The 71,602-nt window shown below is 45.4% G+C and overlaps 1 protein-coding gene across 2 annotated transcripts; it reads left to right on the top strand.

The window, feature by feature from the left end:
* Nucleotides 1–15,058: 15,058 nt before the first annotated feature.
* On the top strand, nt 15,059–69,392 carry C21H14orf39 (chromosome 21 C14orf39 homolog). 2 transcript variants are annotated; one of them, XM_060262220.1, is made up of 17 exons: nt 15,059–15,111; nt 18,092–18,148; nt 19,382–19,505; nt 20,410–20,499; nt 22,588–22,763; nt 27,027–27,069; nt 28,949–29,069; nt 33,700–33,794; nt 35,602–35,741; nt 40,591–40,670; nt 44,010–44,095; nt 44,189–44,253; nt 49,052–49,122; nt 61,435–61,574; nt 63,179–63,311; nt 64,828–64,885; nt 68,785–69,392. In XM_060262220.1, the coding sequence occupies exons 1-17, from the start codon at nt 15,063–15,065 to the stop codon at nt 68,970–68,972; spliced, it is 1,716 nt and encodes a 571-aa protein (XP_060118203.1). In that variant the 5' UTR covers nt 15,059–15,062; the 3' UTR covers nt 68,973–69,392. The 2 variants fall into 2 exon arrangements, with proteins under 2 accessions (XP_060118203.1, XP_060118202.1); XM_060262219.1 differs by having other exon boundaries at nt 49,049–49,122.
* Nucleotides 69,393–71,602: the final 2,210 nt, after the last annotated feature.

The following is a 71,602-nucleotide window of genomic DNA, read 5'->3' as shown; positions in this document are numbered from 1 at the left end:
GTTTGACACCCTGATCTAAACTTTGCATTCAAACCATTCGGTTTCTCTGGGACCGAGCGGATTAAAGTAACCGGGGAGGCCTCTAGTCCGAAAGGAGAGGCTCCTTGCCCATTTTAAAAACCACTTCCCAAAGGAGTGTCGCTCTCTATTCCAGCGCGTCTTCCAGCTTGGCGCTAAACATACTTTGAGCTGTAATTTGAACCGTTCAGGCAAGAGGCTTAAAAGTGTTTCGTTTTTGTTTTCGGCACGTCTGCAAACAAATCGAAGCCCCAGACTGACACGCACCAGTCTCCCCGATGCTGACGCTTCCCCACCTGCCGCCTGTGGCTGTTGTCAGCGCCAGACAGAAAGCAGAAGAGAACCAAGCCTCGAACACATTCTAGCCCATGGGTCAGATTTCCTCTTCGCTCTCAGCCGCCGCATCTGAAGGCTTGGAAGGGGATCCTCCTGCAAGGTGGAGAAAAGCGCCCTGCGATCTTCCAGCCCACTGCGGCCTCCAGAGTTCGGAAATCAGCTTTCTCCAGTTACAGAAATACTTCTGTCCGTCCGTCTGTCTATCATCGTCTGTCTGTCAGTCATCTATCCATCTGTCTGGCTGTCATCTATCAATAATCTATCATCCATCTGTCTATCATCTAATCTAACCTATCGATCCATCCACCCATCATCTCTTTGATCTCTCTCTTTCATCTATCACCTCTCTAGTTCTTGATCTGTCTGTCTGTCTGTCAATCATCTGTCTGTCTATCATCTATCTATCTATCTATCTATCTATCTATCTATCTATCTATCTATCTATCTATCTATCTATCTATCACGTATCTGTCTGTGTATCATTTATCAACAATCTATCATCCATCTGTCTATCATATATCAATCATCTATCTATCATCACCATCCATCATAATCATCATCTATCTGTCTGTCATCTATTAATCTATCACCTATTTGTCTGTCTGTCATCTATCAATAATCTATCATCCGTCCGTCTGTCTGTCTGCCTGTCTGCCTGCCTTCTGCCTGTCTGCCTGCCTTCCGCCTGCCTGCCTGCCTTCTGCCTGTCTGTCTGCCTGCCTGCCTTCTGCCTGTCTGCCTTCTGCCTGTCTGCCTGTCTGCCTGCCTTCCGCCTGCCTGCCTGCCTTCTGCCTGTCTGTCTGCCTGTCTGCCTTCTGCCTGTCTGCCTTCTGCCTGTCTGCCTGTCTGCCTGCCTGTCTGCCTGTCTGTCTGCCTGCCTGCCCGTCCGTCCGTCCATCCATCCATCTCCTAGTCAGTGTACTCTACTGAGTACTGTACTGTCATCTGACTGTCCTCTTCGTCCTTTGGGAGTTTCAACAGAGGACTTCCTAGTTACACTTCCGCTTGCTTAAAATGGTTGCTTCGATTATCTGAAAAACGGAAGGCTAAAGACGCCGGTTAGGGCATATGCCTCTGATTCAGATGACTTAGCATCCCTGTTGGGTCAAATCCCCAAATCCATTTAGCCCAACAGCTCCCTTCTCATTGGCCCGGGCCAGATCTGGGAAGCCCACGAAGACAGACTTGGAAGAAACCTTGAAAGACAAGGAAGCGACCGTGTCCTTCATTCAGCCCCTCCCCCGAAAAGTGTTGAGCCCCCAACCCACTGCTACCCCACGTCTGTCTCTGATCTTCCTGGGGGCTTAGTGAAGCTAACCGGGGGACTCCCGGTGTTCCCTCTAAGCTGAGTGAGGGTGAGCTAGCTCAGATTTTTAGCCTCTGGCTCGCACGTTTTTGTCCTAGCTCAGGAAGGAGGGCCCCAAAGGAAACTTATTCATGCCAGTAGCTCACAAAGTAGAATCGTTGCTCAGAAAACTCCACAGCTTCAAGGGAGTATTGGTGACGACCTCTTCGACGAATGTCCACCCTGGAAGCCAACTCGTCAAGCCCTGGTTCTCCCATGGCCCTGAATCCCCTACATTCATTATTCCTAGAATGTATAAAAAGGTCACATTACCTTCCCTTGGCTAAGTCTGCATCGACCCCGGGGAGTCGAGTCTTCACTGGGCGGGATGAGAAGGACGGGTGGAGTCCCTGAACTGGGTCTGATGCGGCTCCAGATCCAGCCAGGTTTAAGCAGCGTTGCTTAAAAACCACCTCTCTCAATCCGCTGCGTAAATCTCTCCTGAAAAGAAGGGGAACCTGTCTCCAATTAAGCGTTTTAACGTCCCCTTTTATTTCATGAGAGAAACTACAAGGGGCGCTTAATATGCTTCCATGATAATCCAGAGAATTTTTACCCGCTCGTGCTGCGTTGGGCTGTAGTTTTTAAGTGCGTGGGAAAGGCCGTCTTTCTCCCGTGTGTCGTTTGCGTTTCACAGGCCATACCGAAAAGAGAGCTCACGCATCTGATGAAAAGCGTGCTCCACCATTAAGTTGCTATTCCTTAAAATGGTACAAACGTTTTCTTTCTTTCTTTCTTTCTTTCTTTCTTTCTTTCTTTCTTTCTTTCTTTCTTTCTTTCTTTCTTTCTTTCTTTCTTTCTTTCTTTCTTTCTTTCTTTCTTTCTTTCTTTCTTTCTCTCTTTCTCTCCCTCTTTCTCTCTCTCTTTCTCTCTTTCTCTCTCTCCTACCTCCCTCCCTCCTTTTTTCTTTCTCTCTCCTCCTTCCTTCCTTCCTTCCTTCCTTCCTTCCTTCCTTCCTTCCTTCCTTCCTTCCTCTCTCTCCCCCCTCCCTCCCTCCCTCCCTCCCTTCCTTCCTTCCTTCCTTCCTTCCTTCCTTCCTTCCTTCCTTCCTTCCTTCCTTCCTTCCTTCCTTTCTTTCTCTCTCCCTTCCTTCCTTCCTCCCTCCCATCCTTTCTTTTTTCTTTCTTTCTTTCTCTCTCCCTCCCTCCCTCCCTCCCTCCCTTCCTTCCTGCCTGCCTGCCTTCCTTCCTTCCTTCCTTCCTTCCTTCCTTCCTTCCTTCCTTCCTTCCTTCCTTCCTTCCTTCCTTCCTTCCTTCTCCTTTCTCACTTGGCCTGAAGGCAGACTCCACGGACTTTGCCAATGCAGTCGCCGGATGGGACAGTCAATAAACAATGAAACAGGATTCCGGTTGTCGAAAACCAGCCAGAAGCCTCCAAACACAACGGAAGTCTTCACGCGACCCATTTGCATGATCCAAAGTCCCCTCGCAGGATCCTCGTTCCAGCAAGCTGTGCCCAGTGGTAATAGACCGCAATCCCTACCAGTTTCCCCCCAGTGACTTTGTGAATCATCTCGTGCAGTGCAGCGCTATCGCCTGCACGGAGCAGCCCTCTGGAATGGTCATGCTTAGAACACTGTGGAGGTTCCCTGAATTTCTGCCACGGGGGTCCGCTCCCCCCGCCCCCTTCCAAAGCCAGGCAGTTTGATTTGCAAAAGCACAAATGGTGCTGCGCGCCGGGAGAGAGAGTGTTAGCCGCCTCTCTGATTCCTGCAAATGCATCTCTCTCCGTTCGGCTCTCCATCCTTCTGCAGTTTCCCCAGCACAATTGTTGCCCTGTGACTCACACAGACCCCGCTTGCTGGAAACGGAGCGCGGCCTCTAATTATGCTGAGTCAAGTAGCAAGCCAGTGTCATGCGGATGAAAGTGTCCTTTGTCGTTGGCAAAACATGTCATACTTTAGGCCCTACTGTTTGCCTTGCAAATGGCGCAGCGGCCTCATTAGCCCAAATCCAGCAGGGAGGGCTGGAGGAAAGAAATCTCTGAAAGCCAGCCGGGGGACGGTGGTACAAACGGCATTGATTTATTTAGATAAATGAAGCCATTTATGACAGGAGATGTAAATCTTAAAAGAGGAAGCCATCTTCTTTGAAAGCTATTGTCGTCGACGAGTTTTACATCTTTGCTCACATGCTGGGTTTCCCCCCCCCCCTTCCTCCCCTGTAAAATTTTCCACTATTCATACTGTAGTACAGGCGTGGCCAACGGTAGCTCTCCAGATGTTTTTGCCTACAACTCCCATCAGCCCCAGCCATTGGCCATGCTAGCTGGGGCTGATGGGAGTTGTAGGCAAAAACATCTGGAGAGCTACCGTTGGCCACCCCTGCTGTAGTACACAGGAGAGCCATCACCGGGAATTGCCCAAGCTACATGGCCCTAGAGCTGGAAAGAGGGCACCCAGTTTTTCCAGTTTCAGGGGAAAGTCCCAGAGACTGATTAGAAAGACCAAAAAGGCCTCTAAATTACTTCAATACCAGGTTTCATTTTTCATGAGAGTCAGTTTGGTGTAGTAGTTAAGTGTGCGGACTCTTATCTGGGAGAACCGGGTTTGATTCCCCACTCCTCCACTTGCACCTGCTGGAATGGCCTTGGGTCAGCCATAGCTCTCGTAGAGGTTGTCCTTGAAAGGGCAGCTGCTGTGAGAGCCCCCTCAGCCCCACCCACCTCACAGGGTGTCTGTTGTGGAGGGGCGGGAAGAAGATATAGGAGATTGCAAGCCACTCTGAGTCTCTGATTCAGAGAGAAGGGCGGGGTATAAATCTGCAATTCTTCTTCTTCAGTGTTTAAAGCCTAAATGGCTGTTGATGATTCAGGAGTCACTTTGTAGAAAAAGAGGTGCCGGAGCTCATTAGCACAACTCATTTGCACCATTCATTTGCATATGCCAGCCACACACCCCTGACATCACCCGAAGGTGGACTAAATTATATCAGCTCAGCATCTACCTTAAAATGCTTCTGGATTCTAATTAAAATGCTTCTGGGATTCTAATTAAAATGCGGAGGAGGAGACTTTCCAAAATTCCCAAATGAAATTAATCATTCAAAATTTTTATCGGAACTTGTATAAGAAACAGAAGATTGATCAGCAAAAACAAGAGACTTATGTAAAGGAAGTGGAACTGAAGCAATTAACAAACGAACAACAAGTAAGTTTAGAGAGCCCAATTTCAATGCAGGAAGTAGTTGAAGCTATTAAAATGACTTTCTCCTATGTGGCCACAGTGGAATGAAGATTTCCATCTGTCTGCTTTATATGTTTTGCTTATTTTCCCTTCTTTTGTGGCGGTGGTGGGGAAATATTAGAAAGTTTGTCAAATCTTAGACTTTAGCAAAATTCTCACAGGGGGTTTGAACAATGGAGCCAGGAACCAGGTGGGGGGAGGGGAGTAAGAAATACCACAATAAAATTTAGAAGACTACTGTAGTTTTATACTCCCCCCTTCTCTCTATATCAGAGACTCAGAGAAGCTTACAGTCTCCTATATCTTCTCCCCCCACAACAGACACCCTGTGAGGTGGAGGGGGCTGAGAGGGCTCTCACAGCAGCTGCCCTTTCAAGGACAACTCCTGCGATAGCTATGGCTGACCCAAGACCATTCTTCTTCTTCTTCTCCTCTTCCTCCCCCTCCTTGGACATTAAAGAAGGGTGGATTCAAGAAAGACGCATCTTTTAAAAGGTCTATAAAAAGTACAGAACACAACATCCACACAATTTGGTGTAGTGGTTAAGTGTACAGACTCTTATCTGGGCGAACTGGGTTTGATTCCCCACTCCTCCACTTGCAGCTGCTGATGTGACCTTGGATAGCTCTCACAGAGTTGTCCTTGAAAGGGCAGCTTCTGGTAGAGCTCTCTTAGCCCCACCTACCACACAGGGTGTCTGTTGTGGGGCAGGAAGGTAAAGGAGATTGTGAGCCACTCTGATTCGAAGTGGAGAGTGGGATATAAATCCAATACCATCTCCTCCTCCTCTTCCTTAGCTAATCTCTCTGTAAAACTCCATGGTTTTTCTTTTTATTTTATTTTTTTTATAAAAAAATACCTTTTTTAAAAAAAAACAAAAAAACCATTAATTCAACATTTGGCCAATGGGGCCTTTTTGTTTCCCTGGTGATCATTAGTTTGTCTCAATAAATAAATGTGAATTATTTCCCAACATAGGTCCTGGTATCTATCGATAACGAAAGCATTTATGTTGGAGATTACATTGCTTGGGCAAGCACATGAAGGATAATTTTTTTGCTGTTCGGTTGTGGGTCTTGATAATCAGTATTTGACAACTCGGAGCAATCTGTGAGGGTGCAATCAATTGATTCTATGCGCTGAGAACATTTATCCTACCGTCATCATCACAAGCACGTCTAGTAATGAATTGGCTGTATATTACTTGAAATTCATATGTAACCTTGGATGGCAATTACCGGTCTCTCAGGTTGGGGATTTTTCTTTTCTTAGTCATACTATTGACATTCCACAGTCAATCAACCATCAACCCGTCTTGTTCGATAACTACTGTGTCCGTTTTTGTCTTATAGAAGATGAGCCAAGACCGTAATTGAAGACTCTGCTAGGGCATTTACTACGTTGGCTGCAGAAAAAAAATAATAATTATTAAGTTAAAAACTAACGCATTAATAAGATAGCATAGCTGTTTGATTCAGGTCTCATTTTGTCTTGTAATCTGCTTGCTGCCTGGTTGAGGATTTTTTTTTTTTTATCATACTTCTAATCCCCCTTGAATCCCAGTGAAAAAGAGGGATGATCAACAACAACAACAACAACAACAATATAGATTTACTGATGGTTTGTTTCGAAGTTCAATCAAAAGTGACAGTTTTTACTCTTCCAAGCGGGCAGACGTGTCGGTTTGAAGTAGTAGAACAAAATAGGAGCCAAGTTGCACCTTTAAGACCAACTTAGTTTTATTCAGAACATAAGCTTTCGTGTGAGATTTCGTGTGTCAGGTTTTTACTCTTAATTTTTTTAATCAGGTCCAGATGAGGGCTTTTTTTGAGCAGGAATGCACAGCAAAGCAGTTCCAGTTAGCTTGGTGTAAGGGGATGTGGCCTAATGTGCAAAGAGTTCCTACTGGGCCTTTTTTTTAAAAAAAGCCCTGTGTGAAACAATGGTGCCATCGGGGATGTGGCCTAATATGCAAATGGCTCCCTGCTGGGCATTTCCTACAAAAAAGCCGTGCGCAAAACAATGGTGGCATGGGGGGGGCGGCGGCGAGGCCTAGTATGCAAATGAGTTCCTGCTGGGCTTTTTATTTAAAGTACACTGTGTGAAACAATGGTGGCATCAGGGGGTGTGGCTAATATAGGTTCCTGCTGGACTTTTTCTACAAAAAAAGCCCTGGGGAGGACCTGTGCTTCAAGCCATAGTCTGGACCCCAGCATGGCATGCATGGCGGAGGGGGGAGCTTCACTGGAGTGTGTATATGTGGAAGATAAGGGACAGAGGAATGGAGCTACAAAATGTAGGAAGGAAAAGGAAGGGGCAGCTTCCCATCGCATGGGCAGGGCCAGCGAAGTCATTCTCCTAGGGTGCTAAAAATCCTTGGGCCAGCCTTGCTTCTAATAGCCTGGGACCCACTGATTTGCTGGACTTCCTCTCCCTGCATGCTCCTCAAAAGCTCTGCACCCATCATGAAAACCTCTGCTTACAGTTGCTACATGGAGTGATGTTGCCATTTTGCCCCATAATTATATACATTTATGGGGGGAGGGGCGGGAAATGAAGAGAACAAAGGCTGCAGTTTGTGAAACTTCTATGTCTTATCGGCTAAAAGACTGGATTGAAATGAATGTGCCCGACAGCTTGGCAGCTGAGGTGTTATGAAATGTTTATGAACATTCCAACTGTTCAGATTTTTTTTAAAAAGGGGGTGTGTGCTTTTTTGTAGCAGGAAATCCTTTGAGTATCAGACCATGCCCCCCTGATGTAGCCAATCCTCCAAGGGCTCTTCGTACACGAACTACTGTAAGCTCCAGGAGGATTTGCTACATCAGGGGTGTGTGGCCTAATATGCAAAGGAGGTCCTGCTACACAAAAACCCCTGAAAAAAACTAGCATCCTAGAAGGTCAAGGGAGGATTTAAATGGTTCTCTGCTCATGTCTATAAACCCAGTATATTAGATTATTGTAGTCTGCTTTATTTATTGCCCTCTCCCATTTTCAGCCTTTCCCCCATGCTTCTGCCTTTCTCGATGCATGAGGCAATATATTCTGTCTGACAATAGGTTATATTTTGAGCAGAATTAATTCAGCGCATTTGCCTGTATTCCCTTTCCAGTGGGATTTTTTTTCTTGTTCACTTGTTGTCTTTTCTCTTTTTCTGACTATTTACGATTATCCAGTTCCCACTGTATTAAAACAGATACTTCAATAGGCACAGTTCATTATCTGCACCAGACAACAGAATGGAGGAGGCAATACATTTTACTACAAATTCCAAATGGATTATTTTAAAAAAAACTACCACACTCTTTTGGCATATACTGAAACAAGGCAGTATAAATACAAATAGACTAATGTAGCGTAATGTAATGGAGAGAAAAGTAATCCTTAAAGCATGTGGGCAATTTTGTATGGTCTTGTTTGTTGCTTGAGGACATGCTACACAAATTCTCCAGTAGATGGAGCATCTTCATTGCTTTTCTTAAATCAGATGATAGATATATATAAAATGGATAGAGAAATACATACATGGATAAACAGGGAGATAAATATAGGATTAACTCAGAAAAGAGGTTATTTTTGGTAACTTCAGACAATCACCAGCTGGTCAATATCTCAGCGCCTGCTCACACAACCATTTCTGATGTGACATGTTTAACTGTTCAACGTATAGTTGGATTCCAGTCCAGTAGCACTTTAGAGACATAAGAACGTAAGAGAAGCCATGTTGGATCAGGTCAGCGGCCCATCCAGTTAATGTCCTGGGTCACACAGTGGCAAAAAAACCCCAAGTACCACCAGGAGGTCCACCAGTGGGGCTAGAAGCCCTCTCACTGTGCTCCCCCCCAAGCACCAAGAATACAGAGCATCACTTCCCCAGACAGAGAGTTCCAACAATACACTGTGGCTAATAGCCACTGATGGACCTCTACTCCATATGCTTCTCCAATCCCCTCTTGAAGCTGACTATGCTTGTAGCTGCCGCCACCTTCTGGGGCAGTGAATTCCACGTCTGCTTACCATCTTCCACTGAGAAAATTGCCCATTTATACTCACTCTCTGTTTCCTACTAATTACCCAGTTTTTGACCCACAAGAGGACTTGTCCTTTTACTCCAAAACGACTTTCAGGGTATGAACTTTTGAGAGTCTAAGCTCCATTATGAACATTCTCTGCGTTGTTTAGCACCCGGCAGAGAATTTGGCACAAATCAAAAATCCATTTGATGAAGTAGGGAGCTAACTGTGAGATTTTCTAACAGTACCCACCACTTAACCGTACTATTCCAGACCAGAACAGCTTCCCTCTGAAATTATGTTGAAAGCATGTGCCACATGAAGGGGTGGTTATTTGAACATGAATACAACAAGCATGAAGAACTCTTGGACTGGCTTTTTGACTTTTATCAGCAGTGGATGCTGTTAGAAAAATCCCTACTTCATCTCAAAATGGATTATTGAATTCTGCTAAATTCTCTGTGTGGTGCTGAAGAACACAGTTACCCCAGTGGGTAGAAACAGAGGCTTAAAGTCAATGCAAATGAAGTTAGTGTTCTTATGGCTGTACGGGTAGGTTCTTATATGTGTTCTTGGAAGAGTTCCTGTTTTAGGTTCTGATTTTGTTCTTCTTAATCAACTTTGTATGCAGCTTGCTGACTGAGTAATAAATGTGCACGTTTCTTCAATGTGTACTTCTGCTGTAGGCATATTATGTTTTGTGAACAACCAGACCACACAGTTTTGTACCTTGGCAAATGCAGTTTATGGCTAGTGGCTACGTAGAGCTGCAGCCAAACAGGTATGGGAACCATTCACAAGTCCAGGAAAGCATCTTGCTATGGGTTTGGCTGCAAAGTGTCCCTTGGTACTAGGCAAAAGAAATTCCGTGAATCCACAGAGGTGGTGAGAGTTTTCTATGGAATGTGGAGGATAAGGACGGCTTTCCTATCTACGGGATCGCCTTTCTCCATATGTTCCCCAGAGAGTACTATATCCAAGGAAACAAAACCTACTATCTATCCCCGGACCAAGGAAAGCCAGACCGTTCCACATGGGTTAGGCCCGGGTCTTCTCAGTGGCAGCACCAGAAATGTGGAATGCCCTCCTGGAGGCCATAAGCAGCCTGCGGAACCTCTCTCAATTCTGCAGGACCTGTAAAACTGAACTATTTCGACAGTTCTTCAACACCTGTAGGCATAACATGTTTTGTGAACAACCAGAGCACACAGAGATGAAATGGCTGAGTGGTGATATGATCACCATCTTCAAGTACCTGAAGGGCTATCATATAGAGGATGGTGTGGAATTGTTTTCTGTGGCCTCAGAAGGTAGGACCAGAACCAGTGGGTTGAAATTAAATCAAAAGAGTTTCCGATTCAACATTAGGAAGAACTTCCTGACCGTTAGAGCGGTTCCTCAGTGGAACAGGCTTCCTCGGGAGGTGGTGGGCTCTCCTTCCCTGGAGGTTTTTAAACAAAGGCTTGATGGCCATCTGACAGCAATGAAGATCCTGTGAATTTAGGGGGAGGTATTTGTGAGTTTCCTGAATTGTGCAGGGGGTTGAACTAGATGAGCCTAGAGGTCCATTCCAACTCTATGATTCTACCTAAACCGGGAGAGAACTGCCACCCTACACTGCTGAGGAACTACGATCATTATAGGACCACTGTCAGAAGAAAGAAAGATCCCGCCTATACTGAAGCTGAACAGTGCCATGACATGTATTTTAATTGTAATTTTATTGTTTTAAAATGCAATCGTAAATGTTTCAAACTGACTGTTAGCTGCCCTGAGTCCACTTGCGGAGAGGGAGGGAAAGAAGACTAAAGTAATAAATAGATAGATAGATAGATAGATAGATAGATAGATAGATAGATAGATAGATAGATAGATAAATAAATAAATAATAAGTTTTATAGATACCATGGAGATCGATGTATTTCAAAGGTATTCTGTGGTTTCCACTTTGCAAATCTGTCCATCACATTAAAATTAATGAGAACTTGCCATGATTAATTCAAAGACAGTGGAAGAAGCCTTCCTTCTTTCTATCTTCATCTCCCCTTCCTTCAAGGAAAGGGGGACATAAACTGTTCCGTCCCTTGCTTTCCCCTCATAGCTACCCTTTAATGTAGGTTACTACATTACTCCTTTTAAATGTAGCAACTGGCCAAAGATGACTCTGTAAAGCTTCATGGATAGGTGGAAATTTGAACCCAGATCCTAGTCTGACACTATAACCACAATGGCTGAAGTTATGCCTTCATTTCTGGAAATTTGATCCAAATCTGGATTATGATTACTAGACATTTTGAGGAAGTTTTTGCTTCATCTGCTCAGATGTTCTTCCATGGGAGGGGGGATGGCTGATACTGAAACAGAATCTGAGGTATTTGGTAGACAAACAGATGGTGAAAAGAACAGTTTGCAAAAATAGACAGAAAGGAAAGAAGAAGAACAAGAAGAAGAAGATATTGAATTTATATCCCCTTCCACTCTGAATCTCAGAGCGGCTCACAATCTCCTTTATCTTCCTCATCCACAACAGACCTGTGAGGTAGGTGGGACTGAGAGAGCTCTGACAGAAGCTGTCCTTTCAAGGACAGCTCTGCAAGAGCTATGGCTGACCCAAGGCCATTCCAGCAGCTGCAAGTGGAGGAGTGGGGAATCAAACCCGGTTCTCCAGGATAAGAGTCTAAACACTTAACCACTACACGAAACTGCATAGATAGCCAGAAAGGACAGATAGATAGATGAAAAGGATGGAAAATAGGATGAGTAATGAATGAACAGATGGAAAGAATAGATGGATGAAAAGGATAAACAGAAAGGCTACATATAGAGCAAATTTATCAGGTATGACTTCTCCTAGTATTTAAATGCTTATCTTGTGATGTGTTCATAGGAAACAGTTTTATTTGTTGCCACTTGGCTTCCCCTCTGGTTGGGTTCCTGCGCTTTTTACAGCTGCTTCATTTACAGGCAGAACTTTTAAAGTCTTCCCAAGCGTGTAAATGCATCGCCGGAGTTTCCCCTGTTGAGTTTCTGCCTGTGTCAGGCACTGACCAAAAGTACAGCTCTACTTTAGTAAGAGAGAGGGAGAGAGAGAAAGCAAACACTAAGGGCACTGATGCCTTGTTGCCAAAATCGACGGCACAGAACTTTCTAGGGTTGCCAATCCCCAGGTGGGGGCAGGGGATCCCCCAGTTTGGAGGCCCTCCCCCCGCTTCAGGGTCATCAGAAAGCGGGGGGAGGTGAGGGAAATGTCTGCTGGGCATTCCATTCTTCCCTATGGAGACCAATTCCCATAGGGTATAACAAAAAATTCATCCACAGGTATCTGGGACTGGGGGGGGGGGCTGTTTTTTTGAGGTAGAGGTACCAAATTTTCAGCATAGCATCCAGTGCCTCTCCTCAAAACACCTTCCAAGTTTCAAAAGGATTGGACCATGGGGCCTAACTCTATGAGCCCCAAAAGAAGGTGCCCCATCCTCCATTCTTTCCAATGGAAGAAAGGCATTGAAAAGGTGTGCGGTCCCTTTAAATGTGATGGCCGGAACTCCCTTTGGAGTTCAGTCATGCTTGTCACAACTGTTATCCTGGCTCCACCCCCAAAGTCTCCTGGCTCCACCCCCACCGTCCCCAGATATTTCTTGAATTGGGCTTTCCCTCAAGCCCTTTGTTTCCTCCATCCATTCTGAGAACCGTTTGTGCCATTCCAAAGCTCGCTTGTTGTAATCCTCGGAGACCCCTCATAAAGTTTATTCGTCTTTTGGCCCTACTGATTTTAATCTTGAGGTTAATAAATGCCCCCTTCAGCTAACGCCCTTCTCCCCGCCTCCACTCCTCGTCTGGCGCTTCTCTGAGGCGTTTCTCTGCCATTTCCCGTCCACAAAAGCCGTTGGAAAAAAGGCGGGAATTCACTTGGGCGGGGGGGTGATCATTAGAGAAAGGTGGAGGGATACTTCGAACGGGGGGAAAAAAACCGTTTCAGGCGCCGACCTTGAGGCAAAAGCGCGCCAAAATCTGTCCTATTTTTTTCAACACTTTTGCTTTTCTTTGCAGCTCTCCGCCCCACAGGGTGAGATGGGGCGGGGAGACCGCCTACGATTCCCGTTGTAGCTGTCCAGGGTCCCCATATTTTGAAAAGCAAAATAAGAGGGCATATTTCCTTGACTGACTCCTGCTTCCAAACAAGTGATCACTAGGAAAGGTCTCATTTTAAAGGCCCCCTACTGTGGTATATTTATTGTATATATGCTACCTAAATTCCACACTGCTCAAGTTTTTGAGCATGAGAGGTCTCAGCCTCTCCTCTTTCTATAGTTTTGGAGAATTCTGCATTAAAAAAGAATGGGGGAGGGAGATCCAGACCGCAATTTCCTGGCATAAGCCCCACTGATTAAGAACATAAGAGAAGCCATGTTAGATCAGGCCAATGGCCCATCCAGTCCAACACTCTGTCACACAGTGACAAAAAAAAATTTATATATATATACACACACACACACACACACACTGTGGCTAATAGCCACTGATGGACCTTTGCTCCATATTTTTATCTAACCCCCTCTTGAAGGTGGCTCTGCTTGTGGCTGCCACCACCTCCTGTGGTAGTGAATTCCACATGTTAATCACCCTTTGGGTGAAGAAGTACTTCCTTCTATCCGTTTTAACCTGTCTGCTCAGCAATTTCATCGAATGCCCACGAGTTCTTGTATTGTGAGAAAGGGAGAAAAGTACTTCTTTCTCTACTTTCTCCATCCCATGCATTATCTTGTAAACCTCTATCATGTCACCCCTCAGTCGACGTTTCTCCAAGCTAAAGAGCCCCAAGCGTTTCAACCTTTCTTCATAGGGAAAGTGTTCCAGCCCTTTAATCATTCTAGTTGCCCTTTTCTGGACTTTCTCCAATGCTTGACACCAGGCTTACTTCTGGGTAGATCTGTTTTCACTTGTTCTCTCTAACCTATCAGTCCTTGACAAAAGCATGGATAAGGGCTGGTTAAAATGAAACCTACCATCACTACAACTATCCCCTTTTGTCATTATCTTCCCCCTGTAGGTGAGGACCACTTTGTTTTGTTTGGCATTCCCTTACTGACCCTCTGTCTGTCTGTCTACACACACACACTATTCACCACTTTGCAGGCCCCAATTGGGTAGAAAGGCAAATAAAAATGTTTTAAATAAATAAAATAAATAAAGCCTGCTTAATCGCTTTAGTTAGAGATAATAGGGATTGGAATCGGGAACTTTCTGCATGCAAAGTAGATGTTCAGCCGTTAGGGTTGCCACCCTTCTGAAGGTGGCAGGGAGAAACTGCACAGGTTCTGTGATATCCAGCCTCCAAGATACAAACAAACACAATGTAGGAAAAAAGTACAAATATTCTTAAACACTCTCATACAAAATACTGAAGTCAAACATACCCTGACAATAGAATACAAATAACAAGGACCGAAATTTCGAATAATTCAATTACAACTTAAGGCATAGGCCCCAGGGTCATCTAGTCCTACCCCCTGCACTGAGGAACTGCTCTAACTGTCCAGAAGTTCTTCCTAATGTTGAGCTGGAAACTCTTCTGATTTAATTTCAACTCGTTGGTTCTGGTCCGACCTTCTGGGGCAACAGAAAGCAATTCCACGCTATCCTCTATATAACAACCCTTGAAGTACTTGAAGATGGTGATCATATGTCATGAATGGCAATCACCCAAAGTGTGATTAACATGTGGAATTCACTGCCACAGGAGGTGGTGGCGGCCACAAGCATAGCCACCTTCAATAGGGGGTTAGATAAAAATATGAAGCAGAGGTCCATCAGTGGCTATTAGCCACAGTGTGTGTGTGTATATATATATAATTTTTTTTGAGCCACTGTGTGACACAGAGTGTTGGACTGGATGGGCCATTGGCCTGATCTAACATGGCTTTTCTTATGTTCTTATGTTCTAATTTAAAAGTTGGTTGGTTTTAGATGAAAGCAGAACAATAAATAATCTACTGATAGAGCCTCAGAGTGTCTCAGATTTTTTTTTTCTGTTGCATGAGCAAACATTTCACTGGCATGCTTATGGAGACACTGGTACCTGAACTAATATAGCCTGTATTGCTGGCTTAAGAAGGAGAGGCAGCACAGTGGTTTTAATTCTCCATTTTCTTTTTTGTAGGTTACAGAATGAATGATGACATCTTAAGTTCCTTGGACAATCTACTACTACAGTTTGGTATGTCACAATGTATTATACTGCCTTGAAGACTGACACAGGCTGTAAAGCCTGAGCTCCATTTGGCTTCCTTCCTTCCCCCATCTCTGTTGTGCAGAGAAAAGCTAGCCTTGAAGACTGACACAGGCTGCAAAGCCTGAACTCTGTTTGGCTTCCTTCCTTCCCCCGTCTCTGTGTTGTGCAGAGAGGAGCTGGGCTGCCTCTCCTTCCTTCTCCCCCTCTCCCAGCGTTTGAGAGAAAAGCTGGCATCCACTGGCACTTTAGACCCATGAAGTGTTCTTCAAGGTATGAGCTTTTATGTGCCTTGCAGTATAGAATCATAGAGTTGGAAGGGACCTCTAGGGTCATCTAATCCAACCCACTGCACAATGCAGGAAATTCACAAACACTTCCCCCCAAATTCACAGGATCTTCATTTTGGGGAGATTTCCCCAGGAGGCCTGGGCGGCAAAGAAGGGGTGTGTGTTTTTTTCAGCCAGGAGGGGTGAGGAGTGGGCATTCCAGTAGCTATTTTTTTTACCAAACGACCCCTGGGCAGAATTGTTGCTGGCTGGGGTAATCTGATGGTGAGTAAGGCTTTTTTCCCATTTGTCCCCCCTTCTTTCTTTTTCCCTCTGCAAGGGATGCTCTGCCTGTATTCTTGGTGCTGGGGTGGGGGGAAGCAACAGTGGGAGGGCTTCTAGTGCCCTGGCCCCACTGGTGGACATTCTGGTGCTTTTGGGGCATTGTATGAGAGAATTTTGGACTGGATGGTCCACTGGTCTGATCCAACATGGCTTCTCTTATGTTCTTTCTTTCCGTGTCTTTCCTTTCCTTCCATTTCATTCTTTCCTTCCATTTTTACTGCATGAAACTTTTCTGTTCATCATACTGTTGTTGCAGACATAGGAGCTCTGACAATGAAAAACTGGCACCCCCCAGTTGTAGCCAGCTGGTCTTTCTATGAGATTTCCATGTGAGTGAGTGAGTGAGAGTTAGAGGTGTGGGGCAGAAAGAGATTATTGGAGATTACTGCTGTATATTTCAGAAGCACTGGAAGTGATGGTACTATGAACTTGGCACCATTTTACTGGTCCGGCTTTTAACAGCTGCCTGACACCAAAATTAAACTCCTCCTGTAGATATTAAAGAGGATGAAAGAAGTTCACTGGCTAAATATCTGCACAACAGGTTGCTTTTAAAGGCATGGGAAACATAGCCAGTAAAAAGCTGCAAGCCCCTTATAAATACCCTTTTTGGGATAACTGCAGAAAAGCTCATATGAACTTTATATAACTTGAAATTAATTCATTAATTGCAGTACAATTCTCTGCTACCTTTCACAGAAATTTCCCAGTGTTTCAGTCAAGGAAAAGTATGAAAAATAGCTTCAAAAGATTTTCTTGAAACCAAGCAAGCTTGGTTGTAGCTTGAGGAAGGGTTCCAGTAGTAGCAGCTGAAGGAAGGGCCTACTTAATGTGTCAGCATATTTTGAGGTACAGCAGCTGCCACGGTCCAGTGTGGGTGGTACGCAGCACTGGCATTCTTGATGGCAATGGCAACAGCACTTCCAACTGCATACACTGGCCAGTGCTGTTGAAGGGGTGTGTAGGTGGTGCAGGCAATTGAACATGGGCATTAGGAGTGCTTGCAACCTGGAGAAGAACACGCAAACAGATAGGTGCATGCAGGTGTGGTGAGGATGGAAAGCAAAGACCCTGGGAATGTATGAAAAAGTTGCAACCACCCACTTTCCACTCCCATTTTGGCTCAGCATGAGTTTCAAAGAGATTTTTCTGAAATTGAAGTTACTTCAGAAGAAGAGACAGGTTTGGGGGAGTGCCCTGGAAATGACATCACAGGAAAAGGTGGAGTTTTGGTTTTGGTGGAGTTTTGGTTCAGTGTGCCCTGGAAGTGACATCACTTCACCCTTGACCTGGAAGTGACACCACAGGAAATGACATAATTCCTGTCTCCCGACTCCACCCCTGAATTTTTAGCAGGCCACGAAGGAGAAGTATAAAAAGAAAAGTGAAAGAAAAGTTTGGGAAACCCTGGCTTAAGCAATTTCTTTCATAATGATGCAATTATATTAGCATCACAAACCAAAATTCATTAAATGTCCATTGAAAAATCAAAAAGTTATTTCACACCACTCTTGTAAGGTAGTACTTTTCAAAATCAGAATGTTATTTCACATCACTCTTGTAAGGTAGTACTTTCAAAATCAGAATGTTATTTCACATCACTCTTGTAAGGTAGTACTTTACAGTCCACTGTCTCAGTTCCTTTGCTTGAAAGACGTAGACAGCACCACACTTGTATATGATTCCTCCTATGGGTAGCAGACCGAAGTCTGGCAGGTGCGGCGGCTACGCCTTTCAAGCAAAGGAGAACTGAGACAGTGGACTGTAAGAGTGATGTGAAATAACATTTTGATTTTGAAAAGTACTACCTTACAAGAGTGGTGTGAAATAACTTTTTGATTTTTCTATGGACATTTAATGAATTTTGGTTTGTGATGATAACATAATTGCATCATTATGAAAGAAATTGCTTAAGCATTTATTTGCAACATAAAAAAGCAGTGGTTTCTTTCTAGTGTTTGCCCACCTGGGGACTGGCAACCCTACTAGGCTGTTATAACCGTTAAGAGCCAATATGGTGTAGTGGGCTGAGTACTGGAGTAGGATCCTGAGCGACCCAGGTTCGAATTCAAAAGCACCATGGAAGCTCACTGGGTTACTTTGGGCCAGTCATATGTATTCAGTCTAAGCTACCTCACAGGCTTGTTGAGAAGACAAAATGGAGGGGAGAATGTTGTAAACCACTTTAGGTCCAAATGGGGAGAAAAGTGGGTTACAAATGAAGTAAAAGAAATAAGTTAAAAAGGGATTAAAATCAACACTCAAGTGGCTGTTTTAAAATACATTTTTAAAATATTTAATATCTAAATTGATAATATCTAAATTGACAATATCATTAACTATTTCTGTTTCAGTTTTTCTGGTTGAGCAAGCATCTTACTCCAAAGAACATGTGAGACAACAGATACAGAGTAAGTACCAGTATACGGTACACATCTACATGAAAAGCCCAGCAGGAACTCATTTGCGTATTAGACCACACCCCCTGCCATCACCATTGTTCCGCACAGGGCTTTTTTGTAGAAATAGCCCAGCAGGAATTAATTTGCATATTAGGCCACACCCCCTAACACCAGGCCAGCCGGAACTGCGTTCCTGTTTTTTTTTTAAAAAGCCCTGCATCTGCCTATCTAGAAGCATGCTACATTTTAATCCATGAGTATTACAACATCAAGCCAATAAAATGGCCAAAATAGGATCTGCCCACTACCTTTGCCCCCTACCTTTGAGTTGTTCAGTTATGGCAAAGGTCCCCAATGTTTTTGAGTCTGTAGGCACATTTGGAATTCTGAAAGGGCAGTGGGCATAATAACAAAATGGCTGCTGCAGAAGGTGGAGCCAACCACACAACAGCTGCCTGCCACAAGAGGGGTCAGCACAAATGTCAGGGTGTGAGATTATGCATAATTGTCATAGTGTCTCTTTAACATTTCAGGCAGCCATTTAATGCCTTTTAATCTGCACAGCCAGTCAGTTCTCCAATGGCCAATCAAAAGCTGTGCTTGGCAAAAGCCCCTCCTGGCCCCACACAATTTCTAAAAACACTTGCTTGTCCCAGGAAAGATTTGTCGGGTACCATGTTGGGGACTACTAAGTAATGGTGATTTTAAATTCAGTATTCATTTGTCATCCCCCTGCTTCCCCTTCTGCAAGGCAGTGACACAACCTGAAGTTTCTAATCACCATTTAATTAAGTTGTCCATTGTAATTTTATTGTAATTTTAATGTTTTAATCTTATAGTAGGGCCAGTTTAGTGTAGTGGTTAAGTGTGTGGACTCTTATCTGGGGGAACCGGGTTTGATTCCCCACTCCTCCACTTGCAGCTCATGGAATGGCCTTGAGTCAGCCATAGGTCTCGCAGAGCTGTCCTTAAAAGGGCAGCTTCTATCAGAGCTCTCTCAGCCCCACCCACCTCACAGGGTGTCTGTTGTGGGGAAGGAAGGTAAATGAGATTGTGAGCCACTCTGAGACTCTGAAATTCGGAGTGGAGGGCAGGATATAAATCCAATATCTTCTTCTTCTTCTCTGGTTGCTTAATCTTTCATTGTGCACTGCCCTGAGCCCTATTTACAGAGAAGGGTAATATAAAAACTGAAACTAATAAAATGAATATGATATAGAATAAATTATTCCTTTCTTTCAGTACATAATGCTAACATCATTGTGAAAAAAGGCAAAATATGTTGGCTAAAAGAAGAGATTAACAAGAACGAGGAGGTGATTGTTGGCCTTCAACGCAACAATAGCAGCAAGGAGAATTGTAATGTGTACGTATTTAATAAGGACTGTATCTGTCAAATTACTTAAGACTATGAGGCAATTTTTTCAATCAAGCAGTAGTTTGATATTTACGGACTTTTGCTACCGGAAAGATAAGTTGCTTTATTATAGACAGATGTCTATACACATTCTGAAAGTTCAGAGAGCTTTACATGTACTATCAGTGATTTTACAACTCTGTAAGGTGATGTGTGCGTGTGTAAAGGGCTGCCAAGCGGGGCTTTTTTTGTAGCAGGGACTCCTTTCCATATTAGGCCACACCCCCTGATGTACCGAATCCCCCAAGAACTTACAGGGCTCTTAGTACAGGGCCTACTGTAAGCTCTAGGATGATTGGCTACACCAGGAGCATGTGGCCTAATATGCAAAGGAGTTCCTGCTACAAGAAAAGCTCTGCTGCCAAGTCACAGCCAACGTCTGGTGACCCCAACAAGGGGTCGTCACCTCCTTGTCTGCTTAGCCTTTGACCTGATACCATCCAGTCTCTGGAGCCCTGCTTGCCTGCCAGCTAGTACAAGTAAACTGTTTGCTTCTGTCATTGTAAGAGAAACCTGTTATTCTTTTACATGATAAGTTCTGAATTTGGCCATGGTGACAATTTCTATCCCATTCAAATGAGTGGTAAAAATCTATTAGTTTTCACTAAATATTCTCACGGCTATTGAAGGCTCACATTAGCAGAAGATCCCCTACCCCTCAATGTACATCCTGATGTCTTTGTGTTAACAACATACTGCTAGGAAGAAAGGGTTGAAGTAAAAAAAGGGAATAAATCCCACTTTCACAGAATAGGAACTACCTATTATTTTGAAGATTTTCTTACTTATAATGTTTTTACTTTTAATGTTTAACAAATAGTTATTTAAAAGACGTTTAAACTTGTCACCCTAGTTGGAAACCAACGTACATGATTCTAAATAAACATGAAGAATATTTGCAGAAGGAACTCCAGGACTGCATGAAAACGACACGAAACGACAAGTATGAGTGCATGCTGATATATCTTTGTATTTTGAAAACTTCCAAATATTTCTAATGATCATAACTGATCAATAATCATCTCGGTTCCTGTTAAAGATGTGCATTATGTTTCACCAAGTTAGGACTGCAATACTTTCATAGGGAATTATGATGCTTCCATTCTCTGTGATCCTTCCATTGCTGCTGCATAGGCAGAGACGTTCTCAGAGGCAGCAGAATGTCCACGTAGCAATCCCCCCCAAAACCCACACTTTTCCTGCTTCAGTCCCCCACAGCCACCATTCTCTCCACGCCACTGAAGGGATTAAGGCAAGGGAGGAAATGATGGTCATAGCTGAGCAGACCCGGAGCTAGGGGTGCCTGCGCCCCTAGGCCGAACCCCGATCCTCCGCCCCCCATTGATATTTCCCCGCGCACAAAGCGTGTGCACGCCCTGATGACATCATAATGACATCACTGCCATGCCTCCCAGACTTTGCCAAGGCCTCCTGAGCCTCGGCAGAGTCTGGAAGGCAGCAGATGCGCTCAGAGCTGGCTCTGAGCATGCTCGCTGCCACGCACCCCCCACCTTGCAACTGCAGCGGGTGCGGGGAGACAGACGGCAGCAAGCGCAGGGAGACGGACAGCAGCGGGCACGGGGAAGCAGACAGCAGTGAGCGCGGGGAGAGGAGGCGCTTTAAGGCCAAGTGGCGCTTTAAGTGGCCTACTCCCATGCACCAGCCCTATAGCTGAGAAGGAAAATGGTTGTGATGTGGAAGTTAAGATGCTTTTCTTTCTGTACAGCTTGCAAAGGCATTTTGCAATCTTTCCCAAATTCAGGTTTGGGAAAGGGTGTGGCGAAGGGGACATCATCAAGCGGCTTCTCCTAAGCATAGTTTTGCGGTGAGGAAGCCCAAATCATCCTTGTGGAGACATCTTTACAGTAAAGGTGGAACAGTGTTCTAATGGCACCTGCTAAACACAACAAGTATTATCCCATCACAGAAGAGTAATAGAAAAACGAAATAGAATTAGAATCATAGAGTTGGAAGGGGCCATACAGGCCATTTAGTTCAATGTCCTGCTTAGTGTGGAACCAGCCTAAAGCAGGAGTGGCCAAACTTGCTTAATGTAAGAGCCACATAGCTGCAGTACAGAAAAGAAGGAAAGCAAGTAACTCGATGGGGGAGGGAGAGGTGGAAAGAAAGCAACTTTAAATGCATTCTCCAAGCCACTGGCTACCTTGACTTGGAGAAGTGATTAAAGAGAGAAATGCCTTTTCCAACCTGGCCAACAGAGTGGTGTGGGCTTTGAGAGCCACACCCTGGCTGAGAACAGACAGGCATTCTGGGGTGGCTGGGAGACAGCTGAAAGCAGGTCAGCTCAAAAAGAGCCGTCCCTGAGCCTCCAGACAGTCTGCAGTGAAGCGGCCCCATCCCACCTGTGAAGTGGCTGGGCGCCTCCACACGGAAAGGCGTCCTAGAAGCTGGATTCCCTTTTTTTCCCCTGGGGGGGCTAGCGCTGGTGCACATCAGCGCTCTGATCGGTTTCATGGAGGGGAAAAACCAGAACAGCTTGGGGTGGTTTGGCAGCTCCAGACCACCAAGTCGCCTCAGGTGCGCCCTCCCCCATCCAGACAGCAGGGAGGTGACTGAAGGCCGGCTTAAATATTTGCTACCACTTCGGAAGTGGTAGTTTTTTGAACCGGTCAAAGGAGCCTGGAGGACAGGGTGAGGACGGGAGGAGGGCGCCCAGCAGACATTGCTGTCTGCAGAGATTTTTGGGGTCGACTTCAGAGGCGTCTCTGAGTCGACCCCAAGTGCCGGTCTGTTATCAGCCAATATCTGTGAAAGAGCCACATCTGGCTCCTGAGCTGCAGTTTGGCCACCACTGGTCTGAAGCATCCCTGACAGGCCACTGTTTAAGGACTGCCAGTGAAGGGTCTCAATTATTTTCAGCTATATAGCAGTGGGATTAACGAAACAATGCTCTCCCCCATTGTCACTTGGTTCAGGCGGTATTAGAAAATGGACTTTGAACAGGCGAGTTAACATTAATAAAAGTAAAACACTATAAAAGGGTGATTGCATTTTTTTTGTTTTTGTAAAGAAACATGTACCAGGATTACATGAATCAGTATGAAGAGACTTTCAAACAGCACCAAGCAAAATATTTAGAAAGCACATTTGTCCAGAAACAAATAGAATTTGAGGAAATACAAAACCGCGTTCTGAAACAGTCTGAACTGGTTAAACAGAAAGAACTTGAAATAATGGATTTTCAAGGTAAAAACGTGGTTCCTGTAATAAAACACTGGAATCATCAATTGTTTCTTTCTGTGTTTGCCCATACATAATAGTTAACATCCTCTGTGGGTGAATTCCCTTTGAATCTTTTTGATACATTTGTTTTTATATATTTGCCTCCAAATCTTCTTTCTTTATGGCTTGTATTGTTTTGTTCCCTCTCCTCCTGTCAGTCACTGTCTGTTCCCACTTCCTATTTGTTTGGATAGCCCAGCATCCCCAGAGGCCATCTGCTTCTATAAAAGGCTTTGCCAGTAGAAGGGCCGAAGCTTCAACCCCATAGCCCCACCAATCTTCTCCCTTTTCTGTCTTGCCATTTCAACTCACATGAGTTGCAGCTTGACAACAAAGCATCAGCAAGACACAATATCTTTACAACTTTTTTACCCAGAGGTCTGGAACCCCGTGGTCTGATAGAAAGTACCATGGGTAAATAACAAATTCCATGTGGGCAGTGTTCCTTCTAAGCTGAGTTAGTGTGAGCTAGGTCACGGATTTTTAGCCTCCAGCTCACATGGTTTTGTCTTAGCTCAGGAAGGATGACCCCAGAGCACAATAATTTATGCAGTAGCTCACAACTTTAGAAGAAGAAGAAGAAGAAGATATTGGATTTATATCCTGCCCTCCACTCCGTAGAGTCTCAGAGCAGCTCACAATCTCCTTTACCTTCCCCCCCCACAACAGACACCCTGTGAGGTGGGTGGGGCTGGAGAGGGCTCTCACAGCAGCTGCCCTTTCAAGGACAACCTCTGCCAGAGCTATGGCTGACCCAAGGCCATGCTAGCAGGTGCAAGTGGAAGAGTGGGGAATCAAACCCGGTTCTTCCAGATAAGAGTCCGCACACTTAACCACTACACCAAACTGGCTCTCTTTAATGCCAGTAGCTCACCAAGTAGAATTTTTGCTCACAAGACTCTGAAGCTTAGAAGGAACGTTGCATGCGGGTCTGATTTCCTCCCAAATATTCTTTCCCAAGGAGGAAGGGAGATGTATGGATTGTTCTGTCAGGCTAACAAAAAATTGCACCGTGGAAAAGTATGCAAATGGCCATCATGAGAATTTTTTAAAAAATATATCTAAACTTTTATTTATGAAAAAATCAGTTAACACCTTCTTATCTTAACTGTGACATCAACATAAAGCAGCTATTGGTTTCATTTTAATTGTGGTCTAGAGATCCCAACCTCCAGGTGGGACCTGGGGAATATCCTGGAATTACAGCTCATCTCCAGACTGCAGAGATCAGTCTCCCAGGAGAAAATGGATGCATTGGAGGGTGGACTCTATGGCATTGTATCCCACTGAGGCCCCTGTCCTTCCCAGACTCGACTCCCAAATCTCCAGGAGTTCCCCAGCCTGGAGCTGGCAACCCTACCCCTTCCCCTGCCAGTAAGGTTGCCAAGTCCAATTCAGAAATATCTGGGGACTTTGGGGGTGGGGCCAGGAGACTTTGGGGGTGGAGCCAGGAGCAAGGGTGTGACAAGCATAATTGAACTCCAAGGGAGTTCTGGCCATCACATTTAAAGGGACAGCACACCTTTTTAAATGCCTTCCTTCCATAGGAAATAATGAAGGATAGGGACACCTTCTTTTGGGGCTCATAGAATTTGACCCCCTGGTCCAATCATTTTGAAACTTGGGGGGTATTTTGGGGAGTGACACTAGATACTATACTGAAATTTTGATGCCTCTACCTCAAAAAACAGCTCCCCCAGAGCCCCCGAAACCTCCAGATCAATTCCCCATTATACCCTATGAGAATCAATCTCCACATAGGGAATAATGAAGTGCCCAGCAGACATTTCCCTCCCCCCCATTTCTGGCGACTCTGAAGTGACGGATTGGCATCTCTACTCACGAGTTTCTGCCAACTTCTTTAAAGTAATACGGACACACCATCCCAAGAGGAAGCCTTTCCAATCGGAGACTGAAGCCTCCAGGGGTGGAAAGCCACATGGTGGCTGTGGGGATGGGTTTTCCCCCCCACCCCCCACCAGCCAGCTGACTGGGGGTGGGAAGGAGCCTGGGAAAGAGGGAGAACCCCCTTTGGGACCTGGGGATTGGCAAGCCTACCTGCAAGTGGCCAGTGGGGACCTGGCACCCCTAGATCTAACTAATTCAATTGCCACTTTAGTAAAATCCTCATATTAAAATAAAAATACAATGACAGGGGACACAATTAAAATAGAACAATTTCTCTCTTTGTTGCTGACGATACATTGTAACACAAACAAGAGTGGAAAACTTTACATTTTCCCCTATCCCGTTATAAACAATCCCTTTATAATTAGGGTTTGTAGAATCTTTCGGGATCAAGTGCCGTGTTCTACTGGAGAAAGTTTTCCTTCCAGACGTTTCGTTCTCAGCTGCGGAGAACATCCTCAGTGGCATTGCAGCCGGAGCAGGCGCTCAGACCTTCTTGGCTGCTGTGCATTGAGTGGGGCCAGGGCTGCTGGAGAGCTGCTATTTGTAGGCTGGAGGGGGTGTGATGAAAGGGCAATTGGTTTGTGGATGTGCCAATTGTTTGGTGGGGCTTCCTGGAAGGTTAGTGATAAGGAAACTGGCTGTTGAATGTGACCATTGTTCCGTGTTAATTGCTGGGAGGGTTGGAAGGGGTTTGAAGATAAGGAAGATGGTTGTTGACTGTGCTGATTGTTCTGTGGAATTTGCTGGTTGAATTCATCTGAATTCAGTCCATCCTCGTATCCAGTTCACCGTGGAGAAAGAAAACAATGGTCAACTTGCCTTTCTTGACGTTCTCATTACCAGGAAAGATGACGGAAAACTCGGCCACACTGTATTCAGGAAACCCACACACACCGATCGCTATCTAAATAAGAATTCCAATCATCATCCTCGCCAAAAACGTACAGTTGTAAAAACCCTCATTCACCGTGCATCACGCATCTGTGAACCAAGCCAACTCCAACAGGAACTACACCACCTCAAACCGTCACTGCAGGCCAATGGATACTCCCAACAAGAAATTAGAAGAGCCCTCCATCCCAGGAGACCATCCACACCAAATCCCGAGCCACACACAAATGTGGGTACAGCTTTCCTGCCCTACATAAAATCTGTCACCGACCGCATTGGCAAAATTCTCAAACGCCATAATGCTGACACAGTTTTCAAGCCCACACAACAGATCCGCCACATGCTGCGCTCGGCCAAAGATATGAGAGATCCACTTTCAACCCCTGGAGTCTACAAAATACCCTGCTCCTGTGGTGCAGTCTACATTGGCACTACCCAACGCAGTATCAACACCCGTCTCACCGAACACAAGAGACACTGTCGCTTGTTTCAGCCAGAAAAATCAGCTGTAGCTGAACATGCACTTGAAGGAGACCATGTCATCCACTTTGAAAGAACTGAAGTCCTTTCTACCATCTCACATTATCATACCTGCCTGAACAGAGAAGCTATTGAGATTTACAAACACCAGCACAATTTTAACAGAAAGGAAGAAGGCATTTTCATCCACCAATCTTGGTACCCAGCTCTGCAAAACACCCTACAGACTATGAATTGCAGAAAGTCTCAGAACAACCAGCAAATTCCACAGAACAATCAGCACAGTCAACAACCATCTTCCTTATCTTCAAACCCCTTCCAACCCTCCCAGCAATTAACATGGAACAATGGTCACATTCAACAGCCAGTTTCCTTATCACTAACCTTCCAGGAAGCCCCACCAAACAATGGGCACATCCACAAACCAATTGCCCTTTCATCACACCCCCTCCAGCCTACAAATAGCAGCTCTCCAGCAGCCCTGGCCCCACTCAATGCACAGCAGCCAAGAAGGTCTGAGCGCTTGCTCCGGCTGCAACGCCACTGAGGATGTTCTCCGCAGCTGAGAACGAAACGTCTGGAAGGAAAACTTTCTCCAGTAGAACACGGCACTTGATCCCGAAAGATTCTACAAACCCTAATGATGTTACCAGCCGTGAAAACCTGAAATCTTTGATAATCCCTTTATAAACTAAACAGTTTCACACTAGACCTTTAATCCTGGTTTAGTCCTGTCCCCAAACTGACACTCAACACTAGAATCAGAGAATCAGAGAAACCAGCTCTATGGTTTTAGTGTAGAATGTCAGCTTTGGGGGGGGGGGGGGGACACGTCTAAACCAGGATTAAAGGTCTAGTGTGAAATTGGTCAGTTCCCATCCCTTTATTTCAAACCTTTGAAGTGTAAAGAAAAATTAATTTGTGAATAATTTTTTTTTTTTGCAGAACCTGGTCCATTTCAATCACTTTTGTATTGGGCATCTCAAATGTATCCAGAATGTTAACTATGGACATTTAAAAAGAAGATCCATGATGAACTTTTTGTAATTCTTAACTACAATTATAGCTGCAAGATAGTTAAGTATATAGGTAGCTACAATGTCTTTCAGCTCTTAAAGAATCTGAAAGGCCACTGAATTGTAATCAAGGCAGAGTCCAAAGGCAAAACTCTTTATAGTTCTGGGTATGTAACTAAAAAAATACAGTAATCAAAATAAGTCATGAAGAAGTTGGGAGTACAAGTTTAGTTTTGACTTTGAACCACTTTGGCTCAGCAAAATGGGTTGATACTACAAAAAGCATTTATTTTTAATCAGGGCTTTTTTTTGTAGAAAAAGCCCAACAGGAACTCATTTGCAAATTAGGCCTCCGCCCCCCCAAGCCAGCCAGAACTGTGTTCCTGCTCAAAAAAAGCCCTGTTTTTAATTATTTATTTATAATAATTTCCCAAGTACTAGTTGTAATAACTAGATTTTTGTTTTACATTGTATTTCACCATGAGTCTTCAGGATAATTATAAGAGTCAGATACAAATTGAAATATACAACCAACACACAAAGTTCTATTCGTATTATTTGTTATTCACTTAATTCTTTCTCACAATAGCACAATAGCTGTAATTTTAGTCCTTCAGAACCTGAGTAGAGGTATGTCTTGTGAAAAGCCATGTCATTAAATCAAATTTGAGCTGAGATTTGCACTCATTCATATCCAGTAGTTTAGCCACTTAGCTACTCACAAATCCTTTGCCTATTTATATTGAAGTGCAAAGACTTACGTCTTCTAGGGCTGATATCACACTGTCGAGATACTTGTGATTTGGTCTTTCTCTCTCTCTCCACCCCCCCCCCCCCCCCGATTCTCTCTCTCCCCTCCCCCCCAATTTTGATTAAACAATTTTCATGATGAATGAGCTCAGCATGCAACTACAAATCTTCCAAATGTGGATTTTAGTAGTAGCACATATTTCTCTTTTGTTTTGTAGCAACTTATTCAGATAGCAGGGCTCAAATCTAGGCATGGAGTAAAGGTACTGAACCATTAAGCAGCATGGCAGTACAAATCAGCCCTTGGCCCTGTTACGCTAGTATAAGCTGCTTTGAGCCTATGAGATACAGTGGGATAGAAATCTAATAAATATTTTCCATGGCTGAGGTCGAAGTTAGCTCTTCAGTCTTTAGACTGAACTGTGATTTCCATTCAGCTTTTTACTTGTCTGTTTGTCATGTGTAAGAGCCTCGTGGCGCAGAGTGGTAAAGCTGCAGTACTGCAGTCAGAGTCTTCTGCTCATAACCTGAGTTCGATCCCAGCAGAAGTTGGTTCAGGTAGCCGGCTCCAGGTTGACTCAGCTTTCCATCCTTCCGAGGTCAGTAAAATGAGTACCCAGCTTGCTGGGGGGAAAGTGTAGATGTCTGGGGAAGGCAATGGCAAACCACCCTGTAAAAAGTCTGCCATGAAAACGTTGTGAAAGCAACGTCACCCCAGAGTCGAAAACAACTGGTGTTTGCACAAGGGACTACCCTTACCTTTAGGAGCCCTGTGACATAGAGTGTCAAAGCTGCAGTACGCAGTCCTAAGCTCTGCTCATGACCTGAGTTTGATCCCTGGTGGAAGCTGGGTTTTCAGGTAGCCGGCCCCAGGTTGACTCAGCCTTCCATCCTTCTGAGGTCGGTCAAATGAGTACTCAGCTTGCTGGGGGGAAAGCGTAGATGACTGGGGAAGGCAATGGCAAACTACCCCGTAAAAAGTCTGCCATGAAAACATTGTGAAAGCAACGTCATCCCAGATTCGGAAATGACTGGTGCTTGCACAGAGGACTTTTCCTTTCCTTGTCATTTGTAGTTTATTGATTCCTTAACATAAGAAAGTGCTTCTTTGAGGCAGAACACGAAAGAAACCCTTCAGCATGCAAATATTCTCAGGCAGCAATCACTTGAACTAGACAAAACAGCAGAGGAGCTGGAAAAGAAAATGCATTCTATCAGGCAGGTAAATAGTCTATTATTACTTTCATGTTGTGTTACATTATGCAGTAAAATATTCCTTTATCTCACCATGCTGGATAAAAATATATTGTAGTGCAGTTCTTATAAAACTGGACTCTGTAGTTAATGCTTTCTATATTGTTATAGATTGTCAAGATATATTGTCAAGAGCCCCGTGGCGTAGAGTGGTAAAGCTGCAGTACTGCAGTTGTCTGCTCACGACCTGAGTTCAATCCCGGCAGAAGCTGGTTTCAGGTAGCTAGCTCAGGTTGACTCAGCCTTCCATCCTTCCAAGGTCGGTCAAATGAGTACCCAGCTTGCTGGGGGGAAAGTGTAGATGACTGGGGAAGGCAATGGCAAACCACCCGGTAAAAAGTCTGCCGTGAAAACGTTGTGAAAGCAATGTCACCCCAGAGTCGGAAACAACTGGTGCTTACACAGGGGTCTAGCTTTACCTTTTTTTTTCTATATTGTTATTAGGATGTAAATTATTTTATTGTAAGAAAACAAAGTAGGAATTCTCTATGAAGTGGTGAACGTGCCCTGTTCCTCACTGAACCTTACATAAGTGTTGTTTCTCATACATAATAGTAGCTTCTCTAGCTTTGAATCTGTGGCAATCTTATTAACTGAGCCAATTATACATTATGGATGATACACATACATTCATAATTGGTTTTGAGTGCTGAAAGCAGTTCACATCAGTAATTCTTACAACAGAATAACAAACTACTAATTAGACGACAACCAGGTAGCAGACACATGGAGTATAGATCCAGCAGTAGCTACTAGCCCTGGTGACTAAAAGGAACCTCCAGAAGCAATGTATCACAGATAGTATATACTTGAGGATGTGGACTAAGTGTTTGGTGCAATTTGTGTTGCCACATTCCCAACTTCTCAACAGCACTCTCTAGCGAAATAGTGTTGAGGAAGCAATTCTTGATTTTATCTTGATTAATACCTACCTGGAGAAAAGCCAGTTTGGTGTAGTGATTAAGTGTGCGGACCCTTATCTGGGAGAACCGGGTTTGATTCCCCACTCCTCCACTTACAGCTGCTGGAATAGCCTTAGGTCAGCCATAGCTCTGGCAGACATTATCCTTGAAAGGGCAGCTGCTGTGAGAGCTGTCTCAGCCCCACCCACCTCACAGGGTGTCTGTTGTGAGGGAGGAAGATAAAGGAGATTGTGAGTCACTCTGAGACTCTGAGATTCGGAGTGGAGGGTGGGATATTAATCCAATATCATCATCATCATCTTCTTCTTCTTCTTCTTCGTCTTCGTCTTCTGTAAAGTACTAATGTCAGCCATATCTGGATAAAACTAGCTGGATTTTCTACAGTCTCTGGTCCTTTTAAATTTATTTTATTAGTTTTTATTTTATTCATTTTAATAACTGGCATTAATGCTGATTTGAAGCATGGTTTATTGTTGTTACGTACAGTTTTGAAGACCTTTTAAAATTTAAAGCGGCAATTTTTTTAAAAGTATCATGGTTGGTTTAATTAATTTTTTAAAAGGTACCATGGTTGGTGGCCTGACCTGGGTGGCCCAAGCTATCCTTATCTCATCAGATCTTGGAAGCCAGGGAGGGGTGGTCCTAGTTAGTATTCAGATGGGAGACCACCAAGGAATTCCAGGGAACACTATGCAGGTGAAGGCAATAGCATCACCTCTGTTAGTCTCTTGCCTTGAAAGCCCTACAGGGTCGCCATAAGTCGGCGGTATCTTGACAGCACTTTGCACATGTGTGAACCCATCCACCATGTTTGGTGGAGGTAAGCCATGGAAAAAATAAGACTACCTACACAGATTGGAAGCACATAGGGATGAAAGTAAGCCACTAGGTTGGTTCAGATCGCAGTTAAGAAAGTGGCTGAAGCAGTACCTCCCACATTCTGCCTCAAGTTTCCCGAGAAAGACAATATGTACCTATGGTCAGGCAGCAAGTCAAGTGAGAAACAGAAGTGGTTTTCAATTAGTTGCCATCTTCTGCAAAGTCTGCCTTGATAGACTGCCATCTGAGTACTGACCCTGCTTAGCTTTCGATATCTGACAAGATCAGGCTACACCTTCCCTCTCTGACAGAGGCGCTACTAGCAGGAGTCATTCTCCCTCTGAGGCGGAGGCCACCTTGTGGGTGATTCCCAACCTATCAGTAGGGAGGCAGGACTAATTTTCAACTTCCTGCTTTCATTGGGAGTCGCCCACATTTCAGTTCTTTTCCTGCCTCTGTAGGGAGAGCATCGAGCTTAGGATTCAGCCATCCATATCTATACTATTATATATTCTTAAACCTCTATTAATTATACTACCTCTTCATTTTTCATTCCTAACTATTGTTAGTCTATTTTCTACTTATTTTCTATCACTTTTTGGGCCTACCTCACTGCCGGGCTGTGAGGGATCGCCCGAAGGCATCCCGACCGCCATTTTATTGCCCCGTGTAAATTTCTTGCCGGGGCCAAAGAAAGGCGCGGGCTCCACTGCATGAGGCACTCAGAAGACGACGGGTTCCTGTCAGCAGGAGAGTGCGAGCCCCTAAGCGCCCAAGACTCCAGTGGAGCCGGCAAGACCCAGGAGAGGCTTGCATGGACCTCCTCGACGAAGCTGTCATTTTGCGGCCAGAGAGAAAAGCGCACCAGAACAGGCCGCTTCGCTGACGACATCCTGGCTAGCAGCAGTATGCAGAGTGCACACAGGCAGGATCATCCCCTGAGCGCCGGAGATGGTGAGAAAGAGGCGTAGGTCACATTCCTCTTCCTCGCAGTCACCACCAAGAAGGCCTAAGGGAAAGGGCAAATGGCCCACTAAGGCAGCTCAGAAGCAAACAACTCTCTTAAGTGGGGAACAAGATCAAGACCTCTCAGAAGGTGATGATCAATCTGACAAGTTTAGTGACAAGGAAGAGGGGGAGTTCCTCACTGATGAGGAAGATCTGCCTATTGATGTACCAGAACCTGCACAGAGGTTCTTTAAATCAGAAGATTATCAATATTTACTTCTTAGAACACTTACAGCACTAGATTCCACGATGATCCAGATGTGGAGGATGAGGAGGAGGAAAGCAAAAAAGTTAAACACAAGGAAGGAGACATGGAATTTCCCCCCCCAAAAGGCATCCTATACAAAAGCCTTTCTCTTTCCTAAATATTTTGAGAGACAAGTGAGGGCAGAATGGAGAAAACCATTTGCCAATAAACAATACCCAGGTTTTTAAAATAAGCTATATTAGCTTTATTCATTTACCAATAGCTTCTTACAGATTCCTCTGATTGATGCTCCTGTAGCAGCGCTGCAGAGATACGGCTTGGTCTCAGAATACGGTCAGGGCAACCTGAAGGACCACATTGACAAGAAAGCAGAATTCGCATTAAGAAAGGCACATGAGGCTTCCGCCATGGCTCTCAAGGCGTTGGCAGTCGGTTCCACGATAGCGAGAGCTGCTATCATCTGGATGAGGAAGCTGATATCAAAGGTACCAGAGAAGGACCATCATACAGTGGAGGGAGCCAACAGATTACTGAAAGCGGTTTCTTTTTTAGCAGACTCCACGCTTGACACTATGGTTTTTGCATCAAGAGCCATAGTATCGACAACAGCAACCAGACGTTCTATTTGGCTGAGAGCCTGGTCAACCGATTCTCATTAAAAGTATATTGTGATGTCTTATCCATTTCATGGTGGTCAACTTTTCGGTCAAGATCTGGACAAAATCTTGGTGGATACCAAAGACAGAAAGAAGGCAATGCCAAAATTTTTATGTCGACAGAACAGCAGACAAAGATACCAGCCTTCCTTTCGTGCACAACACACATTACCACGCTTTCGTCCAGAAAATCGAAAATCTTCCTAGAATTCTACCAAGCAGCCATTTCAACACAACAATTCCATCAGATTCAACCGATTCAGAAACAAACAATCAGAAAAGATGGTCAGGGACAACAAACCAAACAAAGCATGACTTCCAATCAATTCCGGTCGGCGCACAACTCCTTCACTTCCAAGATCAGTGGTAGGACATAACAACAGACGCCTGGTGCAAGGAGATGGTCACCGACAGTTACAAGTTGGAATTTCTACGGATCCCACCCAGCCACTTTGTGCATTCACCGAGTCACACAAATCCAGCCAGTCCAAGCAGGCCTTACTCACCTGGGGCTCTCTTTGGCTGCCCCCCCCAATCAAAAGGCCAGCAAGCCACCCACCGCCCAAAATCACATAAGAAGTGGAGAAAGGGTGGCGTGGGCTTCTCCAGTGGTTAATGAGGGCTGTTGGGGGTGTGGCAAAGCCCCTGGTGGCTGGCTGGCTGCCCTCTCTCCTAATCCAGGGATTGTTATGCAGCTGCACCTACAATTCAATGGACAAGGTAGGTGGGGAAGAGGAGGAGGAACCCCCAGAAAGGTTCAGGAGCTCCGTTCCTGTGAGCTCCTGCTGAATTCAAGGCCTGGCTACTAGAGAGAAATTTAAGTTACTTTCAGTAACTAAAAGCAGCCTTCCGAGCATTAAAGAGATGCTCAAAGCCATCCTTCATGCATTGATCTCTTAGTGAAGCCAGTATGGTAAACTTCAGTGCTTATCAAATGAATGTTAATGAATTATTTGGGTATTTTTAAACATCATGTTTCTGTAGCAACTTGAAAGGGTTACAGAAGATCAAAACCGTTCGAGAGTGGGAGAAGAAAGAAGTGAAGAAAATCATGAAATGAGGAAGGAATTTGTTAAAAGGTAGCATTTTAAAATCAAGTTTACCATACATGGATGAATGTGGTGGCACAGAATTCTAGAACACCTCAGGATATATCTGCTGTATAAATATATATATCAGTAATAGCCATATAACTGCCAAGGCTTTCCCCAAAGAATCCTGAAAGTTGCCCTTTGCTGAGGATGCTGAAAATTCTTTGTTAGAGATCTCTGGCACACATAGAACTAGATTTTCTTGGTAAGAGAAAATGATATTGAATCAGTTTAGATTAGGATTGCCAAGTCCAATTCAAGAAATATCTGGGTACTTTGGGGGTGGAGCCAGGAACAAGGTTGTGACAAGCATAATTGAACTCCAAAGAGAGTTCTTGCCATCAGATTTGAAGGGACCACACACCTTTTAAATACTTTCCCTCCATTGGAAATAATAGATAGGGGCACCTTTTTGGGGGCTCATGGAATTGAACCCCCTGGTCCAATCCTTTTGAAACTTGGGGGTATTTTGGGGAGAGGCACTGGATGCTATGCTGAAAATTTGATGCCTCTACCTCTTAAAACAACACACACCCCCACGAACCCTAGGTACCCACAGATCAATTCTCCATTATACCCTATGGGAATCGATCTCCATAGGGAATAATGAGTGCCCAGCAGACATCCCCCCCCCTTTCTGATGACCCAGGGGGGGATACTCTACCCCCACCTGGGGATTAGCAACCCTAGTTTAGATCTGTCAGCCATCTCAGTGGGAACATTACTTCAGAGTAGTTCATCAAATTAATGTATAATGTATATTTAATTTTTTTTAAAAAAACCCAATAAAAACATTACATTAAAAAAATTAATGTATAACTTCTGAGCTCCCACTACATCCCTGAAAGCTAATATGAATTAAATTCTGTGTGTCTTATGTAGAAAGGCAACAATTATTTTTAGCAATAATTATTGCTATTTTAGCAATAATTATTTTTAAAAGATGTGCTATTATTGTAAGAAACATTACTGAATAATGATAAAACACTGAGTTGGTTAACATTTGTGGCAAATCCCTTTTTAAATACTACAAAAGCTCGTTTTTATCTACTTTAGATAATGCCTACTACTTTAGAATTTCATGTGGCATTATGATTGCACAATTAACAGAGTATCTTCTGTAAACTCAGTATATCAGTTGGAGAGAAGGGAAATAAAGCATTTCTCAAACCTTTCAAACTAAATTACACCACATTCATCCAGTAAAACGTAAGTAGTTGATTAGCAAACAGAAATATTTAAATTATCGGCATACGTGCACATACATTAACAGAAGTTTCTGGACTGTAATGTTGGACTGGGGTGCCATCATGTCTGCTTTACTATATGCAAAAGCTGTCAGACTGATTCCCCACTCGCCTTGTTCTGGTCTCGTTGCTCCTTTTCCCGCAGTGCTTCTGTTGAATTTTGCACAAGCTGCCCTGGGACAGCAAGTTGCCCTGTCTCTTTTCAAGTTCCCTCTGAGGCAGGCAGGATCCTCTGAAAACCGGGTTTCTGCCTGCCGTGGAAGGAACTTGAAAAGACGCGGGGCAACTCGCCACCCCAGGGCAGCTTGTGCGAAATCCAGCAGAAGTGCCTCAAGAAAAAGAGCGACGAGACCAGAACAAGGCGAGTGGGGAATCGGTTTCGGTTGGAGCTTTAAAGGAATCTTGTTTAGGAAGAGATGGCATACCTTTCCAGGTCTTGCTTCTTATTTTATTCAACCCCAATCCCTCCCATTTCCACATCTTTTCTTTTGATAAATCTCCTTTTTTTTCCTCTACTGGTTTTCATTGACGTTTCCCCTGCCTTTCAGCTGGTTCAAAGTGGATGGTCAGCCCCACTTGTTAAATGAAGATCATCAGAAATATAAACCATTACATTTCCCTAGCATTTCTCAGAAATTTGTCCGAAGCATACCAACTCTGAAGCCATTGTTTCAGCCGGCAGAGACAGGTATAGTTTGTGTCTATAATGAAAACATTTCGAGGTTTTATCTTGAAAATTTATTTGGGGGATTAGCAAAGCATAAATCAGGGGTGGTCAAACTTGCTTAACATAAGAGCCATATAGAATAAATGTCAGATGTTTGAGAGCTCCAAGACATGAACATCAGACGTTTGAGAGCTGCAAGGCAGGAAGGAAGGCAGGAAGGCAAATAGAAGGGGGAGGTGGAAAGCAAGCAACTTTAAATGCATCTTCCAAGTTGCTGCCTGGCTTGGCTTGGAGAAGTGATTTAAAGAAACAAATGCCTTCTCCAAGGTGGCTGATGGTGTGGGGGTGGGGGCTTTGAGAGCCACACAAATCGTTACCATGCTGTAATAAAGAAGATGACCGTAGATTTATACTCCGCCATTCTCTCTGAATCAGAGTCTTTGTACAGCAAACATCTCTGCTGCAAGTATGCCAAGGTTTCTCTACAGTGAACATGTAAAGTAAGAAGGACATATCTGTATCTTTAAACACATTTATTTATTAAACAGGGCCATCAAGCTGGCAAACAATTAAAAGACAACTCTCTCTCTCTCTCTCTCTCTCTCTCTCTCAAAACAAGCAATTACAAACAGCACATTTATTATTTATGTCCTGCCTTTCTCCCCAATGGGGACCCAATGCACTGTACATCATTATCTGGCTCACATCCCTGAAGGCTGATAGGACCAGGCATCTTGATGCACATATAGCTTGGAGAGGAGGCAGCTGAGAGGTGATAGGATCACCATCTTCAAGTACTTGAAGGGCTGTCCTCTAGAGGATTGTGTGAGTGTTTAAAGATGAAGGTCCGCAGTGGTGTAGCCCCAGAAATCATATTTGCCATATACTCTGTAGTTGCCTTAGTTATGATGATGATATTGGATTTATATCCCGCCCTCCACTCCAAATCTCAGCGTCTCAGAGTGGCTCTCAATCTCCTTTATCTTCCTCCCCAACCACAGACACCCTGTGAGGTGGGGAGGGGGGGCTGAGAGGGCTCTCACGGCAGCTGCCCTTTTGAGGACAACGCTTGCAAAAGATATGGGTGACCCAAGGCCATTCCAGCAGCTGTAAGTGGAGGAGTGGGGAATAAAACCCGGTTCTCCCAGATTAGAGTCCACACACTTAAGCACTACACCAAACTGGCTCAGGAAATTATCCCAGGAAGGCTGTCTGAGTGACTATGCACAATCAGTCTGATAGTTTTGTGCAGTATTCTTATTTTAAAGCATATCTTTTATCTTTGTTGCTTGTATTCTGTTATACCTCTGTCATACAGACCATGATCTTTCTATATTCATTTGAAGTAGACAAACCTATGCCTTTAAAATAAACAAGAGTTAATCTGGAAGTCCCCATATAATGAAACATGGATGAGTGAATTATTTTTGCTTGCAGCCAATGAAAAGCTCTTACAAAACGCGAGGGGTGTCCTTGATACATAGGCTAGCCCAGGGGTCCCCCATCTTGTTCAGACTGTGGGCTCTTTTGGAATTGTGGAATGTGTACCACAACAAAATGGCTGCCATGGGGAGCTGGGGCCAATCAGAAAACGTTTTCCATGAGATACTGGCCTACTTGGCCTAATTGTTAATCCAGCTCTGCTGAAATCAGTTGGGTTTTCCTACTCCACTGGCTTCTCCTACTCCACTGAGGTGGAGGAAAGCCATGACTGGCTCTTTGCTTTGGGGGAAGAAATACTTTGGGAATGAAGCAAATGGGCACCAGGTAGTGTTGCCAGCTCTGAGTTGGGAAACAGCTGGAGATTTTGGGGATGGAGCTGGGAAGGGAAGGGTTTGAAGAGGGGAGGGACCTCAGCAGGGCACAATGCCATAGAGTCCACCCTCCTGGGGAAATTATCTTGATTGTCTGGAGATCAGTTGTAATAGTGGAAGATCTCCATGTGCTACCTAGATGTTGGTAACCCTAGCACCAGGAAACTCATTAATAGCCACCATGATTGGATAAACACATGAAGCAAAGTTCCATCAGTGGCTATTAGCCACAGCGTATAGTTGGAACTCTCTGTCTGGTGCAGTGCTGCTCTGTATTCTTGGTGCTTGCGGGGGGGCACAGTGTGAGGGCTTCTATAATAATAATAATAATAATAATTTTTTATTTCTATCCCGCCCTCCCCGCCGGAGCGGGCTCAGGGCGGCTCACAACATAATGATACATTACATCGGTTTTACATAATAAAAACATAAAAACATAATTAAAACAGTTATAAATTATTAAAATTAACATAACAGTGTGGCGTTATAGAACATTTCCAGCAGCATAACTAGCTTTGTCACTGATTCTGTCACTAGTTGAAGGCCATCCTGAAAAGGTGGGTCTTACAGGTGGGTCTTCTAGTGTCCTGGCCCCACTGATGGACCTCCTGATGGCAGTCAGGTTATAACTAATAAAAGGAAGTACTTCTTCACCCAAAGGGTGACTAACACATGGACTTCACTGCCACAGGAGGTGGCGACAGCTGCAAGCATAGCCAGCTTCAAGAGGGGATTAGATAAACATATGGAGCAGAGGTCCATCAGTGGCTATTAGCCCCAGCGTATTGTTGGAACTCTCTGTCTGGGGCAGTGATGCTCTGTATTCTTGGTGCTTCGGAGGGGCACAGTGGGAGGGCTTCTAGTGTCCTGGCCCCAATGATGGACCATCTGATGGCACTTGGGTTTTTTGGCCCCTGTGTGACACAGAGTGTTGGACTGGATGGGCCATTGGCCTGATCCAACATAGCTTCTCTTATGTTCTTATGATGCCCATGGGCGCCATTTTGGAGATCACTGTGCTGGAACATAGAAAGCAACCATTTATATCTTTGCGCTATAAAAAGAAAAACACATGGAAAAGAGGACTGGTTCCATCTTTTACTCATTCTACCTTTTGTTTTTGTTTTTAAAAAAACATATATTGGCTGGTTCCAAACCAGCAGTTTAAGCTGGCACAAGGACGGGACCCGAATGGATTTAAAAATCAAATCCAAACACACCCATCTACCTCCCATCATGCTCCTGCATTCACCCCGTCCTTAGGTGTCCCAGTCACGGCTCCGCATGGCATCCACCTCAGCAGGCATCTGAACGCCAGAGTGTGTATGCGAGGCGCATCAGCAGTGTCAACCCGCCAGGCCACCCCAAGCCGCCTCTAGCTTTTCTTTTAAAAAATATATTGATTCCAAGTGAATAGGCACGTAGACACTCATGTGCATGACCAATAAATGAATGGGGGGAAAAGAAACCCAAACCTAAGCTACAGGGATGGTGCAGGGCAACTATTTGATCATGCCAAAGTGTGTCCCGGGCGAGACGTGGGTGCTTTGTGGGGGAGCGTGTGGATGGGCTTCCGCTGCTCCATTTTGAGCCGTCCTGATTTGAGACGCCTCCCGTGCACCCCAAGTCACCGGTCTGGACCCACCCGTTGTTAGAACTTGTTAGATATTATATCTGTGAGGGAACGAGTAGCAGTGATGATTGTTTTATAAACAGTGAATAGATAGGGGACTCATATATATTGATGTAAAATGTACTGAAAAATTAATTTAAGCCTCTTAAGAGAGAAAGGAGAACAATCAGGAGTTTTGAAGCTGATTTCAACAGAATGCGGGCTATATCCACATCGTGCTCAACCAAATGGGTTTCAAATGTTTCGCTAGTAAAAATTTGTCCAATTTAGTAAAATAGCTCATGTCACACAAATGAAAACTTCATGATCCCATCTGTTGTCCTGTCGCAGCCTAGCCAGATGCAGTTTTGCCAGGCAGTTGTGGAATTATGGCAGCAGTCTTCCTCAAATTTTGAAATGTCAAAACAAGAAAACCACTTGAAATCTTCAATATACAATACCTAAGGTCACTCTTTATGCCAAATGATTCTGAGTTCACTTTGTATAAGAATAATGTGGTATAGTTATGTAACATTTAAGGGAGAGATAAAGATTCTGCAAAGATAATCTATAGTGAATGAACCCAAAAGACCTGATGAGTAGAGAAATCTGAAGGTGTTTTTGAAGCTGAGGTATGAGAGAAACAGGCTGTAGAGAGGGATAGGCTCCACACTGAGAAGCCTGTTACATTCAAATGCTACAAATGGTCTCCACCAACAGCTGGTAGATCTCAGAACCCTATTTGGTTTTCTCAGTCCTATGATGTGTATTCCAGTCTCATGGACATTCAATGAAATTGCTGAGCCGTCAGGTTAGAACTGATAAAAGGAAGTACTTCTACACCCAAGAGTGATTAACACATGGAATTCACTGCCACAGGAGGTGGGGGCGGCTACAAGCATAGACAGCTTCAAAAGGGGATTGGATAAGCATATGGAGCAGGGGTCCATCAGTGGCTATTAGCCATAGCTTATCGTTGGAACTCTCTGTCTGGGGCAGTGATGCACTGTCTTCTGGGTGTTTGGGGGGCACAGTGGGAGGGCTTCTAGTGTTCTGGCCCCACTGGTGGACCTACTGATGGCACTTGAGTTTTTTTTGGCCACTGTGTGACACAGAGTGTTAGACTGGATGGGCCATTGGCCTGATCCAATATGGCTTCTCTTATGTTCTTAGTCCTTCATAGTAATCAACCGTATATCTAAAGAAGTTCTTAGATTTGTCCTAGTAACCAGTTGTATATCTAAATAAGTTCTTAAATTTGTCCTAGTAATCAACTGTATATCTAAAGAAGTTCTTAGATTTGTCCTGAAGTTTGGTGTCCATAAGCAGGTATTTCATATTGCTGTTTATACATATTGAATATAAAACTTGTTTTGTTTTCTTCAAAATGCATCTAAACAACAGCACATTGTATGGTTACTAATTCTGTTGTTAAATAATCTAGGTGTACAGGAGAATGAAGACTCCGTAAGACATCCAGCAGTGACCAGTATTTATTTCAATCATGGGGAAAATGAAACACAGGTATGCACAAATGGAAAATAGATGATGCCATTGGTAAAATACGAAAGGATTAATGCAAGTGATTTTTATCCTTGTTAAAAGTATTTTAATTATTGAAAGGATGCTTTAATTGTATATATTTAAATATTTAATAGATGAAGCAGCCAACAGAAACGGTCTAATTTTTAATTCATTCACTGAAAGCATTTATATAATATTTCTCCAGGGCTTGGGAACTTATAATACTCATTCAAACCACAAAAAACCCCTAAACAAAATAGCATTTTTTAAAAATACAACTATGCAGTAGAAAGGCAATTTCTAGCAGCAGTACCACAGAATCTTCTCACAGAAATCCCAGTGGAAAACCTCACTGAAACTCAGCCACCAAATATACCGTATTTTTCGCCCCATAAGACGCACCTGAGCATAAGACGCACCTAGTTTTTAGAGCCGTTTGTGTGAATTTAGAGGCATTTGTGTGAATTTTTTGCAGTATTCGCTCCTTAAGACGCACACACTTTTCCCTCCACTTTTTTGGGAGGGAAAAGTGAGTCTTATGGTGCAAAAAATATAGTAGTTTCCAGCCCTGCCGCTGGCAAATACCATAAAATATTTGGGGTGGAACCTGGTAAGTTTCAGGAGAAAGTATCACTTCTAGGTGATGTTTTGGGAATTCCCCATAATCTCTACAGTAAAGACCAGATTAAAAGGTATCCCTAGAGTGTCACCATGAATTCATAGAAACAGAGTTGGAAGGGGCCATACAGACCTAGACCAATCCCCTTCTCAATACAAGATCAATCTAGAGAATTCCTGACAAGTGTTTATCCAGCTGCTGCTTAAAGACTGTCAGTGAGGGGGATCTCAACACCTCCCCAGGCAGCTGATTCCAATGTTGAATAACTCTTACTGTAAAAAAGGTTTTCCTAATACCCAGCCGGTAGCTTCCCACCCTTAATTTAATCCCATGATTGTGAGTCCCATTCTCTGCTTCCCAGGGCCGGATTAACAATTAGGCCAAGTAGGCACTGGCCTATGGGCCCCCACACCTTGAGAGGCCCCAGGCCAGCTCCCCCCCCATTCCCCCCCCTGCTTGCAGCCTCCCAGCCTGCACATACAGCCAGCAACTGAGCTGCTCTTGGCCTGACTTGCCTGGTGCAGCTGCTGCTGGTGTCATCACCAAGTTTGCCTCTCTCTGCCTCTTCCCCACAGCTTTGTCAAGGGGGCTTTTGAGAAGATTCCTGCAGGCTGAAGCAGGGGTCACAGGCGGCGGGGTGGGTGCTTTGTCTCTGAAATAATTTGCATGCCCCATCCCGAGATTTTGACTGCCTAGGGCCTCCATAGGGTTTAATCCGGCACTGCTGCCGCCAACAGGAACAACTCCCTACCTTCCTCTAAGTGACAGCAAGGGCTAGCTCTGCCACTAGGCAATTGCCTAGGGTGCTGGCCTTCTGGGGGTGCCAAATTGGGCACCCCCATGTGACTCAGTGACATTTTCAGTGCGGGGGGAGGGAGCAGAAGGTCACGCTCTAGGCAGTCATGTAGTTTGTCTAGTGGCAGGGCCGGCCCAGCTTACTTCACATGGCATAGGTACCGTATTTTTCGCTCCATAAGACGCACCTGAGCATAAGACGCACCTAGTTTTTAGAGCTGTTTGTGTGAATTTAGAGGCATTTGTGTGAATTTTTTGCAGTATTCGCTCCTTAAGACGCACACACTTTTCCCTCCACTTTTTTGGGGGGGAAAAGTGAGTCTTATGGTGCAAAAAATACTGTATATAAAGGAAGGTGTGCACAGGGAAAGATGTTGTGTTGGATACATGGGTTTCAAGCAGTAAAGCGCGTTAAGGGGTAAGAGACAGCAGTTAGAAGAAAACAGGCAACCAGTGTAGCTAAATAGATTGATCCAGGCAGGGCATTCTTTGTAGGAAAAGCCCAGCAGGAACTCATTTGCATATTAGGTCACACCCCTGGCACCAAGCCAGCCGGGACCGCGTTCCTGTGCATTCCTGCTCAAAAAAAAAAAGCCCTGGATCCAGGGCTTTTTTTGTAGCAGGACCTCCTTTGCATATTAGGCTACAGCATACTGATGTAGCCAATCCTCCAAGAGCTTACAGTAGGCCCTGTACTAAGAGCCCTCTAAACTCTTGGAGGACTGGTTACATCGGGGATGTAGCCTAATATGCAAAGGAGTTCCTGCTACAAAAAAGCCCTGGATTGATCTAATACTGTATGCCAGGGGTGGGCAACGGTAGCTCTCCAGTTGTTTTTTTGCCTACAACTCCTATCAGCCCCAGCCAGCATGGCCAATGGCTGGGGCTGATGGTAGTTGTAAGCAAAAAACATCTGGAGAGCTACCATTGGCCACCACTGCTGTATGCCAACAGTCAACATTAGACAAGCCTTGGCATTGCAGGGAGACATAACCTATACCTATATAAATAGAAATTATCTCTTTCTTAGAATACATCTCTGAGGAGTAAGGTATAATTACATTTAATGAAATTAATGTACCTTTGCATTCGGATTAGCTGGGCCATCAAATGATAAATACCCTGATCCATTGAGAGGTGATCAACAACCAGAAACAGGTTTCTGCCTGACATTTGGTAGCTAGATTTGAGTCCTATAGCAACTAAGGCATGTAGCTGATGCAGGAAAATCTTCCATAAAAGTCACAAATACAGAATTCATTAATATTTTTTCCTCCATCCATTTTCCAAAGAGCTTAGGATGGCATACACAGTCAGTCCCCTCCCCTTCCAATAACCCTGTACGGTGGGTTATTCTGAGAGACAATGACTAGTCCAAGATTACCCAGGGAGCTTTGTAGCAGGGTGGGGATTTGAACCTGTGTCACCCTGCTAATGCCTTTGGCTGCATGGTGCCTTTGATTGAATCTTCAATATGATTATTAGATCATTTCTTTCTGACCTTCCTTGATAGATGCAATCTTGTCTTTCCTTTTAATTGTACACCTATAAGAAGGTATCTTGATATATTCAACATAGTAAGTTTCATAACATCACTCAGATATATCTCAAATAAAAAAGTAAACGATATACTTATTTGGATACATCCTCTGTTCCTCATTTAACAATAATACATACCCAACTTTTAAAGAAATTTAAGAAACTTTGTTCACACTTATGATTTTCCCCTAGTGTTTTCTTTCAGTCTGTTCCTTTTTTAAAAGGGGGGGGGGGAGAAAAGAGGCAAACTGGGGGACATTTGAAAAACCCTGTGACCTATAAATAGAGGTCAAGAGAGCGGTATTTGTACAGCCTAAGGAAAAGTCAACATGTCTGCAGTTATCATTTTGTATTTTCCTCCATTTGAAACATGTCCTTTGTTCTAGAAATGTAATGACACTGCAGGGACGTACAATGCAAAACCTGCACAGGTTACCTCTACAACAAGCTTGCAAAGAGAAACACCATTCAGGTAATTTTCCAAACAAATCTTATTATCATTTATTTCTCTTGCAAGGAGACAGTGCAGTTGATACAAACAAATTCATCCTGTTTATTCGATTAGGTTGCTGGCTTATCAGAAGCAAACAAATAGCAAACAGTGGCTGGAGATGGAGGCTACAGAAACAGGTAAAATGCTATTGAGACATCCAAATGCAGGGTGGCCAAACTGTGGCTCGGGAGCCACATGTGGCTCTTTCACACATATTGTGTGGCTCTTGAAGCCCTCACCACCCTGTCAGCCAGCTTGGAGAAGGCATTTGTCTCTTTAAATCACTTTCCCAAGCAAAGCCAGCCAGCAGCTTGGAGAATGCATTTAACATTGCTTTCTTTCCACCTCTCCCTCCCCTCAATCTATTTGCCTGCCTGCCTTCCTGCCTTTCTTGCGGCTCTCAAACATCTAACATTTATTCTATGTGGCTCTTATGTTAAACAAGATTTAAATTTAAATTGATTTATTCATTTATTCTATGTGGCTCTTTATGTTAAAGTTTGGCCTTCCCTGTTCAAATGGAAAATGCTTTAGTAAGTAGGGTTGCCAGTCTCCAGATGGTAGCTGCAGGACTCCTGGGATTACAGCTGATCTCCAGGCAACAGAGATCAGTACACTTGGAGAAAAATGGCTATTTTGGAAGGTGGACTCCATAGAATTATGCCCCATTGAAGTCCCTCCCCTTACTGAACCCCCTTCTTCTCAAGCTCCACCCCCAAAATCTCCAGGCAGTTCCCAGCCGGAAGCTGGCAGCCCTATAGATAAGCAGGGGATGTTTTGTAGAAAAATAGGTAGTGGAGCTCATCCAGGAATTGTTATGCAGCTGCACATACTATTCAATGGACAAGGAGGTGGAACTCTCAGAAAGGTTTGGTGAATTGGAATGTTTAGTGTTGGGAGAAAACATAGACATTGTGGGAATTTCAGAAACTTGGTGGAATGAGGAGAATCAGTGGGACACGGTGATTCCTGGATATAAGCTATATCGGAAGGATAGGGAGGGAAGGGTTGGAGGTGGGGTGGCCCTGTATGTCAGAGAGGATATACGGTCCAGTAAGACTGAGGTCAGAGAATTAGATTCACTTTTAGAAATGCTTTGGGTTGAAATAGAGGGCCCAAAAGGAAATTTAACTATGGGAGTTTGTTATCGCCCACCAAATCAAAAGAGAGAGGACGATTATAATATGATGGAAGGCTTAAAGATAGCGGCTAAACGTAAAAACTGTGTCGTAATAGGTGATTTTAACTACCCGCAGATTGATTGGGTCAATATGTGTTCTGGTCGAGAGAAAGAGATTGAGTTTCTTGATGCTCTCAATGACTGCGCTATGGAGCAGATGGTCTCAGAACCTACCAGGGGTGGGGCGATCCTGGATTTGGTCCTAAGTAATGCCCAAGACTTGGTGAGAGATGTAAAAGTGATTGCGCCGCTTGGGAGCAGTGACCATAATGTTATTGATTTCGCCATTTGTATAAATAGGGAGTTGTCCAAAAAGACCGCCACAACCACGTTTAACTTTAAAAGGGGTAAATAAAGTTCCTCATCAAAGGCTCCTTAGAAAACTTGAGAGTCATGGAGTAAAAGGACAGGTCCTCTTGTGGATCAAAAACTGGCTTAGTAATAGGAAGCAGAGAGTCAGTATAAATGGGCAGTCTTCGCAGTGGAGGACGGTAAGCAGTGGGGTGCCGCAGGGCTCGGTACTGGGTCCCATGCTCTTTAACTTGTTCATAAATGATTTAGAGTTGGGAGTGAGCAGTGAAGTGGCCAAGTTTGCGGATGACACTAAATTGTTCAGGGTGGTGAGAACCAGAGAGGATTGTGAGGAACTCCAAAGGGATCTGTTGAGGCTGGGTGAGTGGGCGTCAACGTGGCAGATGCGGTTCAATGTGGCCAAGTGCAAAGTAATGCACATTGGGGCCAAGAATCCCAGCTACAAATACAAGTTGATGGGGTGTGAACTGGCAGAGAGTGACCAAGAGAGAGATCTTGGGGTCGTGGTAGATAACTCACTGAAAATGTCAAGACAGTGTGCGTCTGCAATAAAAAAGGCCAACGCCATGCTGGGAATTATTAGGAAGGGGATTGAAAACAAATCAGCCAGTATCATAATGCCCCTGTATAAATCGATGGTGCGGTCTCATTTGGAGTACTGTGTGCAGTTCTGGTCGCCGCACCTCAAAAAGGATATTATAACATTGGAGAAAGTCCAGAGAAGGGCAACTAGAATGATTAAAGGGCTGGAGCACTTTCCCTATGAAGAAAGGTTGAAACGCTTGGGACTCTTTAGCTTGGAGAAACGTCGACTGCGGGGTAACATGATAGAGGTTTACAAGATAATGCATGGGATGGAGAAAGTAGAGAAAGAAGTACTTTTCTCCCTTTCTCACAATACAAGAACTTGTGGGCATTCGATGAAATTGCTGAGCAGAAAGGTTAAAACGGATAAAAGGAAGTACTTCTTCACCCAAAGGGTGATTAACATGTGGAATTCACTGCCACAGGAGGTGGTGACGGCCACAAGTATAGCCACCTTCAAGAGGGGTTTAGATAAAAATATGGAGCACAGGTCCATCAGTGGCTATTAGCCACAGTTTATGTGTGTATATAAAAATTTTTTTGCCACTGTGTGACACAGAGTGTTGGACTTGATGGGCCGTTGGCCTGATCCAACATGGCTTCTCTTATGTTCTTATGTTCTTATGAGCTGTGCTCCTGTGAGCTCCCACTGAATCTGAGGCCTGTAGATAAGTACAGACCATTAGACGCACCGGACCATAAGACGCATCTAGTTTTTAGAGGAGAAAAACAGGAAAAAATTTTTTGAAGCTGTGCACCCAGATCTGGGCACCTTCCCCCTCTCAATCCTGCCTCCGAACCCAGCCCTTGCTAGAAGCAGCAGCTGAAGCCTGGCAGACAGGCACAGAGAAAGACACCCCCCCTCCGCAAACCCAGCACTTCGCGAAGCGCTGCGTTTGCGGAGGGGCGGGGCTTCCTCTTTGCCTGGCTTCAGCTTCTGCTGATAGCAAGGGCTGGGATCCGAGGCTTGGCTGCCTCTGAACCCAGCCCTTGCTGTCAGCAGAAGCTGAAGCCACGCAGACAGGGACAGAGGAAGCCCCCCCCCCCTCCGCAAACCCAGCGCTTTGCCAAGCGCTGCGTTTGCGGAGGGGGGCGGTTATTCCTCTTTGCCTGGCTTCAGCTTCTGCTGATAGCAAGGGCTGGGATCCGAGGCTTGGCTGCCTCCGAACCCAGCCCTTGCTATCAGCACAAGCTGTAGCCATGCAGACAGGGACAGAGGAAGCGCCCCCCCTCCGCAAACCCAGCGCTTCTCCAAGCGCTGCGTTTGCGGAGGGGGGGGCTTCCTCTTTGCCTGGCTTCAGCTTCTGCTGATAGCAAGGGCTGGGATCCGAGGCTTGGCTGCCTCCGAACCCAGCCCTTGCTATCAGCACAAGCTGTAGCCACGCAGACAGGGACAGAGGAAGCACCCGCCCCCTCCGCAAACCCAGCGCTTCTCAAGCGCTGGCTGTGGAGGGGGCGGCGTGCTTTCTCCCTGCTTGCCTGCCTGGCTTCAGCGCTGATGCTTAAAGCAAGCGCTGGGATCGGAGGGCGGAGGGAGCGATCCTGGCGCTTGCTGTAAGCGTCAGAGCTGGAGCCAGGCAGGCAGGGGTGGGAAGCGCCGGGACGGAGGCAGCGGATCACCCCCCCCCCCCCGAGGAAGGTACGTATGGTACCTTCGCTCCATAAGATGCACACACTTCCCCCCCCACTTTTTTGGGAGGAAAAAGTGCGTCTTATGGTGCGAAAAATACGGTATATATTTCTCAAAGCATTTTCAGTTCTACTGTTTCTCTTAGCTCAGGGAAAGAAAAGAATACAGATGGTCCTCCTGATATTGGCTTGTTGTATACGCTACAAATTGCATAGCTTAGAGTTCTTGATTTTAATGGGAATGGCCGGCCATATTGTGTTCTTGTGCCAAAAGATATGTTGTTACAATTTGTTGTAATAACCACTGTGTTGCCCTAACATAGAATATGTATTGTGCCGCTGTCACCAGGGCCGGCTCTGCCACTAGGCAAACTAGGCAATTGCCTAGGGGGCCAGCCTTCTGGGGGCACCGAATTGGGCACCTGTCATGTGACTTGATGACATTATCGGTGCAGGGGGTGCCAGAAGTTAGCCTTGCCTAGGGTGCCAGATAGTCTAGGGCCAGCCCTGACTGTCACAATCATAGATGCTTGTAGGGCCAGTTTGTCAGTTATAGGCTGTCCCTGTTCAATCAGGAATTGCCAGCCATCTCTTGAGGCAGAGGGGCACAAAGTGGGCAACAGCAGAATTCAATGAGGATAAAGCTGAGGATGACCTATCTGCAAACCAGGGGTTCCACCCATCGTCTTGAGCCTGCAGTCACCTTCGGAATTCTGACATGGTCTTGTGGGCACAGTGACAGAATGTTTGCCACAGGAGGTAGAGCCAGCCACAAAAATGATTGCCGCAGCTTACCTTTGACCAGGGCTTTTTTTGTAGCAGGAACTCCTTTGCATATTAGGCCACACACCCCTGATGTAGCCAATCCTCCAAGAGCTTTCAGGCCTCTCAGTACAGGACCTACTGCTAGTTGCTATATTTCCAGCAAGAGTGCAGGATGGGCAATAGCTCTCAGATGATAAAGCAAGGGAAGGATTGGCGCTCCAGGTTCAGCTGTAGCCCTGTTACTTCACGCTGCTCCATGCACTGTCTTTACAATGGGAGAATAGGCTAATGTGAGGAAATGTTGCTGATTTAAAAGAAACATACCATTGTACCTTGATCCTTAAAATGTTTGTAGTAATAGAAGCACTAGTGTTAGTAGATGATGGCTAGATTTTTGACTATTGATATGCATAAAAAAAACTGACAAGACATATATATTATTAATACAAACAATTTCCTAGTAGCGGAAAAAGAGATGGACATCATAGGAAGAGAAGAAGGGAGCGAACCGAAGGATAACACATATGTGTCCCAAGTGAGTTTAACTTTAAATTTGTTTTGTAATTATTTTCATTGTTTTAATGTCCAACTAGTACACTAGATTTTGCAGTTCTAAGTAGTTCTGTAAAGTTGCATTGATGATATCTTCTATGCTGCTGCTTTGAAGAAGATCATTCCAAAATGCAACCTGAATGCTGGCAGAGATTGTCTTCACAAAGGATTCATCTCTGATCATTTTCCTAAGAAGCAAGATTGTGATTATTTCATTTTTATTCTGCTTTTCTTCCAAGGAATTCAAGGTTCCAAGCACTAGCCAGTCCCAATCCTGATTAGTTTCAGTAAGTTTATACGGTAACCATGTGTGCTCCTCCTAACTCTGGAAGACTGACAGTCAAAGACACAAATTTTGTTGGAGGAGTGCAGGAACCTGTTCATGGACTCCCATCCCCACTGTGTTCATTGGGGGAGAGAGAAAAACGAGCTTCCCAATTGCATCAAGAGAGAGGGGGTTGTTTCAAAACACCTCTTATTTATTTAACTTCAAACCCAAATGTAAAACTCTTTTTAAATTAGAATCTAGTGTGCAACATGCAACATTAATTCAAAATTCAATACTTAAACATTGTGCACAGTAGTCCTATAAAGAATATCCTTGGATGCTCTCATTAAGATACTGAAAAGAAGGTGGTTGGCCAGAACAACCCTGAACAAGACTGCATTCAGATATTAACAGCACAGTCCAGAGGGGGGTGGGGCAGAAGGTCTTTTGGCAGCAGATGAGCCGCTACTTGGGCGCAGGAAGGGCTTGCACCAACGTACAACCAGCGCCACCACAGTGGAGGGGAGTTACATGGGTGGGGGGGCCACCCGAGCGCCGCTCTGCCCGAGGGCTGCACCCAAGCGTGGGCGGAAGTGAGGCGGAGCGCGGCATTCAGGTGGAGGAGGGGGTGGAGTTGGGGGCGTTGCCAGGCTTAGGCAGCTTCCTGAGCAGTTTGGCCCATGACATGCCCCCCCCCCCCAAGAGGCACAATGTTACGCCGGCAAAAATAGTGACGTGTCCCATAGGCACTCGTTGAAACCAAAAACAAAGGTCGCCTCCGCCACTGCGGAAGCTCGCAAACCCCTTAGGGAGTGGCGTGATTGCCTCACCAGGGCTGATGAGCTCCCTCCCCAGCACCCAATCGCAGTCTCCCCCCTCCTAAAAATACTTCCGCTCTGGCCTCGCACAACTCAGTTGTTAGGGAGAGGAGTGCGTGGTGGGAAGCTCTGCCGGCGAGCTCCCAGGGTCAAGAAAGTAAAGGAAAATCAGGGAAAGCTAGGGTGACTCAGAAGGCTCTGATACTCTAATTAAACTTTTAATAGTGGCACCACTAACTCTTGCAATGTATAAACAGCCTCTTAGGCAAAAATCATGTACAGGGTTATCAGTACCAGAAGACCACAGCACCAAGGAGAGTTCTGCTGCCTCCTGGGAAACAGAAACAGAACCAATGATACAACTATAGAAGCTAATTTACTATAGAAATTAAAGTAACAGGTTTAGCAGAGAAATGAGGCTCAATCCAGCCCGAATTCCAAGACAAGTTAATCGAATGTACTTGTGTTTAAATTAACGCATGGCCCAATCTCAAGGTTTACTATGTGAACAAATGTAGGTTGAAGATGTCTGTGTTGCCTTGACTAGAGCCGGGGCTTTTTCTGCCCTGGTTCCAGCCTGGTGGAACATGCTTCCATTAGAGATTAGGGCCCTACCTGATTTACCACCTTTTTGTAGGGCCTGTAAAATAGAGTTGTTCCACCAGGCCTTTGAGTGAGGCAGCGGATGCCCATAGTACATCAAGTCTGGCCTCCCTTGTCGCAGCATTCCACCATCTATTGGGCCCATCCAGCTCTGTTTGCACTATGGATCAAGCACAGCTCCACACTTCTATTTGTCCTTAGCTTCTCTTGAAAGAAGCTAAGGACAAATAGAAGTGTGGAGCCGTGCTTGATCCTTGGAGATAAGCAGAGCAGTGCCAAAATTGGTGAGCTGCCTGAAGAAGGATTTTCTGAAAGTGGATGGAAGCAGCAGTCCAGTTGCAGTCATACCAGTTTGGGAACTGCAATCACACCTGTATTGGTGCATTGGACTTCAGGAAGTCCTACAAACGAAGAAAAACATTGCATATTGTAAAATGGACTGTAAAATAATTCCAAATTAATGTGTGAAAAATACTGTGGTTTAAAGTTTTGTTTTTAATATATGTATTAGTTAAAGTTCTCACAGTGTTCTAAGCGATATACCTTACTCATACCCGTGAGCTCTCTGGTTTCACACTGTTTGCACTATGGCCTGATTAGTTGTCTTCTGCCTGAAATGGAGTAATTTTATTGTTCTAACTATTTATTCTACTTCTAATTTTATTGCTTATCGTTATTGTTTAAATTTGTTGTAATCTGCCCTGAGCCCACTCGTGCAATAGGGTGGACTAGAAATTAACACAGATCAGTCATTCAATCAATCAATCAATCAATCAATCAGTCAGATGGAATATGTTGGCCTGACTGCGCTGCCTTCTGTGATTTATGCATCTAGAAATCTGGAAGGTGGAATGGATTGCTCCTGTGCTAGAACCCTAATCCAGGAGTTGAATCTTGTTCTGATCTGGGGAGTCAGAGGCTGTCAGACATCAATTTATAATGCTTGAGTCAGATTAGTCAGCGAATGGCTTGAATACACTCTGGAATAAGCAAGTTGTTCTTTTTCTCTGCAATAAATCTGGCCAGTCTTTTGTGAGGAGAGTTGACGCAGCAACGGGTGTGTGTTCATCCTGCTCACTCCATGGGCAGAGCTATGCAAGTTAACAAGGTTTGTGCCTTCAGGTACGACCACCTGATCCAGTTCAGGCCCTGTGTGTGTGCTACACAGCAACAGGCAATTTCAGAATTTCTGCTGTGTTGTCCATTTTACTTCGGCACTAGAGTTCCCTGGCCTTTGCGTTCCCCAGTTTATGATGTTTGTTTGTTTGGTTGGTTCATTGGTGTTGTCTGTGTTTTCATCTGTGAGAGGGAGAGGGGAGCTGAGCCACCTTATATTATTTTCTTCCCTCACAGCTTCTTTCCAAAGTACTGAAAAATCAGGGTAAAGGAGATAAGGTTAATTTGGTAGCTCATCCTTGGTCAAAGAGACGGTGGATTTCTGAATGTCTTTGGCGGGGTACAAACAGACAGCTTGGGCTGGCAGCCTCCTGTCTCAGAAGAAAACCATTTTAGTGAAAAGCACCCTGGGGACGGTCAGACAGAATGCAGCTCATTGCCAGAACAGAGGCAGGCTGTACATACCCTAGAGGAGCAGTCACACTGCTCAAGCATATGAGCTGTCAAGCGCTGATATTTTCCAATAAGCAGTCTTTTGTTTTAAATCAAAGCTGATTCTTCGTGGTCTCTGTGCTTCACACTCATGGGATATAGTGCCTGCGCCGATCCCCTGAATTGGTACCTAAAAAGCCTGGGATTTTTTTCGCACTTGGTGCCAATGGGCATGTGCAGGCGCCCCAGCACGCATGCTCACCGGTGCCAGCGCACGAATCCCACCAGTTTCTTTTTGACCGCTGCACTGAGAGGATCTCCTTTCATTTCTCCGGTCGGTACAGTAATCCTTTGGATTGTTTATTCTATTTGTATCTAGCCCATTTGTTGTTTTCTTAGTGTAGTTAGATAGTAGTTGTAAAGATAGTTATTGTTGTTTAAAAAAAAACCCTGTTGGACTTGCCCTTCGGGGCTTTGTTTTTCCCCCTTTTCCCTCAGAAATATTTCTGTGTGGGTTTTTTTGGCGCTTATGGAAAGGCGTTGGGGGTTTTTTAAGAGGTGCCCCTCATATGGTAAGAAGATTGCACCTCCTGATGGTCACTCCATCTGCTTATTGTGTCTGGGCGAGGACACTGGGTTGATTCGTGCTTGCATTTCTTAGCATTCTCTAAGCAAACCCGCAAAAACCGTGCAGTGAGGCTATCTGCGGCACTTGTGGAAACGGCTCTTCGTCCGCCGAGAATGGCAATGGGCCCGTCGGTACCGATGGAAGAGGCTGCATCGGCCCTGACAGTTACATCAGTCGAGCCATCACTGATGCAGACCGATATGCCGACCGAGCGAGGCATAGGGACAATTCGGGGACCCGATCGTCCCTCCCGAAGAAGTCGAAGGAGAAGAGAAACACCAGACTCTCCTGCACTCCTTCTCCTTCTCGGGACGCTTCGGTGTCGACGCAAGCTGCTCCACCCCGAAAGATCCTGGCATCTCCACGTCCAAGGAGCCCTTCGGTATCGAGAGGCAGAGTGTCGCAGCAGCTCCGCCTGTCGGGATCGGAGCATGAGATAGACCTGACCCAGCGCACCAACTCATCGAGATCGGGATCGCGCCGTCAGAGTAACAGTGGTTCTGTTTCGGAGATCGAGGCTTTGGTACTGAATGAACCCCTGGCACCTGCACTGATTACGGGTCGGAGAGAGCTAGAGCCAACAACCATGGTTCGACGCTTCCCGCCGCTTCCACCATGGGATCAACGTCAGTGGCCTTTTCCATATGGCTACCCATATCCACCATACCAGTGGTATCCTCCACACGACTTTCCTGAGTGGAATCAGCAGTCAGAGGTCTCTCATCTCTTGAAAGTGTCGCATCATTCTAGATGGCGAGCATTGGCATCGGTGTCGATCCCTTCAGAGAGACGTAGAGAGAGGGTGGAAGAAGTACAAGCTCAATCGTCGGTATCTCTGCGGTCACCCGAGCAAGCTTCGACCCCGATACTCTACGAGCACACAGTAAGAAGGGACTCCTCATCATCGGACTCTGAGGTCGGTACCGATGACCCGGACAAAGCTGTGGAACCTTCGCCAGAGTCGCATATCGCTGAGGACCTTCCCATCTCGCCAACGGAAGATCTGAAGTCTTATGGGGACCTGGTGAAGTGGATGGCACACTCCCTCTTCCTCACAGTGATGCAACCGCAGCCAGTCGTCGATGACACGGTCTTCGATATTATGCAGTGGGACACATCGACGGCTGTGGCATTGCCTGTAACAAAAGTTATCCTGCAGGCAGTGAAGGAGCCTTGGGCAAAGCCAGCATCCACTCCTATTTCCTCTCGGAGATTGGATCATATGTATCGGGTCCAGGAGGCTGGTGCTGAATTTTTGTTTGCACACCCCAAACCCAACTCGGTGGTAGTCTCCTCATCATCCAAGGCCCGCAAGACCCATTCTTCTCCACCTGACAAGGAGGGCAAGAAATTGGACAATGCTGGTCGGAAGTTTTATTCGGCTGGGGCTTTGGGAGTAAAGGTATTTAATTACGCTGCTTGCATGGCTAGATACCAATACTCTGTTTGGGAGCAGCTCACACCCCTTTTGTCCTCCCTGAGTGAGGAAAAGAGATCTGCGTTTAGGAAGTTACAAAAGGAGAACTTTGCTGTAGCCAAGCAACAACTGACTGCAGCAAAGCACATGGTTGATGTATCAGCTAAAACTATCACGTCTGCTGTCTCCCTACGCCGTCACTCTTGGCTGAGGTCTACAGCTCTTCAACCTGACACCAGGGCCTTCGTTGAAGATCTACCTTTTGAGGGAGAAGGTCTCTTCAACTAGACCACAGACAGTGTCCTCCAAGAGATGGACAAGAGTATAAAGACCTCAAGAAACCTGGGTGTTCCAGCCTTGTCTAAGTCTGGCAAGTCTAAACCGTGGCATAAATCTTGGCCCAAGAGGCCCTACCAAAAATTTTCCTCTGAGCAGCAGTGGAGACCCCGATCTTCACAACCAAAAAATAGGTCTCCTTACAGGGGAAACAACCGAAACAGGTTTGCTTCAGCACAAACCACCGGCAAATCTAAGAGTGCTCGCCCACAAAAGCAGGGCCTTTGACTTTCCAGTAAGATACATCGCCGCCCCTACTTCATCTATCATCTGTCTCCGTCAATATCTTCCGGCTTGGGAGTCCATCTCAACAGACAGGTGGGCTCTTTCCATCATTGCAGAAGGATACAAAATAGACTTCATTCAGGTTCCGACTCAGTCAGTGATTGTCACCACACCACCTTCCCCACCTCTGCTGGTGGTGGTGAGCAACCTCTTACAGAAACAAGCCATAGAACAGGCCCCAGTAAAGGCCAGAACAGGAGGTTTCTACTCTCATTATTTCCTGGTTCCCAAACGGGATGGGGGATTGAGACCAATCATGGACCTTCGGAATCTGAACAAGTTTATCATGTACCAGAAATTCAGAATGTCCACTCTGCAAACAATTCTTCCCCTCATCAACCAAGGGGACTGGATGGCAACGTTGGACCTCAAGGATGCCTACTTCCACGTCAGCATCCATTCTGCGTACAGGCATTTCTTTTGTTTTGCAGTAGGTTCCAACCACTTCCAGTACAAAGCCCTTCCATTTGGCCTGTGCACTGCACCAAAGGTGTTCACCAAGATGATGAGTGTTGTAGCAGCTCATCTCTGTCTTCAAGGTATAGTCGTCTTTCCGTACATCAGTGACTGGCTCCTTGTGGCGGGGTCAGAAGAGTGTCTATCAGATCATATTGCAACCACTCTTCATCTTCTTCAAACCTTAGGTCTGCAGGACAGCATGGCAAAGTCTCATCTGACACCATCACGGACAGTTCAGTTTATAGGGGCTTTGTTGGACTCAAACCTTCACTGCGCCTTTCTGCCTCAGCAGAGGGCAATGGACATTATCAATCTGGTACGTTTGCTCCAGAGTCAGAAATGGGGCATGGCACAACAGCTGCAGCAGATGCTGGGGCTGATGGCGGTGACTACCAGCGTGCTGCTGTTTGCAAAATTGAGGATGAGAGGCCTTCAACTGTGGTTTCGACCTTTGCGGGACTCACCTCGGAAGAGGTTCACAATTCCACCCTTGACCTTCAGGACATTGCAATGGTGGAAATCCAAAGATAACATCTGTCAGGGAGCTCCCTTCCACCTACCTGTAACAACAGCGACGATCACCACGGATGCGTCCTTGTGGGGTTGGGGTGCTCACATGTGGGAGGCCCTTGGCCTCTACAATTGACTCATTGCCAAATAAATTACTTGGAACTGTTGGCAATTCATTTCGCCCTTCGGTCTTTCTGTCCCATAGTGGCGGGGAAGGCAGTGGCCCTGTTGACGGACAATACTACAGCTCTTTGTTATGTCAACGGGCAGGGTGGGACAGTCTCTCGACGGCTCTGTGCACTAGCACTAGAACTGTGGATGGAGTGCCTGGAGCACAACATCTATGTAAAGGCTGTGCACCTTCCGGGGGTGCTCAATCTGCAGGCGGACTCGTTGAGCAGAGGAGCAGCATCTCTGCACGAGTGGGAGATACAGGTGCGCTTCCTGCAGCCTGTGTTTCAGCTCTGGGGGTATCCTCAGGTGGATGTGTTTGCCACAGCCAGGAATCGGAAGTGTCCTCTGTTCTGTTCCAGGGGGGCATGGATCCAGAGTCCTTGGGAGACGGTCTGATGTTTCCATGGAACGATTGGTTCCTATACCTCTTCCCGCCTCTGCCACTGCTGACAAGAGTTGTCAACAAAATTGTAAGAGAAAGGCCACGTTGCATCCTAGTGACACCGTGATGGCCTCGGTAGAACTGGTTCCCGATCCTGCTTCAACTAGCGGGGGGAGTCTTCTATCAGTTTCCGACAGAACCGGATCTTCTGTCAGCCCAGGACGGTCACGTGTTCCATCACAACGTGCCTCACCTGAAGTTGACAGAGTGGTTCATCGACCCTGTGAGTTCTCCAGCAGAGTCCAACACGTCTTCCTAAATAGCAGGAAGTTGTCTACCCGTGCTTCCTATGACAGGAAGTGGCAGAAATTCCTTCAATTCTTAGCTGATCCTGCAGTCTCACCCCAGCGGGTGGGGCTATCGGTGATTTTTTATTTTTTGTTATCTCTGGAGGATGCTGGCCTTGTTTTTTCGTCTGTTAAAATTTATTTAGCAGCGATATCAGCGTTCCATGATTCAGTTGAACGGTATTCAGTTTTTGCACACCCACATTATGGTAGCAATCACATTGGCACGCCGTGCAGGGGAGCTCATGGCTATGTGTTGTGACTACCCATATCTTGTTTTTCAGGAGGCCGGAGTGTCTTTGGCTCCTGATGTTTCTTTTCTTCCTAAGGTGGTTTCCCAGTTTCACCTTAAGATGGAGGTTTGGTTACCAACGTTTTATCCTACGCCTTCCTCGGATGAGGATCATAGGTGGCATGCTTCGGAAGTTAAACGTGCCTTATTGTTTTATTTGAGTCGTTCCAAGAATTTCCGTAGGACCAGCATCTTTTTGTTTCTTATGCTGCTCCTAAGTTGGGTTCCAGAATCTTTCAAAGTGGCTCACTGAGACTATTAAACTGTGCTACTTGTTGGCAAAGAAGCCGTTACCTGGGCCTATTCATGGACACTCTACAAGAGCGATGGCGACATCGGTGGCGTTCCTGAAAGGCGTTTCCCTGGCGGACATGTGCAAGACTGCCACCTAGTCCTCTCCGCATACTTTCATGAAGCACTACGCTCTGGATGTGCATGCTCAGCAGAGGACTTGTCTGGAAGCTGCAGTACTGCAAGCTGTCTCTTTTGGTTGACCATCTTCCCGCCTCCAGGTATGTCTTGCTTGCTAATCTCTCATGATTGTGAAGCACAGAGACCACGAAGAAGATAGTCAGGTTGCTTACCTGTAACTGTAGATCTTCGAGTGGTCATCTGTGCATTCACACTACCCGCCCTCCTTCCCTACTGCTGATGGTCTCTCTATGTTAGGGGGCTTCCAGTGGTCAAGAAGGAACTGGCGGTGAGCATGCGTGCTGGGATGCCCATGCATGCCCATTGGCGTCGAGCGCGAAAAAAATCCCGGACTTTTTAGGTACCGATTCAGGGGATCGGCACAGGCGCTATATCCCATGCGTGTGAATGGACAGATGACCACTCGAAGATCTACAGTTACAGGTAAGCAACCTGTCTTTTTATTTTTAAAAATTCAGGAGCTGCACTAAGGACACAAGCCTTGGGAGTAATGATATATACATGGTTACACAGTTGCTATATAAGATATCTTCAAAGGTTACATTACAGATGCATACTTGAGTCACGGGTTCAAAGGTTGCTAAACACTATCTTTTTTATTACTAAGGAATTTAGGCTATTAAAAACATCTCCCTTTCTCACACTTCTCTAGCAGAAGATAAGAATTGTCTGTGTGAACCTGTGGGAGAGGTGACTTGAAAGTGGTACCAGCCAGGCTGTAGCATAAACATCCTTGGGCCAGATGGATTTATTACTTGCCCAATGGTTGTAAATAAGGGGGTGTGCAGTAGAGAGCTGGTGACCTTTTTATGTCTAAGAAACAACCATGTTACAGAAATAAGCGCGCTTGACATGAGCAACACTTCCCTGGCGCTCCCCAGTCATTCAGATGGCTGGGAAAGGTGCTGTCATGATACTGGGCCTAGTGAGGCCTACAGGCCCCAGGGAAGCCTGCTTAGGAGTACTGGGAAGAGCCTACATTTGCCAGGATCCCCTCTATCCCTCTGATTGGGTGGCAAGGGTTTTTGGAGGGAAACTGGCCCAGAGAGGTGTGGGGTCTGGGAGGAGGAAATAAAAGGGCCAAGCCCAGGAAGGGGGTGTTATTTTTCTAGGAGGCAGAGCTGAGGAAGGCTGCTGCAAGGAAGAGACCCTTGCCCTTAGAGGAAGGGTGAGTAGGCCCAGGTCTGACTGAGACAGTAGGGACTGTATAGAGAGACGGTTAGGGCTAGGCTTCCCAAATCCCCCGCCAGGGCGGGGGACCCCCGATTTGGAGCCTCCTCCCCCCGCTTGCCAAAAATCTGGAAAGCGGGGAGGGGGGAATGGCGGCCCTTCCCACCTGCTGGAGACAAGAGGAGCCAAGTGCGAGTGGGCCTCTGGCTGGGTTGGCTGCCGACCGAGGTCTCGCGCCGCGCCGGCGGGGTGAGCTGGAGCTGGGCACTCCTTCTCTCTGGTGGTGGCCGTGCAGCTTCCCCTCCCGTGAGTCCCGCCTCAGCCCGGCTGGCTGGGGGCTCTTCCGCACCCTGTTGGTGGAGCGCCAGCTGTCCCCGAAGGGAGGGAGAGAAGCGCGCATGTCCTGCCCCTTCACTAAAAGTGTTCTTCGTCGACTGGATGTCGCAGAAGACTACAAGTCCCGTGCCGCTTTGCGCGCTAACGAAAGGTTGCACTCTCTCTCTGCGGCCGGCAGTGGCCGGGTCGGAGCAAGTCTTGGGGGCGTCGTGTTCGCTTTTGGCGCAAGAGGTACGGGACTTGTAAGAGGTGGCGAGCGTTGGGTCGCTGTGACACCCGAGCGCCCCCCGTCTTCGCCTCTTCCCTTTCGTGCATCCCTCAGGTGCCTCTTCTCCGACAGTTCTCCAGCCGAAGGCTTTTGGTGCAAGAGGCACGGGGCTTTGGCACAAGAGGCTTTTGGCGCACGGGGCTTTTGGCGCAAGAGGCACGGGACTTGCAAGAGGTGGCGAGTGTTGGGTCGCTGTGACACCCGAGCGCCCCCCGTCTTCGCCTCTTCCCTTTTGTGCACCCCTCAGGTGCCTCTTCTCCGACAGTTCTCCAGCCGAAGGCTTTTGGTGCAAGAGGCACGGGGCTTTGGCGCAAGAGGCTTTTGGCGCACGGGGCTTTTGGCGCAAGAGGCACGGGGCTTTTGGCGCAAGAGGCACGGGACTTGCAAGAGGTGGCGAGTGTTGGGTCGCTGTGACACCCGAGCACCCCCCGTCTTCGCCTCTTCCCTTTCGTGCACCCCTCAGGTGCCTCTTCTCCGACAGTTCTCCAGCCGAAGGCTTTTGGTGCAAGAGGCACGGGGCTTTGGCGCAAGAGGCTTTTGGCGCACGGGGCTTTTGGCGCAAGAGGCACGGGACTTGCAAGAGGTGGCGAGTGTTGGGTCGCTGTGACACCCGAGTGCCCCCCGTCTTCGCCTCTTCCCTTTCGTGCACCCCTCAGGTGCCTCTTCTCCGACAGTTCTCCAGCCGAAGGTGATGAGGCAGGGGCGGGCGGGCGGGTATCGGCAATGGCTGAGACTGTGGTGGACACCAGGCGCCTTATCACCAAGTCGCAGAACCTGAATGAAATGACATTTTAAAAGGTATGCTGACCCTTTAAATGTGATGGCCAGAACTCCCTTGGAGTTCAATTATGCTTGTCACACCCTTGTTCCTGGCTCCACCCCCAATGTCTCCTGGCTCCATCCCCAAAGTCTCCTGGCTCCACCCCCAAAGTCCCCAGATATTTCTTGAATTGGATTTGGCAACCCTAGTTAGGGCATTTGTTTATTTTCCCTTTACCCCTTTACTCTTTAATGCACCTTGTTTGTTTATGTTGCACTGAACTTCTCTTTTAAAATAAAACCTTTTTGTTGTTGTTCACTCTGCCTGGTCCTTACGCCTATAATTTGCCTAAGCTACAAGAGGCCTGAAGGGCTTGGGAGGGAACTCTGGGCCTTCTCGAAGGGAACCCTTAACCCAGAGTGGTGGCAGCAACTGGTAATACCCCCCTGAGTCGTGATAGGTGCCCCAGAAGCACTTCAGTGATTTGCTACCGCTTACTACCTGTTGGCTTTTTGAAGTGGCAGAGCGATGGCAGAGGACAAGGTAAGAGCGAGAGTGAGGCAGGACCCAGATGTGCACATTTGAATGTGTTGTTTAAATCCAGAGATGGATCGTTCCTGTGTCGGCCCAAATTGGCCATCTGAATTCAACATTTATGTCTGAGCCTAAATAGATTCCCCAGAGTCTTTCTGTTTATGTTTGGGGGCTTTTTTTTATTTTGGTAAAAGTGAAGCAATGTTAATATCCAGGTGGGTAGCCGTGTTGGTCTGAAGCAACAGAACAAAGTTTGCGTCCAGTGGCACCTTTAAGACCAGCAAAGGTTAATTCTGTGCATAAGCTCTCATGTGCATGCACACTTCAGCTGGAAGCTTATAGCAGAATTAAATTTCGTTGGTCTTAAAGGTGCCACTGGACTCAAACTTTGTTCTGTTGCTTCACACCAGCACGGCAACCCACCTGGATATTAATTAACCCACCTGTCTAATTGTTTGTAATAATATTGTATTTTACTGTAATCATGGTATATACCGTGTCGTGTTAGCCGCCCTGAGCCTGCCTTTGGCGGGGGAGGGCGGGATATAAAAATAATAATAATAATAATTATTATTATTATTATTATTATTATTATTATTATTATTATTATTATTATTATTAACATTGCTTCACTTTTAGCCAGAAAAGCCCCTAAACATAAATGTTTGATATTATTATAGCTGTAAATGCTATTCAGTGCCTTATATTTAACATTTTCCCTTTAACAGAATGGAGAGAGAGAATGTGGTAGTAAATCAGCTGGACCTAATTTTGCTTCAGGAGAAGAGCCCGCTGAAAGCTTTCCCAGAACTCCTGAGCACAGCATATCTGCAAAGACACCTGAGTCTAATGGAACTCCATTTGAACTGTAAGGGTTTTTAGTTATAATATTATTCAAGAACTTTGCTTTTCTCCAAGTGTCTTGACATCAGAGTTTCTCCTGACTCCTCATCTGAAGAAGTGTACATGCACACGAAAGCTTACATTCTGAATAAAAGTTTGTTGGTCTTAAAGGTGCTACTTGGCTCCTGCTTTGTTCTCCTGACTCCTGTCACAGTTCAGATTTTGGATATGTTTTGAATGGACAACAAGGCAGAGAGTGCTACCTTCAGTGCCGGATTAAATCCTGTGGAGGCCTCTAGGCAGTCAAAATCTTGGGGGGCCCCTCACAAATTATCTGAGTCTGAGTGCCCACCCCGCCGCCCATGCCCATGCTGCAGCTTGCAGGCACCTTCTCAAAAGCCCTTTTTACTAAGCTGCAGGGGAGAGGCAAACTTGGCAACACCAGCAGCAGCCACACCAGGCAAGTTAGGCAAAGAGCAGCTCAGTTGCTGGCTGTGTATGCAGGCTGGGGAATATCTGGTGGGAATATCTGGTGGGAAAGCCGGCCCGGGGCCCCTAAAGGCGTGGGGGCCCATAGGCCAGTGCCCACTTGGCCTAATTGTTAATCCAGCTCTGGCTACTTTATGGATTCATGCCACATCCTCTAGAGCTGGCACAGATGCTGTGTTTCTTCCCATAATGGGATCAGGAGACCATTTTCCTAATTTTTGCAATAGTGCAAAATTTTGGCCCCTGCGAACCCCTGCCAAAATGAGACATTAAGGTGGAGCTAGCAAAAGGGGGGAGCTGGCGAAGGGGCATTGTTATGTATTGAAGCTGGAACTTGCCTTTAGGATCTATCAGAGACCTTGTTGAGTTTGAGGCTCCATAACAATAGCCACCTGGATTCTGAGAGGAGGCCAAAAAGGGGTCTTTAGGCCAGCCGTGTACCTATAATTATGTGTGTTGGATTTTGGGGCGGGGTTATTTGCATGTATATAAGCAGCGTTCTTGGCACCTTTAAGCTGCAAGCTGGTTCAGTTTCTATCTCGATATGTTGTGATCACTGAATAAAGAGCTGAATTCAAATCTCATGTGCGTCCTCATGCATCGAACCCGGTACTTTCCAGACATCTCAGCATGCAAAGTTAGATGAAGCTTCATAAGTTATGACACCAGTAAAGATCCTAATATCCAAAAGGATATTGTCACATGACTCACCACATTTATTTGCATAGTACCCTGACAGTGGCATACAAGATTGCTTAAAATATAAAATAAATTAAAACTGCATCAAACGGTACAATTGCCACAATTAATAAAACCACTGGTTATTAAAACACCAGCATTAATAATAATTAATTCTGCAATCAGTAGTTTTTTGGGTTTCAGGTGAGTAGCTGCGTTGGTCTGAAGCAAAAGAACAAAGTTTGAGTTCAGTTGCGCCTTTAAGATCAACAGAGTTAATTCTGTGCATCATCATCATCATCTTCTTCTTCGCCCAGCAGAGGGATCATGTTGAGGTTGGCTAGGAGAGGGTGATTATTAAAACCAATGGATATACCCACAGTATGTCTTTAGTTGCTATAATGAAGTTTTGAGAGCTATATTAATTGTCTCCTCATTGCTTCCCTTTTTTCATTACAACAGACTTCAAACAGAAAATGAAGGATCAACATCAAAGTCACCAAGTTTTAGTTTTCTAACTGGCTTTAATGCAAAGTCACCAGCATTTAATTTCTTTGATTCTTCTGCATTTGGAGTTGAACAGTCACCAGACCAGGTAACATTAAATTACCAGCATGAGATCAACAGACTGAAAGAAGGTGCCCCTGTCCTTCATTATTTCAAATGGAGGGAAGGCATTTAAAAGGCGTGAGGTCCCTTTAAAAGTGATGGCCAGAACTCCCTTCAGAGTTCAGTCGTGTTTGTCACACCCTTGCTCCCAGCTCCATCCCCAAAGTCCCTTGGCTCCACCTCCAAAGTCTCAGATATTTCTTGAGTCGGACCTGGCAACCCTACTTGGGGTGGTGGTGGCATGGATGGAATTCTAGCAGGAGCTCCTTTGGATATTAGGCCACACCCCCTGATGTACCCAGTCCTCCAAGAGCTTCCAAGGCTCTTTTTTGTAAGCTCTTGGAGGATTGGCTACCTCAGGGGTGTGTGGCCTAATATGCAAAGGAGCTCCTGCTAGAATTCCACCCCTGGGTGGTGTTACACATTACAACAGCCAAGTTGCAACAGATATGAAGCTGCTGCCAGGGCTGGCATGTCTGAGTAGATCACGTAGGTGGCTGCCTAGGGTGCCACCTGGCCACAGGGGCATGCGCATCCCTCGGAGCCTCCCTTCCCTTGCATGTCCAGTCACTTGGTGCATGTTTAAAAGCACTGTCCTTTCTCCTCAAGTCGCAGAATGACTCCTCACTGGAATCAGTTGCTCCACCCCCTGGCTTTTGCTTGAGCTGGCTCAAGCGACCAATTTCTCACCAGTTGCTGTGTGGGCATCTTTTGATCCTGGTTTTTTGGAAATCTGGTTGCCGTGAGGAGAACAGGAGGTAGCCGCAGATCAAAAGGCACCCACGCAGCAACTGGTGGGGAACTGATCGCTTGAGCCAGCTCAAGCAGAAGCCCAGGGGTGGAGCATCTGCCAGTGAGAAATCAATCACAGTCACCACCATATTGTATTTAAGTGTCCATCAGTGCTCCCTCTGAGTTAGTGTGAGCTAGCTCACAGTTTTTTAGTTTCCAGCACACATTTTTGTCCTAGCTCAGGAAAAATGGCCACAAAGCAAGCTAATTTATGCAGTAGCTCCCAACTTTAATGCCAGTAGCTCACAAAGTAGAATTTTTGCTCACAAGACTCCGCGGCTTAGAGGGAACATTGGTGTCCATTTGCAACATTTTATAAAACACGTACTGAAAGTGCAGAGTTCATTCTTTAGGTAACTGTTGCTATAGCTTTGGTTTTTGACTTCTGGATTGTTTACTTAATTAATGCCGTTTTTAGTTCCCTGAAAGAGTAATCATGCATTTAGTCAAGGTTGGTGAAAAAGTGAAAGCAGCAAATTCTTGCATCTTCTTCTTTGAGTTTAATCTCCTCAGTAGATTTTATCTGCAAAAGTGTTAGTTTTACACTGCAATTTTTTCTGCACTTTGGTAAATAAAAAAGTGGCCCTTTAAAATCATTGGTTTTATAACATTGCTTAGTTTTATGATGAATTCATTATAATGTTTTGTTATAATAACGGTCTGATAAATGTTCTATTAAAGTGTGCCATTATTATGTTATTGCATTTCAGACAGGCAAAAACTCTTCTACTGGAAGTCTAAATCCTGTTTCCCCACAGGAACCTATTGGTAAGCTTTTACAGCGAGATGAACGTTGCCAAAAGTTTCTGCATGTTACTGTGTTAGTCATAACAGTTATACTGGCCATTGTCCTTACAGTGAAAGCAATTTTACCAATAGTTTCTTTGTATTCCTATATTAATGATAGAAGTTATGCAGGCAGTCTCCCTACAGCTTTACTGCTTTTCTATCTATCTATCTATATCTATCTATCATCTATCTATCTATCTATCTATCTATCTATCTATCTATCTATCTATCTATCTATCTATCTGTCTGTCTGTCTGTCTGTCTGTCTGTCTGTCTGTCTGTCTGTCTGTCGTCCGTCTGTCGTCCGTCTGTCGTCCGTCTGTCTGTCTGTCGTCCGTCTGTCGTCCGTCTGTCGTCTGTCTGTCATCCATCTGTCTGTCGATCTATCTATTTATTTATTTTTGTTAATTTATATTCCACCCTTTCCTGCAAGCAGACTCAGGGCTGATAACAACAAAAGTTAAAACAGTTAAAAATAACAGGCTAAAACCGTAGAATGCAATAAAACAAATAACCCATATGTCACAGGCTGCGGTTTCCATTGGGTGCATTCTATATATCAGTACAGCAGTTGGCCCAGAGATGGAATAATAAATGAAGGTAGCATCATGACAGGCAAGGTCCCTATACCCACCACATCCTGGAATTTTTAAGTTTAGTAGCTGTTGCCAACCCTACAGGTCCCCATGGACATTATGGTGCTCACCAAGTGGTAGTTTTTAAAAAGAAAGTGGGCTGTGTTAGGGGGGACTTCGGCTCAGCACGATTTTGACTGGCCACCGGTGACTTGATCGGCTATGCGGGATTTTTAAAAGCCACTGTGTCAGCAGCTGCTGGCTTAACATATGGCTCTTCACTGTGTGACTGAAAGTAAGTGAGGAAGACATTGTGTGGCTGTGCCCACCATGATGTGTCATAAGAACATAAGAGAAACCATGTTGGATCAGGCCAATGACCCATCCAGTCCAACACTCTGTCACACAGTGGCCAAAAAACCAGGCACCATCAGGAGGTCCATAAGTGGGGCCAGGACACTAGAAGCCCTCCCACTGTGCCCTCCCAAGCACCAAGAATACAGCGTATTGATGGAACTGTGCCCCAGACAGTTCCATCAATACGCTGTGGCTAATAGCCACTGATGGACTTCTGCTCCATATGTTTATCCAGTTCCCTCTTGAAGCTGTCTATGCTGGCAGCCATCACCACTTCCTGTGGCAGTGAATTCCATGTGTTAATCCCTCTTTGGGTGAAGAAGTACTTCCTTTTATCAGTTGTAACCCAACTGCTCAGCAATTTCATCGAATGCCCACGAGTTCTTGTATTGTGAGAAAGGGAGAAAAGTGCTTCTTTCTCTACCTTCTCTATCCCATGCATAATCTTGTAAACCTCTATCATGTCACCCCTCAGTTGACGTTTCTCCAAGCTAAAGAGCCCCAAGCGTTTTAACCTTTCTTCATAGGGAAAGTGTTTCAACTTTTTAATCATTCTAGTTGCCCTTTTCTGCACTTTTTCCAAAGCTATAATATCTTTTTTGAGGTGCGGCGACCAGAATTGTACACAGTACTCCACAAGGCCACATCATCGATTTATACAGGGGCACTATGATACTGACTGATTTGTTATCAATTCCCTTCCTAATATTTATTTATTTATTTACTTACTTTATATTTATATCCTGCCCATTCCATACAGACTCAAGGTGGCTAACAGCATAAAATAGACAGTAAACAAAACAATATTAAAACAATAAAACAATCAGATAAATAACAATGGTGCTACTTCAGGCAGATCATATAATATTTTCTTTCTCATGTGCACAGATCCTGGGCAATTAGTAATAAAAGCGTTATGGATCCAGATGTGGTGGCAGCCCTCTCCCATTAGATGTTATATGGCACCCGAAACAGTTCAGTCTTGCAGGCCCTGCGGAACTGCGATAAATCCCGCAGGGCCCTGATGGCTTCTGGAAGGGTGTTCCAAAGTATTGGGGCTGCAACCAAGAAGGCTCTTGCTCTGGTGCAGTTGAGCCTAGCCTCCTTTAGCCCAGGGACAGCCAAAAGATTTTGAGAGCTTGATCGCAGTGCACTCTGGGCAATATGTGGGGCAAGGCGGTCCCGCAGATAGGTGGGTCCTAGGCCATAGAGGGCTTTGAAGATTAATACCAGGACCTTGAAATGGATCCGGTACGCAACAGGCAGCCAGTGCGGCCATCTCAACACAGGCTGAATGTGCTCCTGACGAGGAAGCCCCATTAGTAGCCTGGCTGCAGCATTCTGCACCAGCTGCAGCTTCCGAATCTGAGTCAAGGGCAGCCCCATGTAGAGAGCGTTACAGTAATCGATTCTTGAGGTGACCGAGGCATGGATCACCATTGCTAAGTCACTGCGCTCAAGAGAGGGTGGATCACAGCCTCTTTAAGAGGTGTGGGGGAGACCCCTTCTATGAGGGATCTGTTGACATTAGAACGTAGTGGATCACATAACGCCGTCTGGCTAGCTTTTATCAGCCAGGACAGGTGTGGATCCAAAACGCAAGTTGTAGGGTGCACAGAAATGAGAATCCTGTCAACTTCCTCCAGGCTGAGTCGGTCAAAGTGATCCAGAAGTGGACCTGAAGAAGTGCTCGGAGCCGCACGTTCACTTACTGTTTCAACTGTGGCAGGGAGGTCATGACGGAGTGATGAGACCTTATCTGCGAAAAAACTTGCAAAAGCCTCACAGCTGATTTCCAACTCCCTAACATTTGATCTGCCTTGCAGTAGAGCAGTTAAGGACCGAATTGTACTAAATAATTGGGCTGGGCATGAGGTTGCAGACGCAATCCAGGCCACAAAGTGACTTCTTTGTGGTCTTGACTGCCACCTCATAGGTCCGCAAAAAGGGGAGGGACGGTGGCTCAGTGGTAGAGCATCTGCTTGGTAAGCAGAAAGTCCCAGGTTCAATCCCTGGCATCTCAAAAAAATGGTCCAGGCAAATAGGTGTGAAAAACCTCAGCTTGAGACCCTGGAGAGCTGCTGCCAGTCTGAGTAAACAATACTGACTTTGATGGACCAAGGGTCTGATTCAGTATAAGGCAGCTTCATATGTTCATACGTTCATAAATGACCTATAAGATGTTCTCATTGCTTTGTCCTGAGTACGCCGCCACCGTCTCTCTAGACGTCTAAGCTGCTGCTTCATCGACCGCAATTCCAGAGCATACCATGGTGCAAGTAGTGAGCAGGGGCAAAGAGGACGCCTAGGTGCGATCTCATTGATGGCTGCAGTGAGCCGGCTATTCCAGGACTCTGCAAGCTCATCTAATGAGCCGCCAGGGGGCCAGGGATCCCTCAAGGCCATCTGAAGCCACATTGGGTCCATCAGGTTTTGAGGGCGAGCCAAAACACGCTCGTCGCCTAAACAGGGGTGTGGTGACACGTCCATACGGGCCTTCGGGGCATAGTGGTCTGACCTTGGCACTGGCTCAGCATGGCATTTGGATAATTTTAATAATTTTGAGCATGGCATTGGCCTTTTTTGTTGCAGTCACACACTGTCTTGACATAGTTTCAAAGGTGCCCGCAGACTCAAAGAGGTCTACCCATTCTATCTGTCCACCCAAAATTCATCCCCCTTTTATTCTCACAGCCACTGTCTGAGCATTTGAAGGTACAGGTTTTCATAAACACTTGTCCCTTAACATAATAGAACCAACATATGCCCAACATTCAAATGTCAGTTTTTCATATAAGAAGTAGGTATTGTATTATTCTTTAGCCATTTTCCCCTGTAGTAAAATGATAATTACTGTTCTGATACCTCTTCCCATAAATACAATAATATGAGTTGACTGTACTTCTGTAAAACTAAATTTTAATTCAAGATATTATTCCCTTCAAGGAGATTTATTTGGAAAAATGGATAATGAAGATTCGTTTGCCTTTTCCTTCCCATCATGTTCTTCTGTTCAAACTTTTCAAGATGGAAAAGATGTCTTCAGTTTTCCCTTCTCTTTTGGATCCCAGTCTGCTTCCCAAAAAGGATTTCAGACTTCTTCACAAAGCAGAAAGGCATTTTCACTTTTTTAATGATTTGGAATAGCCATAGCAAACATTTTATCTTCCTACCTAAAAAAAAGTAGGTAAAAATGATGAAAATTTTGCATTCAGTATCAATTTTAAGTGAGTTCAGTCAAAAAGGTTAAAATTGTTCGGGCCGTTAAAAGTTTTGGCTAAATTTTACTTCATGAAACACATGTAATATAATCTTCAAATGCTTCATTTGAAAATAGCCTTTCCAATACTTTCAGTGTTATTTATTGAGAGCTAAATAATCAGCTCCTATAGCAATACCTAAAATATTTTTTTGAAACTGGGTAGTTTGGCGAAAATACTGTTATCCCTTATAACAAGAGGATATTTGTCATTGTCATTGTTGTTTTCTGAGTTTTTAAATAATTGCTTGTAACATATTTTAACTAGCACAATATTAAAGTTATTTTAACCCCATATAAATGATTCTTTATGTGCTAAAAAGGAGTTTATGTAAACGTTTGTCCAACTGAATCTTCTTTCAAGAAAAACACTCTGTGTCACACATAAGAACATAAGAGAAGCCATGTTGGATCAGGCCAGCGGCCCATCCAGTCCAACACTCTGTGTCACATAAGAACATAAGAGAAGCCATGTTGGATCAGGCCAGTGGCCCATCCAGTCCAACACTCTGTGTCACATAAGATCATAAGAGAAGCCATGTTGGATCAGGCCAATGGCACCTCCAGTCCAACACTGTGTCACGTAAGAACATAAGAGAAGCCTTGTTGGATCAGGCCAGTGGCCCATCCAGTCCAACACTCTGTGTCACACATAAGAACGTAAGAGAAGCCATGTTGGATCAGGCCCATGGCCCATCCAGTCCAACACTCTGTGTCACACTTAAGAATATAAGAGAAGTCATGTTGAATCAGGCCAGTGGCCCATCCAGTCCAACACTCTGTGTCACACATAAGAACATAAGAGAAGCCATGTTGGATCAGGCCAGTGGCCCATCCAGTCCAACACTCTGTGTCACATAAGAACATAAGAGAAGCCATGTTGGATCAGGCCAGTGGCCCATCCAGTCCAACACTCTGTGTCACACATAAGAACATAAGAGAAGCCATGTTGGATCAGGCCAATGGCCCATCCAGTCCAACACTCTGTGTCACATAAGAACATAAGAGAAGCCATGTTGGATCAGGCCAGTGGCCCATCCAGTCCAACACTCTGTGTCACACATAAGAACATAAGAGAAGCCATGTTGGATCAGGCCAGTGGCCCATCCAGTCCAACACTCTGTGCCACATAAGAACATAAGAGAAGCCATGTTGGATCAGGCCAATGGCCTATCCAGTCCAACACTCTGTGTCACACATAAGAACATAAGAGAAGCCATGTTGGATCAGGCCAATGGCCCATCCAGTCCAACACTCTGTGTCACACAGTGGCCAAAAAAAACTGCCATCAGGAGGTCCACCAGTGGGGCCAGGACACTAGAAGCCCTCCTACTGTGCTCCCCCCAAGCACCAAGAATACAGAGCATCACTGCCCCAGACAGAGAGTTCCAACAATACGCTGTGGCATAAGAACAGTGGGGACGGGATGGGATGGGGTAGGTTGGAGCAGGAATGATGTCAATCTACAAACTTAATATGCCCTTAAATCTCAGCTTTGGCTTTAAAATTCTCAAGCTGTGATTGTTGTGTGTTCTTTCTTCCTCCTCCATTGTAGTTCCTTTAGCTCAGGGGAGGTCACACTTGCTTAACATAAGAGCCACATGGAACAAATGTCAGATGTTTGAAAGCTGCAAGACAGGAAGGCAGGCAAGCGGGCTAATAGATTTGGGGGAGGTGGAAAGAAGGCAACTTTAAATGCATTCTCCAAACTGCTGGCTGGCTTTGCTTGGAAAAGTGATTTTAAAGAGGCGGATGCCTTCTCCAAGCTGGCTGACAGGGTGGTGGGGGCTTTGAGAGCCACACCATATGTGTGAAAGAGCCACATATGGCTCCTGAGCCACACTTCGACCACCCCTGCTTTAGCTATACTCTTCTAGTCCATAAATCTCCTCTTCTCTCTCTCGGCTTGGCTTCGCGAACGAAGATTTAAGAAGGGTGCAATAGTCCACGTCTGCTGCAGGCTCGCTGGTGGCTGACAAGACCAATGCGGGACAGGCAGGTCCGGCCACAGTGGCTGCAGGGAAAAGTCTGATTTAGGGTTAGTCCATAAATAGTAAAAAAAAAAAAAACCACAAAAGCACAAACAAAACCCTGGTTTCCTTGCCATTTATAATTGCATTTAAGCAGGGCTTTTCTTTTATTCCTGAAAAAAGAGAAGATGGTTTGGATTTATATCCTGCCCTCCACTCTGAAGAGTCTCAGAGCGGCTCACAATCTCCTATATCTTGTCCCCCCACAACAGACACTCTGGGAGGTGGGTGGGGCTGAGAGGGCTCTCCCAGCAGCTGCCCTTTCAAGGACAACCTCTGCCAGAGCTATGGCTGACCCAAGGCCATGCTAGCAGGTGCAAGTGGAGGAGCGGGGAATCAAACCCGGTTCTCCCAGCTAAGAGTTCATGCACTTAAACACTACACCAAACTGGCACCAAAGAGGTGCCAGAACTCTTGAGAGGGAAATGAAGGAGAAACACACGGGTGCCCCTCATGAACCTTCAAACATTTTTTG

This window comes from Heteronotia binoei, chromosome 21 (genome assembly GCF_032191835.1).
Source record: "Heteronotia binoei isolate CCM8104 ecotype False Entrance Well chromosome 21, APGP_CSIRO_Hbin_v1, whole genome shotgun sequence".
Taxonomy (NCBI): domain Eukaryota; kingdom Metazoa; phylum Chordata; class Lepidosauria; order Squamata; family Gekkonidae; genus Heteronotia; species Heteronotia binoei.
This window is presented reverse-complemented; position numbering and strand designations above follow the sequence as displayed.

Excerpts from the sequence above, each read along its gene's own strand:
- C21H14orf39 (XM_060262219.1), top strand. The coding sequence starts at position 15,063 with ATGAATGATGACATCTTAAGTTCCTTGGACAATCTACTACTACAGTTT. Across the intron at positions 27,070-28,948 it reads TTGTATTGGGCATCTCAAAT|TGCTTCTTTGAGGCAGAACA; the intron begins GTATCCAGAATG and ends AACATAAGAAAG. Across the intron at positions 61,575-63,178 it reads AATGGAACTCCATTTGAACT|ACTTCAAACAGAAAATGAAG; the intron begins GTAAGGGTTTTT and ends TCATTACAACAG.